This window comes from Ornithodoros turicata, unplaced genomic scaffold, assembly GCF_037126465.1.
Source record: "Ornithodoros turicata isolate Travis unplaced genomic scaffold, ASM3712646v1 ctg00001178.1, whole genome shotgun sequence".
NCBI lineage: Eukaryota > Metazoa > Arthropoda > Arachnida > Ixodida > Argasidae > Ornithodoros > Ornithodoros turicata.
Genome location: NW_026999491.1, coordinates 9 through 72,097, shown reverse-complemented (window position 1 = coordinate 72,097; position 72,089 = coordinate 9). Strand labels below are relative to the sequence as shown.

General features: G+C 44.0%; 2 protein-coding genes and 2 long non-coding RNA genes across 5 annotated transcripts; 3 read left to right on the top strand and 1 right to left on the bottom strand.

The window, feature by feature from the left end:
* Positions 1 to 6,668: 6,668 nt before the first annotated feature.
* On the top strand, positions 6,669 to 9,306 carry LOC135376617 (uncharacterized). Its single transcript, XR_010417773.1, has 3 exons — positions 6,669 to 6,890; positions 7,382 to 7,438; positions 9,208 to 9,306. It is a non-coding gene; the product is annotated as an uncharacterized LOC135376617 (long non-coding RNA).
* Positions 9,307 to 13,097: 3,791 nt separating this feature from the next.
* LOC135376619 (uncharacterized) lies at positions 13,098 to 16,991 on the bottom strand. 2 transcript variants are annotated; one of them, XM_064609132.1, is made up of 3 exons: positions 16,873 to 16,991; positions 13,286 to 16,807; positions 13,098 to 13,228 (listed from the first exon to the last, which is right to left on the bottom strand). In XM_064609132.1, coding segments are annotated over exons 1-3 (3,546 nt in total). In that variant the 5' UTR covers positions 16,874 to 16,991; the 3' UTR covers positions 13,098 to 13,205. The 2 variants fall into 2 exon arrangements, with proteins under 2 accessions (XP_064465202.1, XP_064465203.1); XM_064609133.1 differs by having other exon boundaries at positions 13,098 to 13,225.
* A 3,671-nt stretch (positions 16,992 to 20,662) lies between these two features.
* Positions 20,663 to 26,967, top strand: LOC135376618 (uncharacterized). Its single transcript, XM_064609131.1, has 4 exons — positions 20,663 to 20,796; positions 22,978 to 23,193; positions 23,258 to 26,779; positions 26,837 to 26,967. Coding segments are annotated over exons 2-4 (3,546 nt in total). The 5' UTR covers positions 20,663 to 20,796; positions 22,978 to 23,192; the 3' UTR covers positions 26,860 to 26,967.
* Positions 26,968 to 34,519: 7,552 nt separating this feature from the next.
* LOC135376615 (uncharacterized) lies at positions 34,520 to 37,138 on the top strand. Its single transcript, XR_010417772.1, has 3 exons — positions 34,520 to 34,741; positions 35,233 to 35,289; positions 37,060 to 37,138. It is a non-coding gene; the product is annotated as an uncharacterized LOC135376615 (long non-coding RNA).
* The last annotated feature ends 34,951 nt before the right edge of the window (positions 37,139 to 72,089 follow it).

Genomic DNA, 72,089 nt, shown 5'->3' with positions numbered 1-72,089 from the left:
CGGATCCTGGGGGACGCCGTTCTCTTTTACAAAATCATGGGATAATATGGTGCCCAGTTGAACCCTAAATGGTCGATTTTCAAGGAAGTTAGAAATGCACTTGAGAAGGCGACCCCTAATGCCGAAGGAATATAAATCTTGTAGAATGCCGTAACGCCAAGCAGTGTCATAGGCCTTCTCTAAATAAAAAAAATACAGACAAACAGTGCTGCCTTCTTACGAAAGCTTCGCGGATAATTGTTTCCAAGCGAACGAGGTGATCTGTTGTGGAGTGCCCCGCTCGGAAACCACACTGAAGTCGACATGTTAAATTATCCTCTTCCAGGATATGCATCAGACGGTTACCAACCATTCGTTCAAACGTCTTGCCAATACAACTTGTAAGGGCAATAGGCCTGTAACTTGAAGGGTTCCTTACCCGGTTTCAAAAGGGGAATTATGGTGGCAACTTTCCATCGTACAGGTAGCACTCCTTGTGCCCAAACATGGTTGAAGAATTTCAGCAAGCATGATTTGGACACCTCAGACAGGTGGTCAAGCATCGGATATGTGATCCGGTCAGGACCTGGAGCAGTTGCTTTTGCATACAGTAAGGATCGAGACAGTTCTAACATGGTGAAAGGCTGATTATATGCGTAAGCATCACCCCCACGCAGTGGGATTATTTGTTTTTCAGCCATTTGTTTAACTTTAAGGAATTCACTACTATAGTGGATACGCTTTGGAAGTGATGCCCGAGTGCATTAGCCTGTTCTTCCAGGTTGTCACACACTTTTCCATTTACTTGTAAAAGAGGGACAGACCGACTAATATGTTCGCCTCTAATTTTGCGAAGCCTGTCCCAGACCATTTTAGATAGGGTATTACGAGATAGAGAATATACGAAGGTTTGCCAAGAAGATCGTTTAGCTTCCTTGCGGGTCTATCTGGCCTTCGCCCTTGCTTTTTTGAAGAGTAAGAGATTTTCTGATGTAGGGAATCTCCGAAATCTACCCCACGCAGAAACAACACTGCATTATTCCACTCTCGCAGATCAGGGTAGCAGTGGGCAGATTCCGACTGCAGCAGTCAGCGGTGACCACATGTACGGGGAAAGGACGAGCAGCGGCAGAGTTTCTGCACAAGTTTTGTGTCAGTAAATAATGCGGATTGCAAGCGCTGGTGTGTGCGTCGGTTTCCTGTTCTCTAATGTTCTCCTGATGCTGCATATCGCTCATGTCGCTCAAAAACCGACTGCGACCATCGACTAAGTTTTCCTTGTAAACTTTAAACACTGTGAGACACATTATTATATCGTATTAAGCAGTACAACGTGGTATAAGTGAACGCACACCAAACGATATACGGTACATCAGTGATCTGCAAACGCAAAGAAAGCTACAAGAAAGATTGCACGCATGCCCTATGCATGTCCTGCTTGAGACGTAATTACGACGTTCACATTTTCCAAAACGCTCTACCGGGATGTACAGTGGGTATCCGAGGAATATCTGGACCTACGGGACGTTCGGGATCTATCCCGGATATCCCCTGTACATTCGTGGTTTACTGGGATGTGGGGATGCACTTTACTGACATTTTCAAGCTGTCAGCTGTCTGGCGGCGTTGTAATGCCACTTAATGTCTGTTTTCTGTGCTGGGGGTATAGCAGCAGTGTAGCAGCAGTGTAGGTTTCAATTTAATGCGCAATTATGGAGTGTGGCGGGGTACGTACGGGGGCGTTGGGGGTGTACATGTTGGGTCAAGTGACTGTTTTCTCCTTGGGGAGATGCTAGGTTAGCATATCAAGTGTGTGGCTGTTGAGCAATTTTATTCGAAAATTGTTTTGGCTCATCGTTTTTGCTTCTTTTACGCATTGCGTAATTCCATTTGAGTTGCATCAACTTCTTTCTATTTAAAACCCTGGCGAGGCTGTGCTACCAGCCCACCGTGCACGTGCACTTATAATAGATGCATTGCATTCAAAATAACTGAAGCTTTTTTTGGTTCAAAACTATTTATTTGATACATGGGTGTACTGTCTGGGCCACACAGTCTGGGACAATGAGATTGCAACGTTGTAGATGTGCATCCTCGGTTGCTGGGTTGCTTGTCGAAGAGAAAGGTACGGAGCCATCTTTTTCTTCTGTTCGGTGTTCGGAAGTTCGGAAGCTCGCTCGGAAAGGTGGTGCTGGGTGCGCATTGGGTGTCTGTTTCGCGCAATTCATCACGGCAATTCATTCGTTGTCACTTTCGTCGTGCACATTGTTCGTCGCATTTGTAGTCACATTAGGCCAAGGGAATATATCTGTTCAACGAGTTGAAGCCGCTTTGGGTATCTGCTTCGCGCAAGCCTTTCTTGCAATTCCTTGGTTGTCACATTCCTACTGCCACGTCGTCAATTTCATTCTTAGAGGGATTCATAGGTCCGAATCAGGTGCGACATCCTCTTCGACATTCTTTGTCACACCTGGAGGCACATTATCGAGGGAAGCATGAGAACGATATTCCTCTGTCCGGTTCCACGAGGTGCACCGCTGGTGTATCGCTTTCGCATTGGGTATCTGTTTCGCGCAATCCTTTCTGTCAATTCCTTGGTTGTCACATTCCTACTGCCACATCGTCAGTTTCATTCTTACAGGGACTCATAGGTCCGAATCAGGTGCGAAATCCTCTACGACGTTCTTTGTCGCATTTGTAGACACATTATCGAGGGAAGCATGAGAACGATATTCCTCTGTCCGGTTCCACGGGGTGCACCGCTGATGTATCGCTTTCGCATTGGGTATCTGTTTCGCGCAATCATTTCTGGCAGTTCCTTGGTTGTCACTGTAGTCACTGTGGTCTGAAACAGGCGCGACATCCTGTTCGACATTCTTTGTCACATTTGTAGACACATTATCCAGGGAGGCATGAGAACGATATTGCTCTGCTCTGTTCTGTTCCATGAGGTGTACAGTAGTTGTATCGCTTTCGTTGTGTCGTTTCGCTATTTCATCCTTAAAGACTCACAGGTCCCAAATAGGTGCGACATCTTCTTTGTCATTCTTTTTTCTTCTTCTTTCTTTGTCGCATTTGTAGTCACATTATGGACGGCAGTACGATCTTTTCCACGAGGTGTACTGCTGTTGTATCTTTGTCGCGCAATCATTTCCGACTATCCCTTCGTTGTCTCATTCGTATCACCGCATTCTTAAAGAGTCACATGTCCGAAATGGGTACAATTCTTCGCAATTTCCTTTGTCACAGTCGTAGTCGTGTCGTGCGTTTTCCGAAGGACTCCTAGTTCTTTTCTTCTTGTTTTCTTTACGTGGATATCAGTTCCGATGAGACCTGCATGCACTCGCTTCAACTTCTTTGTCGTGTAATCTGTTGTCGTGTTAACGTAGTTGAGCCATACCAGTCTTCATATCTCAATGATGTTGCATTCTTTGACTTTGACGCAGGCTACTTCTTCTGCCCGATGACCCGATTTGCCTGCGCATAACATCTTTTTAACTTTTGCGCAGGCATAACGGGTCGGACATTTCCGTTTTGAACCCCGACTTGAACTGACCAAGGCACAGCTTTGATTGCCTAGGCCAGAACACGTCGGTGGTTGCGCGATGACTCCGGATTTCTTGATTTTCGATTTCATTTGCTTTGATTTCCTTTGCTCCTTGTCCTTTGCGTTTTGTCTTCAAATTTCTCTCTTTTGCTTTTTACGCAGCTGTGATTGGCGCTCAGAGCCTCGTTGGCCGGACTCGCTGTGGCTGTCGAGCCCGTTATCAGCTCCCACCACGGGGAGGTGAGGTTGAGCGCCAACAGTTATTGGGAGCCAATGAATCCGAAGCCATTGGGGTCCAGGGGCAGGCAGGGGTCAAAGTCAGGTCAAGACGTGGAACACTGAAGTCCTAGAGGCAGTGAACGGAGCGCAAGAGGATCTCAATGACGTCCTTCGGCATTGGGGTAGCCGGATCAGACTCCTCGATCGCAGTAACGATCATGACTATGAGATCGATGGTGTCGGCTTCCCTGATGTGTCTATGGTAGTTCGTGGCGGGGAACCGGACAAAGTCCATGCCCTCATCGAGAAGACGTGGACATTCTTGGCCTAGAATACCGTGGAGAAAATCGACGCACGCCGAGAGAAAGCCTGGTACCTTGTAGAAAGCCCTGACGTTCGCTTTCAGCTGATCAAAGGCACCAGGATGGTGAAGAACTACCTCACGGTAGTGTAAGGACATCAGACCCTGCACCCAGTCAGGAGTTGGTCTCCTCCAGCGAGCAAGGAAGGATTGCCGCATGTCATAAGTCCTACCGAGGATGGTTCGCAGAAAGAGACTCATGGCGTCAGATAGAGAAACGGAGGCCGAGACGAGCAGAAGAGGTAACTAAGCCGTTAAATTATAATCAATATAATTCACCTCATTGTCTTTGGTGATTCACCTCATTGAAACTACGGTTTCACCAAAGACAATGACTTGAATCTTAAAGCTATTTTAAAGCCACCTGCCAAGGGCACATTTAAGCAGGCAGAAGAAGCTGTTTTATTAATTTAGTTTGAACTGAACGGAGTGATGTGGTGATTTTGTATGTGTTATGGCGAATTCGGGTGGTCATTTCGTAGGAGCCACATTTTTTTCGTTGGCCAGATCCCAAGTAGTCGACGTCAGGCCGCTCCGCCCTCATATCAGCGATGTCAGCGGATAAGGTATTTAATCAGTGATACGCTGCCAGAGATAAACAGTAATATTATATCATAGTTAATCCTACTGATATGATATCATTGATAAGATTATTACGTAAACAATAATGACAGCAATGTAATTACAAACTAGGAATCGAGTAACAAACTAGGAATCGAACTTCGGTCGTTTTAGGTGTCAGCCGAGCACTTCGACCCAGTAGACCATGGCTCGGCATGTTTGGGAGAATGGTTAATCAGAATAGAATTGTGGCTGGTAGACGTTGTTTGATTTTGTTTTGTGCCAGATGGCGCCACGGAGTTGTTAGATTTCGTCGTCAAGGGCTGGCACCACTTCTATGAAATATTAAATTTACCGCAGCAGCATTGGCTCGTTTGCTGTTCAACAGATGCGACTACCTGCACGAGTAATTTAAATATCGCGCCCTTTAGGTTTTCGTGTCATGTTCAATAGATGTGCTACTTATACAACATTTTAAATTTCCCTTCTTTTGTGACATGTTTAAACAGATGGCGAATTCACTTTTGCCTCAAGAGACGACGCTATGAAGAATTTTAAATTTCCCGCAAGTAGTCTTCCCTCTTGCTAAAGACTCGCCACGATAATCTCGTTTCAGAACAAAAAATAAAAAATAAAAAATGACGAACCATTTCTATGCCACTTTACTGTCAAGCAGCTCGAGAGATGTGTTTCTGAGTAACACAATGATGGAAGTACAGAATGGATCTCGCTCAGTCAGTGGAATTATATCGCAACTGTCAGGTTGCTCTGGCCGAGGTGAATATCCTATTGCAATTAACAATATCATAGGTACTGCTAATGGTATATCAGAGTGTAGCCTCACGGATACTGTAAGCATGACAGGACAAGCAAAATTTCTTGATAGATCTGATAGACAAAACAGATAGATCACAGATGTCTCAAGTATATAGTCATCTCAAAGCATGAGCAAAGCATAGTGATACTCTGATTTAAAAAAAAAAAAGAGAAACAGTTGAGCTTCGATGACAATTCTACTTCGCTTTGTTATGCAAAGGATACAGACATACTGAAAGGCAATAACAAACAAGTCTTCCTCTACGGACAAATATTTCTTCAATTGACGTTACGTGACACAGTCAACACAGCGTCGAATCGACATTATAATTATGTCGATCCACATACCGTGTGAGGACGACGATGAGGCAATGCTGATTTTGAGTTGGTGATATCCAAAGCGAACAGAAAGTCCAACAGTTCGCTGGATGCGAGGTTTGAGCGACGCAAGGATCAAATCCCGCACCATTCTTACGTTTCCGATCACTACGATATTTCATTCTGAGACACTTAGTTTCATGTAATATACAGGGTGTTCAAAATTAAGCTTTCACTAGCACTTTATAAATAGGCGAAGAAAAGAAAACTGGTGCTATTTTTTCAGTTCCTTGAGTAAGAATCAGGTGCTACATAATTAGCAGCACCTGTTTCCTACTCAAGGAACAGAAAAAATAGCACCAGTTTTCTTTGGTTCGCCTATTTATAAAGTGCTAGTGAAAGCTTAATTTGGAACACCCTGTATTTAAAGGTTTCCCCCTACATTACGCTTCTCTCCATTGAATATCAGATACGTCACCAACAATTGTATCCACCTGAAAAGATAGTTACGTTATTTCAACCTGCGGCACCCATTTGTCTTGCCTATGCTTTCTATGTGTTGGTGGTGAATCCGTGACTTCCATTTTCTCAATACTTGCTATTTTATTGTTTCGTGCTGTGCTCGACTGAACATGTAGGTGCAGTATGCTATCGTGCATTTTATTGATCGAAATGAAATCGAAGTCGTGTCGTCTTCCTGGCTGTCGGGAGACGTATGCAGGTGGCATGACCCACCCATAAAGTGGAAGGACTGATTCGAAAAGCCCCGCCCCCCCCCCCCCCCCCAGGAAGCCAATACGAACTCGAAGTTCGCGTTAATGGACCATTGAGTATGTATATTAACAGACACACATAATCGTTTTAAACGTTAAACGTTTTATTTATTAATATAGCTGCACGCATGTGCCAATGGCTCACTGGCCTGTATTCTTACCTCACAATGGTGCAAGCAAAAGCTGCCACCTTCTCAATACACATCCGAGTAAAATGCTTCGAATGAGCTGCACCTGAAGCGACCTCGTTGTCCCATAGTCATGGACAGCAGCGAAGATGAGCTCCCACCAGTTGTGGACACCTTTCTGCGAAAAGGTATGTTTTACATTCTCTCTGCGCGGCATTCTTGTACCCGAAAGCTAGGTTAGCTTGCCTAGCCTAGAAAGCTTGGTTTCGAAAAACCACATATTTCTGCTACCAAAGGTGTACCACATGAAACGCACTAGTTACGAATTCAGGAGCACCTGCCAATAGTAGAGGTAACAAACAAGGGGCTGCTGGTGGAAGCTAGTCAGTCACGTTTATTTAATGAAAAACAGTCTGGGGGTAGATAAACCTCTGGCTACAAAGACTTGCAATATGCAGATTATGTGTCCATCAGCAGTACGCGTCCATCACTGAGTGTGACACAGCAAGGATCGCAAAGGAGTTGTATGTATAAAGTGCTAACGCAGACTAAAACGATTGTAGTCATCTAGGGGCACTTCTTATTCAAGGAAGCCTGTGCATTGAAGCAGTGAACTTCTTCCTACGCACTAGCTTGCAGTCCAATATGTAATGTGAAGTTTGCCTTCCCGTGATCACAGCTGCTGCCGCGCAGGTCACTGCGTCGCAAGCTCAAGGACTTGCGTTGCAACAGCGTGGTAAGCACAACGATTTACGTATATTGTTCGTATGTAGAGAATGATTTATCCTACGTTTTAACAATTATTATAAAAACAACAAACTGGCACCTCATTGATATGTCCGATTGGGCTCTCTCCGAACTTTTTCTCCGGAGAGTATGTGTATCTTGTATACGAACACAGCTGCCCTGTATAGTTGCTAACCCGGTATAAGAGAAGTATAGTCATGGAATCAGCAATCTCCCTGTCATGCTTTTAAATGGTGCACACCACAGTAGTGACACACCTTCCATTGCGTCTCATATGAGTCCAAATTTACCTGCCGTCGTTGACCTGCAGCAGACGTAGTATAAGAGTATCTCATCGTGGCTGATCAGAGCAGCGAACATATAGGGGTGGGACAGGCGACGAAAACAACTTGCGTGAGATTTCAATAGCAATTATGTGTTCACTAACTAGGAAAGCTGCATGTAGGCTAATCCAACCGAAGCCACCTATGTGAATCAGCCTAGGTGTAGCTCGTCCCCTTGATCTTTCCATGAGAAACAAAAACAAAATTGTACATTTTCTTGGGGGTGTGCATATAGGCTATAATTTTTATGAGAATTTTGTTTCCTTAATCATTCGGAGTGCATCGAAGATGGCCTAAAGATGAAAAAATGTCGTTCGTTTCATGCGCCTTTTGACATGATGTTTCTGTGGCTCTTTTGTCTCGAGTTAGAGGGGAAGGGTTGATGTAGCTTTCGGAAGGGCATATGGAAGGGTAAAAAAATATATGACGTGATGAAAGCTCACAAGCAGAGCACCTGCTGGGCTGCGGTTTACGGTCACTTTTCGAACAGTTAGGCCATTCTCACAAAAGCTTGATTTTTTTAGGCTGACTGCAGCACAACAATGAATAATAAAATTGTTAGAGCGAAAATCAGACATCGCGCCTCCCAACTCTCAACTGGTGAATGGTTCCGATAACCAACATCACCTTTTCGGAATTGAATTGCAACATTAGCAGGCCAAAATGGGGTTTCTTTTAGAGCTTACATCGTGACAATAGCAAATTTGTAACGTGTTCCCTACCACTGTGAGTACATCCACCTAAAAGGTGGAAATTTGTTATTCATGTCTCTTCATGCTGTGCGTAATGAATTGCAAAGTGTCAATGACAACTCTCCAAGAACTTCCACATGCTCCGTATGGCACTGTGGCAGCAAACTCACCTGCTCACAAGTCTAGTGCCTCTGCAGAGCAAAGTTTCAGACACACAGGAATTCATTTCCCAGCGATGTGGAAGAAGTGAATAACTTTGAAAGGCTACTCACTGTTGAGAACGAAAAGCAGTTGGTAAGTAGAGGCAGGGTGCTTTGATTTGATGAGTGAGTCAAGGTGACAAGTACAAGTGGTGAGGTGTAGGCTTGTTTTTACAGGAGTTTATTATGCTGTGTGGATAACGTTACATGTCTGAATGTCCATGTGGTATATGCCATAGGTGCAGGCCAACTGGTGTACAAACTCCACAATGTGAAAATCCTGGATCCGGACACATCTAGAGAGAGAGGGGGGAACTTTGACCTGTCCTTTTTGTTTTGTCCCGACTAAGGCTTTTCGCCATTATCGATACGCCCATTGGTGTTGCCGTGCACTGTTCATCAAAAGAAATACGGTGCCCAGGGCACGGTATTCAGTCGAGCGAATTATGAAATTGCCAGGAAAGTCTGTATCATCTGGCTGTTCAGAGGCTGCGCACATACTGATGTATTTTTTGTTGCTAACATGAGCATTACTTTTTGCAGTTACAGGAACTCACACTGCTTGAAGGCCACTCAGTGAAATGTGCAGTCCGAAGGATATTGGCCCACAGACGAGCTAGCCCAGCTACACAGTTGGAAACAGGGAAAGGTAACAGAAACGGAAACGGATATCGCGCAGTTAGAGTACCTGAAACTGAGACGGAAACGACAATATTTTACGGTAATAATTCGGGTACCGCAAGACTCAAATTTTTGCAATTTTTCACTGTATCACGCAGGTAAATTTATGAAATAAGCCTCAATGAAGCAAATTAAAATTAACTGAACAACTAAAACTAAAATGAACTATCAGACTGGAGCATATAAGTAACTAGTATACAGTAAATAGTCCTTATACGCTGATGGTGACTTGGAAGTTGCAAGCGTGAGTAACATTCCTGGAAACCATGTTCATATTAGCTGTTCACAGAAATCACGTACGTACATGTTTATTTTGAATAAACGCTGTCTCTTGTATGCAACTATTCATGTACCCCTGATGTCCTCGAAATACACTTCAGAACGTAGAGGGATTAAGTTTTGTCACGATATCGATGTTCTTTTTTTAGTGAAAAAAACAAAAACAAAACAAAACAGAAATAATGAAAACAAAGAGGGGGCTGGAGGTCGGGCGGTACCGAAGGTAGGAAAGTAGGAAAGGGAAACTCAGGTTCCTTGCGCTCACTTTCACAGACATCCTTTTGTGCAACTGTATTCTATTTAAGTGTAGAGAGCATAGGTTGCACACCGTACATGTGCTGGAGGTAACCAACTTTCCACATGGCGCTGTAGTTTAGCATGCTTTGGGTGCTACATCTTCTACATCATATGTGTATTTTTTTCATTTCAGCCTTTCCCTGTAAGTATGCCTGCTTGTCACATTTCACCTACACACGCAGTTATTTTTTTAGTGTGTTCATTAACACGTGCATCATATGATGATAATGATCATGATGATTCAGGTTTTTATGGCGCACAGACAACTAAGGTCATAGTCCTCCAAAACTGTGGTGAAATTATGACTAATTAAATATGTGCGTGAACAATGATAGGGATGTGATCAGTTAAACTTCTATGCGATGTTCAGTAAAAACTTCTTGACAAATACATAAAATAGCTATACAAAATTACACGAGATTGACTATCCCGGTGTCTTTCAAGAAGTTAAAAATGCTGTTAAAAGGGACGACAGCCTCATCACCCAGCAGAAGGGCTGGGTGAAGAGGTAAATAGTGTGTATAAAACTGTCTAAAGTGATGTCTACGATGGGCCTCATGGTGCGGACATGAAATGAGTAAATGTATAACGGAGAGAAGTTCACCACAGTGCTCGCCCTGAGGTGGCTCCTCTCCACGAAGTAAAAACCCATGAGTGATGAATGTACGTCCTATGCGTAACCTTGTTAATATGACACTTTGAAAACGATTTTCTGGACGCTCTCCATGATGTTGAATGTTCGGTTTATTCAAATGAAGCTTGTTATGCGTTTGGCTGTTCCAGAAATTTTGCCAGTTTACATGAATTGACTGCTTTAGTGAAGATACAATATCATGTAAGGGTAATTCAGAGGGGGTTATATCATTTGAAGCGGCAGCTGCAGCAGCCTGGTCTGCTAATTCATTGCCCTGTATGCCAACCTGGCTGGGTAGGCAGCATAAGATTACAGAACATCCTTTCTTGTTTATCGTGTGGGCTATGTATTGTGCTCGCAGCACAAGAAAATTCTTCTGCTTGTGTATGCTACAGATAGCATTAAGGGAACTCAGGGAATCCGTGTACACAACTGCTGATTTTATGCAGCCTTGAAGAATGTAGTTCAGTGCAAGGATAATAGCATAAATTTCTGCTGTAAAGCTGGATGCAATGTTTTTTTATACGGTGTGATCTTGTGCATGTTCCAGAGACCATGGCACACGTTACCCCTGCACTAGACCCATACTTACTTTGGCCCATCGGTGTACACCTCATCGTGATTCCCAAAGCTTTGTTTCAAATATTCAAACTCTTGTTGCAGTATAGGCATCGCAGTGTTATGTTTGCTGTATTTCATAAGTGTAGTGTCAGATCTCACAGGTGGTTCCCAGGGTGGGATCCTCTTACTACGTTGTGCAACCAGATACTTGCAATAAGAGAAATTGTGAGACTCACTCTCATTTGCAAGACGCATACAGAATGGTGGAACAACTGAGCGTTTGTTAGTGAAGAACTGTTCAAACCGTGTGCTTGTAACACACGGCAGTGCAGGGTGTTGAGGATGACGTCTTATTCTTAATGTGTAAGATGCCCCAAGATAAAATCTACGTCTAGTCAAAGAGTATTCATGAGTTTCAACATACAAACTTTCAACTGGTGAGGTTCTAAAAGCACCAGTTATCAGCCGAAGTCCTTGATGATGTACAGGATCCAGTATTTTTAAAACAGATGGACGAGCTGAACCATACACAATACTCCCATAGTCTAGTTTCGAACGCACTGTCGAAATATAGACTTTATGCAACGTCTCTCGATCTGCACCCCAGGACTTGTGTGAAAGAATTTTAAGAACATTATTCGATTTGATACATTTGATTTTTCAGTTTTTAAGATGCGACAAAAATGTGAGCTTTTTGTCAAATATAACACCGAGGAATTTGTGCTCGCTTCTTACAAGAATGCCATGGCCATTCAGTTTCAGAGATGGTTGAGGGAAAACACCTCTAACTCTTGAGAAAGGAACACATACAGTTTTCTCTGGTGAGAACTTAAAACCATTTCCAGTAGACCATTTCACCAACTTATTTATAGCCAGCTGCATCTGTCGCTCACATATTGTCAGGTTGGTAGAGGAATAAGAGATTTGGATATCATCTACGTAGAGAGAGTATGTTATAGATGGTGGCATTACACTGGCTACGTAGTTGATTTTTACGAGGAATAAGATGACACTGAGTACGGATCCTGGGGGACGCCGTTCTCTTTTACAAAATCAGTAGTATAGATTCGAGCCCCACAACGACATCCTTTTTCTAATCCAGTTCTAGGAATTTCTAATCCACCACCCATTTCTAATCCAGGTGAAGCCAGGTCTAATCCAGGCTCCACCACTTCATGGTGATCCATTCAATTTCTATGTGATTGGCTACCCTTCATTGCCGCATTTGTTCACTCACTCATAGACACCAAAATTATCTATTCTATTCAATTCTAAGTTGGCTCATAGGCTTCCAAATCGCTCTTTTTTCTAATCCATTTCTAGGAATTTCTAATCCACCAGCCAATTCTAATCCAGGTCAAGCCACTTCTAAGTCCTCTGGTTGGTTGGTCACAGCTCCACCCCTTCATTCATCAAATTTCTATGTGATTGGCTACCATTAATTGCCACAACATCTGCTCACTCGCTCGTAGACACCAAAATGATCTATTCTATTCAATTCTAGTCGGCTCATAGGCTTCCAAATCGCTCACCAGTCCATTGGTCCAGGGGTGGTCACTTCCATCCATTTCTAAAACCTAGTGATTGGCTTGTTGGCTTCCTGTCATACATGCTCGGTCATGTCATACATGTCATACATGCATGTCATACAATGAGTCGATAGACTCATTTGTCATTTCCACTCTCTAGTTACTCGGTCACACGCTTTCAACTGTATATTGCTTCATAATTCCAGCTGCAACATAGACAACCGTTCGTGGGTCAATCCCATTCATTTCTAGGCCAGCTCACAATTCCTTCCAAATTGCTTATTGGTCCTGGGACGCTTTCTAGTTAAGCCAGGACAACGCTTTGGAACAGTACGGACATAGAAAAACACGGGAAATAGTTTTCAACATTTATTAGACACATCATGGTATTCTCAGAGAGATTGCAGCTCTCTCTGGAGCACTTCCAGCACACTGGACATTTTCGCCTCGCATCCATGGTGTTTTTCACATAGGTACTATATGGATCACCCAGGCACTCATCCCTCTCTGTCCATGACCCAGAGGCAAACCGCAGGAGAGAACAGCATGTGACAGAAGCATTAATTCTCTTCCTGCACATCTTCTGAAGCAAAAAAGAACATTATGAGCTTCACTAGTTATATCACTCACTTAAACTTACCATATTCATAGCTTCCATAAGGATAGGAGTCGATGTCATTGCACAGGTATCTCTTGTCGTCGTATGCCATCAGACTTCTTTTGACATTTCTGATGGTGTACATACACTGCTTCTTTCCAACGATTGATACTTGTTCGTTCGATACGCTCATGTGATTGAACAAGGTATTGCAGTACGTCTCATGGAGGAGGTGCTTGCGTACAATATTCTTTTTGACCCCTTTAGCTCTTGCAATTTGCCTTCCTCCAGCTAATTTGATGGAGTACATTTTAGCTTTCAAACAGACTACTTCCTCAATAGGTACACTACCAGTTTCGCTTTTGAATGCCCCAAGCCTTCCACGATTCTTTTCACTGTACAGTGGATGATCCCGATCGAAGGAAGACAAATCTAAGTGGTCGTCGGCAATCGCTCGTAACTGATCTTCGTAGTCCTTGCAGAACAGGCCGAGGATCAGAGAATCCGTGTCAAAGTAACAGGTAATCACCGGACAAGTGAGCTTACTCAGCAAGGTTTCATAGTAGAATGAGTACATGGTTAATTTACTCAGTTCCAAAATCGTAAACCCAATCTGGAGCGGGAAATCGCATCGCACTTTTCTTTTGCGCATTTCGTACATGACACAATCCGGGGACAAAATTTCCATCCTCACGCATTCCGCCCGACTCCCGAGGCGACTCGCCGTCTCCTCATCGAAGGCTACTCGAATATCACGCATGTTAAATTTATTTAGAAGTGTTCTCCCAAAGACTGCATTATTTGAGAGTTTGTAGAAGTTTTTTTCGAATGTCGTGCCCGAGGCAACACGTCTGGCAACATTGTCCTCGATGTAGGGACGCAGGAATGGCGCCTGGCGAAATTTTAGAATTCTGTGAATTTTTGTCACCCTCATGCCCAATCTACAATAGAGTGCGAGCAACGCGTAATGAACGACATACTCGACCTTGTCCTTGCACGTGAGCAACAGCTTTTTGCTGTTAGCGGGCTGATACATTAATTCTTCGAGAAGCCCTTGCTGGAATGGCGAGAGCCATTCCTTTGGGACGACTGCCTTCTCAGGAGCCAGGGGAAAGTACCGTGTCAGTGCGTGGATAGATTTTGGATACTCCAAGTCACATACATACACGTAGCCAACGTCTGAATCAGTGGGGTGACGCATAAAATCCACGGAGCTAAAATCCTCGACCCATTCGAAATCACCAACGGGGAGGTGCTTTATCATACTGAATCCGTAAAGATTGTTGCAATCTATGTATGATATGTACACCTCCTCTTTATCGGGATCATAGCCACTACACAGAGGGTTGTTAGCCCGCAAATGACGCCTGCTCGCTTGACAGAGCCCGCCTCTAACGCCCGATTCGATGGTTCTGTACATATCCTCATCGATGATTAACTCCAATTTTGCCTGCGTGTAATTTAGAGCGCATTGCCACGAATAGGATGCCAGAGAAACACAATGAAGCAATTCCAATCCACGCGCGCTGTAGCACAGACGTCGGAAGTGCTGCATCACGTCCGCATGTAGTAGGGCATCCGTTTTCAAGTACAGTGCATTATAATCTCTCAAATTTGAGCATCCAAAATGTTCAAATACGAGCAACGCATACTGGTAGTCCTCCTCACTTATATCCTCCCCCGTGAGATCGTTTCGAAAGGAGGATTTTTCTGGCAAGGCCAATTCATCATACACTGCAAAAGAACTGACATGGCTGTACGGGAATACACCTTTACGAAGTAAAATTTCGTAGTCGTTTCCAAATGCCTGCTTCAAACATTGGAATGCCTCTGCACCACCCATGGATTTGACGGTTTCCACGAGCTCCCCCAGCGACGAATTTAGATATTGCATGGTATCTCTAAACAGGAAGGTGCCAATTTCGAACGAACGAATTTTTTCCATGGAGCTGGCCACAATGAAGGGAGGTCGCTTCCACCCAAGAATGTGAAATTCCCGCAGCAGCCCGGCCAAATCATAGGACAAATTGTGTACCATGATCGGCAATTTTTCCCTCGTCGTGCACGCGACGTTACAGGGGTTACACAATGTCGCGATATAATTTGTCTCGCCCGCACTACAATGCTTTGAATGGTCGTGATGCCGGACACGGGGTAGATCTTCGGTAAACTCCTGTTTACAGTACGCACAGTGGGTAGCAGCTCTGTGCTCAGCGCATTGCTCATCATTCAGCACCATTGCGGCGGGGCAAGCGTTCAGGGCGATCATCTCATCCCGCATTTCCATCAATGCTCTCACACACTGCCTCGCAGCATCTTCCCCATGGTGCGTCCTGATGCGCATCACCTTTGAGTCGTGGGTGCGCACAAGCACAGCACAGAAGCTAGAGGTAATGTGACGTTGCATGCCAACACCACTGGGTGCGAGTACGCTCTCCGTGTCCAACGCAACGACGTAGTTGTACTGCTGCATGTACTGTATTTTAGTAAATTCTACAAAATTTTCTCCGGGTTCACAAAATTCTAATAGGATTTCGTTCACGTCCGCGCAAAGGCGTCGATGTTTCGCCATGCTCTTTTCCTCATTAAAAGAGCGAGTGCAACGTTCACATACGAAACGCGTGTTCTTTCTCGTCAGCAAACGCTCGAGGGACCTAATTCCGAAAAAATGCTCGTCAACCTCCAATAAGTGAATTTTCTTTTCGCTTTCCAGTTTTGGGGGTCGTGACACGTGCACTCCCTGATCGACGTACGCGTACACGTACACAGATATCCTATTTTTCTCTTCGAACTCGTCCAGGTCAGAGAAGGATACAGGGAAGTGACTAGGCCACCAGTACTCTGTTGCATAGTTTTCACATTTTTTCCACGAATTCCTTTCCTCTGGATGCAGGAGAGCTAGTGTATTGTATTTGAAACATTCACCCTCCTTGTGTGCTGGTAAATGGATATTCGTTAACACGTTCCTGCGTTTAGCCAAATTTGTGGGAAGTACCCCCTCGCATCCAAACTTTTTAGTTTTCACAGCGGAAATACACAATTGAACTTTTTGCACGTCAGTGGATACAAACCCACTACCCTCGCGCTGGTAATTTTCAATGCGCCCGGTGGACTCCTGAATCACATCCATCAAAGTATTTACGATAGCTCCATCGCTGTGGACTTCGCGAGCAAGCGCCATAAAATGAGCTATGTGTGCGGTTACATCCCCTCGATTTTCTTTCATCATTAGAACGTCAGAACAAATGCAAAATCTAAAGGGTATTCTTTGCGCTCGCAAAATAGCAATTATATTGTGGAGGTGGTTCATTAAATATTGTCGCAAGTCCTCTACTCCCTGATCGTGAACAGATGCCAATAGCACAAACGCTTTGACGGTACCTCGAAATGCGCTATCAGTTTGAAAGAAAGGCAGGAAGGAAATGTCCACATAGGGATGTGATCGCTCGACGTGAGCATGCAATGTGCCAGGTGAAATGTCTGGAGAAGATGGTGAATTCTCTTCCAATGGCTCATCATCACCAATATCATGAGGATCAAAAAAGCAGAACACGCATCTAGGCACTGAAAAAAAAAAGAAGCAACACTAAGAAAACGTGCGCCACAGAGCGTGGATGAAAAATACTTACTTTTGAAGCGAGCTCCGCACACTCCCGAAGCGATGCGAAGACTACTGCCTCTTTACACATCCTCCCCACTTATATAGCGGCGACCTCGCTGCATGCCCCAACATGCAGGGGTGCGAGGAGTCATCATAGCCTAAAAATAACTTGCTCTGCATGTTCAAGGTCGCAGCTTGCCCTTGGCTTCACGTAATGCTCCGTCCGCCTACACCATTGCCGCACCTGAGCGCAAAGTTCGCGCTCTCATCACATGTCATTCCGACATGCAAGTCGCTTCCATGAGCATGCACACAACCACCCCTTTTTGGCTGCGGAATTTCAATAATATTACTTAAATGAAACAAATTACAGTGAAATGCAGATTCATCTCACACAGGAATTTCTACCCTCAGCGTTAAACCCTCAGATACCAGCATTTCTGCTCGAATAGCAAAATAGCTATGACTTCAAAAATTAAAGCTAACTACAGTCAACTGACAAAACACCCATTTCTCCTATCAGATAATTATTGCATAATGCTACATACAGTCGCATTGTCCCTGCGTAAAGAAACCACAGGACAAGGGTACACAAATTCACTTAAGGGAACAGGCTTAAGACCTCAGGTCACCACACATCGCTACGCGGCTAGCACAAGATAACAACAAGATACTAGCGGCGGGTAAAATCGTAACACTGCTAAACAAGTCCCAACATGCCATGATGACGTCACAAACCAAGAAAAAAGCACACACGCGCGCGCACACAGCAGCTCAGGAATGCACAAGGAGAGGTGTTTTATTGGAATTTCTACTCCTGGCTCAGACACCAACATTTCTGCTCAAATACCCATAACTGCAAGATTAAGTACTGCTTACTTCATCGAGCACCCAACAAAATCTAACAAACAAACCCACTTTCCGTGATAGAACACTATTCAGCTTTACCAAGTGATTTTCTTCTGCTTTAGCAGTGAAAGAAAAAAAGAGCCATGAAAAATTACACGTACTTTTGCTTGAATAACTATAACTGCAAAAAAAAGAAAAAAAAAAAAGAAACCGAAGCACATGCTAATAAACGGAGAAAAAGGCACCCATTTCTGCTATCAGATAGTGCCACATACACAGACGCATTGTCGCAAAGAAAGCACAGGACAGGGATACACAAATTTCTTTAGGTGAGCAGGGAAAAGGCTTAAGACCTCAGGAATAATCGCTGAGTCACCGGACATCGCTACGCGGCTAACACAAGATAACAACAACAAGATAATAGCGGCGGGTAAAATTGCAACACTGCTAAACAAGCCCCAACATGCCATGATGACGTCACAAACCAGGAAAAAAGCAGACACGCGCGCGCACACAGCAGCTCAGGAATGCACAAGGAGAGGTGCTTTATTGGAATTTCTACTCCTGGCTCAGACACCAACATTTCTGCTCAAATACCCATAACTGCAAGATTAAGCACTGCTTACTTCATCGAGCACCCAACAAAATCTAACAAACAAACAAACAAAAAACAAAACAAACCCACTTTCCGTGATAGAACACTATTCAGCTTTACCAAGTGATTTTCTTCTGCTTTAGCAGTAAAAGAAAAAAAGAGCCATGAAAAATTACACGTACTTTTGCTTGAATAGCTATAACTGCAAAAAAAGAAAAAACGAAGCACATGCTAATAAACGAAGAAAAAGGCACCCATTTCTGCTATCAGGTAATTATTGCATAATGCTACATACACAGTCGCGTTGTCCCTGTGTAAAGAAAGCACAGGACAAGGGTACACAAATCGAATTGGGAAAATCACTTCTACTCGCGCAGCATAATACGATAGACGCTGATTTTTTTTTGTTTTTACGGGCGAAAATTGCAATAAGAAGCCACTGCTATACAAGTGCAACAACCCTTATTTTTAAACCAACATTTCATGCAATACCACATAAATTTATCACTCGAGTCACACGAAAAGGCATACACAATGTACTAACTGGTTAAGTGGGGTCACAGTTGCACACACACACACACACACAACACACACGCACAGCGAGCGACAGTGAAAAATAAGAAATTACACGCACTTCTGCTCGAATAGCAAAGTGTCAAGCATGACAAAACACATTTTCTACCACCAGAAAATTATTAAATAGAATAATACAATATTCGCAAAAATTAAGCTTGTGTGGCAAACACACAACCTGAGGAACACACCCATTCACATCTGCTTTCTGAATTTGTTATACAGGCGTGAGCGATTCGATAAGAATATAAAGCACGCTGCTTGGAGAAAGCATATATCATGTGCAGCGCGGTCTACTCTATTGAAAATGCGATAAACCTTATTTTTCAAAAAAAAAAAAAATCACAGTCGGCATAATATACGGCAATATCGGCAATATCACTGAAGTCAAACACATTGAACTTACTTGTCAAGTGGGGTCCCAGCTGCACAAACGCGCACGCACACTCACATATTTTTAACGCCTCACAACTAGCAAAAACCCGAGGTCTATTCACAGCCACATAAATTCATATTATTCCTCACGTCAATAATTATCCAGCCATCGTCAAAACGGGGAACACGCATATGCCAATGCGAAACAATAGGCCTTCGCGCCGGATGTAATACGATATCGCCAGTCGACCGTCCCAAAGCAAAAAAGAAACACTGCATCTCAGGAATGTACGTTGCCTATACATCCAAGAACAGCGTGCAGCAGTTATAATACAGAATAGGATTCATTTCTTTGTACTTTAGTTTGCTTGCATATAAATATTTCACAAGAAATATTACAGAGTGTAAAAGGAGGACAGCATTCGCTACACCCTGCTCTTATCATTTTTAAACAAACCAGTTTTCATAACCACACTACCATTCACTAAATAGGGGAGTCACTAATGATTCAAATAAGATAAAATATCATTCCATCATCATTGATTGCAAACTTCACGCAAGAATAAGCAACTGCTGCGCGTCGTATTTTTCTTATAAGAAACATCAAATCTCGCCGTGTTAAACACCAACAGCAACGATTTTTTGTATTTTGTATTTATTTTTGTCGTTTCCAGCAGCTCATTACTTTGTGCGAGTCATCAAAAATTAAAAATTTGTGATCTGCTGCTGTTAAAGTGATAAAACAGTGTGCCTGCACGGCAAAACGATAACGGAGCGCGCGTCATTGCGTCAAGCGTGTCCTCACTGCGTGAACGGGCCGGGATGCGGCTCACGTGGGGGGCACACTGTTTTATCACTTTAACAGCAGCAGATCACAAATTTTTAATTTTTGATGACTCGCACAAAGTAATGAGCTGCTGGAAACGACAAAAATAAATACAAAATACAAAAAATCGTTGCTGTTGGTGTTTAACACGGCGAGATTTGATGTTTCTTATAAGAAAAATACGACGCGCAGCAGTTGCTTATTCTTGCGTGAAGTTTGCAATCAATGATGATGGAATGATATTTTATCTTATTTGAATCATTAGTGACTCCCCTATTTAGTGAATGGTAGTGTGGTTATGAAAACTGGTTTGTTTAAAAATGATAAGAGCAGGGTGTAGCGAATGCTGTTCTCCTTTTACACTCTGTAATATTTCTTGTGAAATATTTATATGCAAGCAAACTAAAGTACAAAGAAATGAATCCTATTCTGTATTATAACTGCTGCACGCTGTTCTTGGATGTATAGGCAACGTACATTCCTGAGATGCAGTGTTTCTTTTTTGCTTTGGGACGGTCGACTGGCGATATCGTATTACATCCGGCGCGAAGGCCTATTGTTTCGCATTGGCATATGCGTGTTCCCCGTTTTGACGATGGCTGGATAATTATTGACGTGAGGAATAATATGAATTTATGTGGCTGTGAATAGACCTCGGGTTTTTGCTAGTTGTGAGGCGTTAAAAATATGTGAGTGTGCGTGCGCGTTTGTGCAGCTGGGACCCCACTTGACAAGTAAGTTCAATGTGTTTGACTTCAGTGATATTGCCGATATTGCCGTATATTATGCCGACTGTGATTTTTTTTTTTTTTTTGAAAAATAAGGTTTATCGCATTTTCAATAGAGTAGACCGCGCTGCACATGATATATGCTTTCTCCAAGCAGCGTGCTTTATATTCTTATCGAATCGCTCACGCCTGTATAACAAATTCAGAAAGCAGATGTGAATGGGTGTGTTCCTCAGGTTGTGTGTTTGCCACACAAGCTTAATTTTTGCGAATATTGTATTATTCTATTTAATAATTTTCTGGTGGTAGAAAATGTGTTTTGTCATGCTTGACACTTTGCTATTCGAGCAGAAGTGCGTGTAATTTCTTATTTTTCACTGTCGCTCGCTGTGCGTGTGTGTTGTGTGTGTGTGTGTGTGTGCAACTGTGACCCCACTTAACCAGTTAGTACATTGTGTATGCCTTTTCGTGTGACTCGAGTGATAAATTTATGTGGTATTGCATGAAATGTTGGTTTAAAAATAAGGGTTGTTGCACTTGTATAGCAGTGGCTTCTTATTGCAATTTTCGCCCGTAAAAACAAAAAAAAATCAGCGTCTATCGTATTATGCTGCGCGAGTAGAAGTGATTTTCCCAATTCGATTTGTGTACCCTTGTCCTGTGCTTTCTTTACACAGGGACAACGCGACTGTGTATGTAGCATTATGCAATAATTACCTGATAGCAGAAATGGGTGCCTTTTTCTTCGTTTATTAGCATGTGCTTCGTTTTTTCTTTTTTTGCAGTTATAGCTATTCAAGCAAAAGTACGTGTAATTTTTCATGGCTCTTTTTTTCTTTTACTGCTAAAGCAGAAGAAAATCACTTGGTAAAGCTGAATAGTGTTCTATCACGGAAAGTGGGTTTGTTTTGTTTTTTGTTTGTTTGTTTGTTAGATTTTGTTGGGTGCTCGATGAAGTAAGCAGTGCTTAATCTTGCAGTTATGGGTATTTGAGCAGAAATGTTGGTGTCTGAGCCAGGAGTAGAAATTCCAATAAAGCACCTCTCCTTGTGCATTCCTGAGCTGCTGTGTGCGCGCGCGTGTCTGCTTTTTTCCTGGTTTGTGACGTCATCATGGCATGTTGGGGCTTGTTTAGCAGTGTTGCAATTTTACCCGCCGCTATTATCTTGTTGTTGTTATCTTGTGTTAGCCGCGTAGCGATGTCCGGTGACTCAGCGATTATTCCTGAGGTCTTAAGCCTTTTCCCTGCTCACCTAAAGAAATTTGTGTATCCCTGTCCTGTGCTTTCTTTGCGACAATGCGTCTGTGTATGTGGCACTATCTGATAGCAGAAATGGGTGCCTTTTTCTCCGTTTATTAGCATGTGCTTCGGTTTCTTTTTTTTTTTTCTTTTTTTTGCAGTTATAGTTATTCAAGCAAAAGTACGTGTAATTTTTCATGGCTCTTTTTTTCTTTCACTGCTAAAGCAGAAGAAAATCACTTGGTAAAGCTGAATAGTGTTCTATCACGGAAAGTGGGTTTGTTTGTTAGATTTTGTTGGGTGCTCGATGAAGTAAGCAGTACTTAATCTTGCAGTTATGGGTATTTGAGCAGAAATGTTGGTGTCTGAGCCAGGAGTAGAAATTCCAATAAAACACCTCTCCTTGTGCATTCCTGAGCTGCTGTGTGCGCGCGCGTGTGTGCTTTTTTCTTGGTTTGTGACGTCATCATGGCATGTTGGGACTTGTTTAGCAGTGTTACGATTTTACCCGCCGCTAGTATCTTGTTGTTATCTTGTGCTAGCCGCGTAGCGATGTGTGGTGACCTGAGGTCTTAAGCCTGTTCCCTTAAGTGAATTTGTGTACCCTTGTCCTGTGGTTTCTTTACGCAGGGACAATGCGACTGTATGTAGCATTATGCAATAATTATCTGATAGGAGAAATGGGTGTTTTGTCAGTTGACTGTAGTTAGCTTTAATTTTTGAAGTCATAGCTATTTTGCTATTCGAGCAGAAATGCTGGTATCTGAGGGTTTAACGCTGAGGGTAGAAATTCCTGTGTGAGATGAATCTGCATTTCACTGTAATTTGTTTCATTTAAGTAATATTATTGAAATTCCGCAGCCAAAAAGGGGTGGTTGTGTGCATGCTCATGGAAGCGACTTGCATGTCGGAATGACATGTGATGAGAGCGCGAACTTTGCGCTCAGGTGCGGCAATGGTGTAGGCGGACGGAGCATTACGTGAAGCCAAGGGCAAGCTGCGACCTTGAACATGCAGAGCAAGTTATTTTTAGGCTATGATGACTCCTCGCACCCCTGCATGTTGGGGCATGCAGCGAGGTCGCCGCTATATAAGTGGGGAGGATGTGTAAAGAGGCAGTAGTCTTCGCATCGCTTCGGGAGTGTGCGGAGCTCGCTTCAAAAGTAAGTATTTTTCATCCACGCTCTGTGGCGCACGTTTTCTTAGTGTTGCTTCTTTTTTTTTCAGTGCCTAGATGCGTGTTCTGCTTTTTTGATCCTCATGATATTGGTGATGATGAGCCATTGGAAGAGAATTCACCATCTTCTCCAGACATTTCACCTGGCACATTGCATGCTCACGTCGAGCGATCACATCCCTATGTGGACATTTCCTTCCTGCCTTTCTTTCAAACTGATAGCGCATTTCGAGGTACCGTCAAAGCGTTTGTGCTATTGGCATCTGTTCACGATCAGGGAGTAGAGGACTTGCGACAATATTTAATGAACCACCTCCACAATATAATTGCTATTTTGCGAGCGCAAAGAATACCCTTTAGATTTTGCATTTGTTCTGACGTTCTAATGATGAAAGAAAATCGAGGGGATGTAACCGCACACATAGCTCATTTTATGGCGCTTGCTCGCGAAGTCCACAGCGATGGAGCTATCGTAAATACTTTGATGGATGTGATTCAGGAGTCCACCGGGCGCATTGAAAATTACCAGCGCGAGGGTAGTGGGTTTGTATCCACTGACGTGCAAAAAGTTCAATTGTGTATTTCCGCTGTGAAAACTAAAAAGTTTGGATGCGAGGGGGTACTTCCCACAAATTTGGCTAAACGCAGGAACGTGTTAACGAATATCCATTTACCAGCACACAAGGAGGGTGAATGTTTCAAATACAATACACTAGCTCTCCTGCATCCAGAGGAAAGGAATTCGTGGAAAAAATGTGAAAACTATGCAACAGAGTACTGGTGGCCTAGTCACTTCCCTGTATCCTTCTCTGACCTGGACGAGTTCGAAGAGAAAAATAGGATATCTGTGTACGTGTACGCGTACGTCGATCAGGGAGTGCACGTGTCACGACCCCCAAAACTGGAAAGCGAAAAGAAAATTCACTTATTGGAGGTTGACGAGCATTTTTTCGGAATTAGGTCCCTCGAGCGTTTGCTGACGAGAAAGAACACGCGTTTCGTATGTGAACGTTGCACTCGCTCTTTTAATGAGGAAAAGAGCATGGCGAAACATCGACGCCTTTGCGCGGACGTGAACGAAATCCTATTAGAATTTTGTGAACCCGGAGAAAATTTTGTAGAATTTACTAAAATACAGTACATGCAGCAGTACAACTACGTCGTTGCGTTGGACACGGAGAGCGTACTCGCACCCAGTGGTGTTGGCATGCAACGTCACATTACCTCTAGCTTCTGTGCTGTGCTTGTGCGCACCCACGACTCAAAGGTGATGCGCATCAGGACGCACCATGGGGAAGATGCTGCGAGGCAGTGTGTGAGAGCATTGATGGAAATGCGGGATGAGATGATCGCCCTGAACGCTTGCCCCGCCGCAATGGTGCTGAATGATGAGCAATGCGCTGAGCACAGAGCTGCTACCCACTGTGCGTACTGTAAACAGGAGTTTACCGAAGATCTACCCCGTGTCCGGCATCACGACCATTCAAAGCATTGTAGTGCGGGCGAGACAAATTATATCGCGACATTGTGTAACCCCTGTAACGTCGCGTGCACGACGAGGGAAAAATTGCCGATCATGGTACACAATTTGTCCTATGATTTGGCCGGGCTGCTGCGGGAATTTCACATTCTTGGGTGGAAGCGACCTCCCTTCATTGTGGCCAGCTCCATGGAAAAAATTCGTTCGTTCGAAATTGGCACCTTCCTGTTTAGAGATACCATGCAATATCTAAATTCGTCGCTGGGGGAGCTCGTGGAAACCGTCAAATCCATGGGTGGTGCAGAGGCATTCCAATGTTTGAAGCAGGCATTTGGAAACGACTACGAAATTTTACTTCGTAAAGGTGTATTCCCGTACAGCCATGTCAGTTCTTTTGCAGTGTATGATGAATTGGCCTTGCCAGAAAAATCCTCCTTTCGAAACGATCTCACGGGGGAGGATATAAGTGAGGAGGACTACCAGTATGCGTTGCTCGTATTTGAACATTTTGGATGCTCAAATTTGAGAGATTATAATGCACTGTACTTGAAAACGGATGCCCTACTACATGCGGACGTGATGCAGCACTTCCGACGTCTGTGCTACAGCGCGCGTGGATTGGAATTGCTTCATTGTGTTTCTCTGGCATCCTATTCGTGGCAATGCGCTCTAAATTACACGCAGGCAAAATTGGAGTTAATCATCGATGAGGATATGTACAGAACCATCGAATCGGGCGTTAGAGGCGGGCTCTGTCAAGCGAGCAGGCGTCATTTGCGGGCTAACAACCCTCTGTGTAGTGGCTATGATCCCGATAAAGAGGAGGTGTACATATCATACATAGATTGCAACAATCTTTACGGATTCAGTATGATAAAGCACCTCCCCGTTGGTGATTTCGAATGGGTCGAGGATTTTAGCTCCGTGGATTTTATGCGTCACCCCACTGATTCAGACGTTGGCTACGTGTATGTATGTGACTTGGAGTATCCAAAATCTATCCACGCACTGACACGGTACTTTCCCCTGGCTCCTGAGAAGGCAGTCGTCCCAAAGGAATGGCTCTCGCCATTCCAGCAAGGGCTTCTCGAAGAATTAATGTATCAGCCCGCTAACAGCAAAAAGCTGTTGCTCACGTGCAAGGACAAGGTCGAGTATGTCGTTCATTACGCGTTGCTCGCACTCTATTGTAGATTGGGCATGAGGGTGACAAAAATTCACAGAATTCTAAAATTTCGCCAGGCGCCATTCCTGCGTCCCTACATCGAGGACAATGTTGCCAGACGTGTTGCCTCGGGCACGACATTCGAAAAAAACTTCTACAAACTCTCAAATAATGCAGTCTTTGGGAGAACACTTCTAAATAAATTTAACATGCGTGATATTCGAGTAGCCTTCGATGAGGAGACGGCGAGTCGCCTCGGGAGTCGGGCGGAATGCGTGAGGATGGAAATTTTGTCCCCGGATTGTGTCATGTACGAAATGCGCAAAAGAAAAGTGCGATGCGATTTCCCGCTCCAGATTGGGTTTACGATTTTGGAACTGAGTAAATTAACCATGTACTCATTCTACTATGAAACCTTGCTGAGTAAGCTCACTTGTCCGGTGATTACCTGTTACTTTGACACGGATTCTCTGATCCTCGGCCTGTTCTGCAAGGACTACGAAGATCAGTTACGAGCGATTGCCGACGACCACTTAGATTTGTCTTCCTTCGATCGGGATCATCCACTGTACAGTGAAAAGAATCGTGGAAGGCTTGGGGCATTCAAAAGCGAAACTGGTAGTGTACCTATTGAGGAAGTAGTCTGTTTGAAAGCTAAAATGTACTCCATCAAATTAGCTGGAGGAAGGCAAATTGCAAGAGCTAAAGGGGTCAAAAAGAATATTGTACGCAAGCACCTCCTCCATGAGACGTACTGCAATACCTTGTTCAATCACATGAGCGTATCGAACGAACAAGTATCAATCGTTGGAAAGAAGCAGTGTATGTACACCATCAGAAATGTCAAAAGAAGTCTGATGGCATACGACGACAAGAGATACCTGTGCAATGACATCGACTCCTATCCTTATGGAAGCTATGAATATGGTAAGTTTAAGTGAGTGATATAACTAGTGAAGCTCATAATGTTCTTTTTTGCTTCAGAAGATGTGCAGGAAGAGAATTAATGCTTCTGTCACATGCTGTTCTCTCCTGCGGTTTGCCTCTGGGTCATGGACAGAGAGGGATGAGTGCCTGGGTGATCCATATAGTACCTATGTGAAAAACACCATGGATGCGAGGCGAAAATGTCCAGTGTGCTGGAAGTGCTCCAGAGAGAGCTGCAATCTCTCTGAGAATACCATGATGTGTCTAATAAATGTTGAAAACTATTTCCCGTGTTTTTCTATGTCCGTACTGTTCCAAAGCGTTGTCCTGGCTTAACTAGAAAGCGTCCCAGGACCAATAAGCAATTTGGAAGGAATTGTGAGCTGGCCTAGAAATGAATGGGATTGACCCACGAACGGTTGTCTATGTTGCAGCTGGAATTATGAAGCAATATACAGTTGAAAGCGTGTGACCGAGTAACTAGAGAGTGGAAATGACAAATGAGTCTATCGACTCATTGTATGACATGCATGTATGACATGTATGACATGACCGAGCATGTATGACAGGAAGCCAACAAGCCAATCACTAGGTTTTAGAAATGGATGGAAGTGACCACCCCTGGACCAATGGACTGGTGAGCGATTTGGAAGCCTATGAGCCGACTAGAATTGAATAGAATAGATCATTTTGGTGTCTACGAGCGAGTGAGCAGATGTTGTGGCAATTAATGGTAGCCAATCACATAGAAATTTGATGAATGAAGGGGTGGAGCTGTGACCAACCAACCAGAGGACTTAGAAGTGGCTTGACCTGGATTAGAATTGGCTGGTGGATTAGAAATTCCTAGAAATGGATTAGAAAAAAGAGCGATTTGGAAGCCTATGAGCCAACTTAGAATTGAATAGAATAGATAATTTTGGTGTCTATGAGTGAGTGAACAAATGCGGCAATGAAGGGTAGCCAATCACATAGAAATTGAATGGATCACCATGAAGTGGTGGAGCCTGGATTAGACCTGGCTTCACCTGGATTAGAAATGGGTGGTGGATTAGAAATTCCTAGAACTGGATTAGAAAAAGGATGTCGTTGTGGGGCTCGAATCTATACTACTAAAATCATGGGATAATATGGTGCCCAGTTGAACCCTAAATGGTCGATTTTCAAGGAAGTTAGAAATGCACTTGAGAAGGCGACCCCTAATGCCGAAGGAATATAAATCTTGTAGAATGCCGTAACGCCAAGCAGTGTCATAGGCCTTCTCTAAATAAAAAAATACAGACAAACAGTGCTGCCTTCTTACGAAAGCTTCGCGGATAATTGTTTCCAAGCGAACGAGGTGATCTGTTGTGGAGTGCCCCGCTCGGAAGCCACACTGAAGTCGACATGTTAAATTATCCTCTTCCAGGATATGCATCAGACGGTTACCAACCATTCGTTCAAACGTCTTGCCAATACAACTTGTAAGGGCAATAGGCCTGTAACTTGAAGGGTTCCTTACCCGGTTTCAAAAGGGGAATTATGGTGGCAACTTTCCATCGTACAGGTAGCACTCCTTGTGCCCAAACCTGGTTGAAGAATTTCAGCAAGCATGATTTGGACACCTCAGACAGGTGGTCAAGCATCGGATATGTGATCCGGTCAGGACCTGGAGCAGTTGCTTTTGCATACAGTAAGGATCGAGACAGTTCTAACATGGTGAAAGGCTGATTATATGCGTAAGCATCACCCCCACGCAGTGGGATTATTTGTTTTTCAGCCATTTGTTTAACTTTAAGGAATTCACTACTATAGTGGATACGCTTTGGAAGTGATGCCCGAGTGCATTAGCCTGTTCTTCCAGGTTGTCACACACTTTTCCATTTACTTGTAAAAGAGGGACAGACCGACTAATATGTTCGCCTCTAATTTTGCGAAGCCTGTCCCAGACCATTTTAGATAGGGTATTACGAGATAGAGAATATACGAAGGTTTGCCAAGAAGATCGTTTAGCTTCCTTGCGGGTCTATCTGGCCTTCGCCCTTGCTTTTTTGAAGAGTAAGAGATTTTCTGATGTAGGGAATCTCCGAAATCTACCCCACGCAGAAACAACACTGCATTATTCCACTCTCGCAGATCAGGGTAGCAGTGGGCAGATTCCGACTGCAGCAGTCAGCGGTGACCACATGTACGGGGAAAGGACGAGCAGCGGCAGAGTTTCTGCACAAGTTTTGTGTCAGTAAATAATGCGGATTGCAAGCGCTGGTGTGTGCGTCGGTTTCCTGTTCTCTAATGTTCTCCTGATGCTGCATATCGCTCATGTCGCTCAAAAACCGACTGCGACCATCGACTAAGTTTTCCTTGTAAACTTTAAACACTGTGAGACACATTATTATATCGTATTAAGCAGTACAACGTGGTATAAGTGAACGCACACCAAACGATATACGGTACATCAGTGATCTGCAAACGCAAAGAAAGCTACAAGAAAGATTGCACGCATGCCCTATGCATGTCCTGCTTGAGACGTAATTACGACGTTCACATTTTCCAAAACGCTCTACCGGGATGTACAGTGGGTATCCGAGGAATATCTGGACCTACGGGACGTTCGGGATCTATCCCGGATATCCCCTGTACATTCGTGGTTTACTGGGATGTGGGGATGCACTTTACTGACATTTTCAAGCTGTCAGCTGTCTGGCGGCGTTGTAATGCCACTTAATGTCTGTTTTCTGTGCTGGGGTATAGCAGCAGTGTAGCAGCAGTGTAGGTTTCAATTTAATGCGCAATTATGGAGTGTGGCGGGGTACGTACGGGGGCGTTGGGGGTGTACATGTTGGGTCAAGTGACTGTTTTCTCCTTGGGGAGATGCTAGGTTAGCATATCAAGTGTGTGGCTGTTGAGCAATTTTATTCGAAAATTGTTTTGGCTCATCGTTTTTGCTTCTTTTACGCATTGCGTAATTCCATTTGAGTTGCATCAACTTCTTTCTATTTAAAACCCTGGCGAGGCTGTGCTACCAGCCCACCGTGCACGTGCACTTATAATAGATGCATTGCATTCAAAATAACTGAAGCTTTTTTTGGTTCAAAACTATTTATTTGATACATGGGTGTACTGTCTGGGCCACACAGTCTGGGACAATGAGATTGCAACGTTGTAGATGTGCATCCTCGGTTGCTGGGTTGCTTGTCGAAGAGAAAGGTACGGAGCCATCTTTTTCTTCTGTTCGGTGTTCGGAAGTTCGGAAGCTCGCTCGGAAAGGTGGTGCTGGGTGCGCATTGGGTGTCTGTTTCGCGCAATTCATCACGGCAATTCATTCGTTGTCACTTTCGTCGTGCACATTGTTCGTCGCATTTGTAGTCACATTAGGCCAAGGGAATATATCTGTTCAACGAGTTGAAGCCGCTTTGGGTATCTGCTTCGCGCAAGCCTTTCTTGCAATTCCTTGGTTGTCACATTCCTACTGCCACGTCGTCAATTTCATTCTTAGAGGGATTCATAGGTCCGAATCAGGTGCGACATCCTCTTCGACATTCTTTGTCACACCTGGAGGCACATTATCGAGGGAAGCATGAGAACGATATTCCTCTGTCCGGTTCCACGAGGTGCACCGCTGGTGTATCGCTTTCGCATTGGGTATCTGTTTCGCGCAATCCTTTCTGTCAATTCCTTGGTTGTCACATTCCTACTGCCACATCGTCAGTTTCATTCTTACAGGGACTCATAGGTCCGAATCAGGTGCGAAATCCTCTACGACGTTCTTTGTCGCATTTGTAGACACATTATCGAGGGAAGCATGAGAACGATATTCCTCTGTCCGGTTCCACGGGGTGCACCGCTGATGTATCGCTTTCGCATTGGGTATCTGTTTCGCGCAATCATTTCTGGCAGTTCCTTGGTTGTCACTGTAGTCACTGTGGTCTGAAACAGGCGCGACATCCTGTTCGACATTCTTTGTCACATTTGTAGACACATTATCCAGGGAGGCATGAGAACGATATTGCTCTGCTCTGTTCTGTTCCATGAGGTGTACAGTAGTTGTATCGCTTTCGTTGTGTCGTTTCGCTATTTCATCCTTAAAGACTCACAGGTCCCAAATAGGTGCGACATCTTCTTTGTCATTCTTTTTTCTTCTTCTTTCTTTGTCGCATTTGTAGTCACATTATGGACGGCAGTACGATCTTTTCCACGAGGTGTACTGCTGTTGTATCTTTGTCGCGCAATCATTTCCGACTATCCCTTCGTTGTCTCATTCGTATCACCGCATTCTTAAAGAGTCACATGTCCGAAATGGGTACAATTCTTCGCAATTTCCTTTGTCACAGTCGTAGTCGTGTCGTGCGTTTTCCGAAGGACTCCTAGTTCTTTTCTTCTTGTTTTCTTTACGTGGATATCAGTTCCGATGAGACCTGCATGCACTCGCTTCAACTTCTTTGTCGTGTAATCTGTTGTCGTGTTAACGTAGTTGAGCCATACCAGTCTTCATATCTCAATGATGTTGCATTCTTTGACTTTGACGCAGGCTACTTCTTCTGCCCGATGACCCGATTTGCCTGCGCATAACATCTTTTTAACTTTTGCGCAGGCATAACGGGTCGGACATTTCCGTTTTGAACCCCGACTTGAACTGACCAAGGCACAGCTTTGATTGCCTAGGCCAGAACACGTCGGTGGTTGCGCGATGACTCCGGATTTCTTGATTTTCGATTTCATTTGCTTTGATTTCCTTTGCTCCTTGTCCTTTGCGTTTTGTCTTCAAATTTCTCTCTTTTGCTTTTTACGCAGCTGTGATTGGCGCTCAGAGCCTCGTTGGCCGGACTCGCTGTGGCTGTCGAGCCCGTTACCAGCTCCCACCACGGGGAGGTGAGGTTGAGCGCCAACAGTTATTGGGAGCCAATGAATCCGAAGCCATTGGGGTCCAGGGGCAGGCAGGGGTCAAAGTCAGGTCAAGACGTGGAACACTGAAGTCCTAGAGGCAGTGAACGGAGCGCAAGAGGATCTCAATGACGTCCTTCGGCATTGGGGTAGCCGGATCAGACTCCTCGATCGCAGTAACGATCATGACTATGAGATCGATGGTGTCGGCTTCCCTGATGTGTCTATGGTAGTTCGTGGCGGGGAACCGGACAAAGTCCATGCCCTCATCGAGAAGACGTGGACATTCTTGGCCTAGAATACCGTGGAGAAAATCGACGCACGCCGAGAGAAAGCCTGGTACCTTGTAGAAAGCCCTGACGTTCGCTTTCAGCTGATCAAAGGCACCAGGATGGTGAAGAACTACCTCACGGTAGTGTAAGGACATCAGACCCTGCACCCAGTCAGGAGTTGGTCTCCTCCAGCGAGCAAGGAAGGATTGCCGCATGTCATAAGTCCTACCGAGGATGGTTCGCAGAAAGAGACTCATGGCGTCAGATAGAGAAACGGAGGCCGAGACGAGCAGAAGAGGTAACTAAGCCGTTAAATTATAATCAATATAATTCACCTCATTGTCTTTGGTGATTCACCTCATTGAAACTACGGTTTCACCAAAGACAATGACTTGAATCTTAAAGCTATTTTAAAGCCACCTGCCAAGGGCACATTTAAGCAGGCAGAAGAAGCTGTTTTATTAATTTAGTTTGAACTGAACGGAGTGATGTGGTGATTTTGTATGTGTTATGGCGAATTCGGGTGGTCATTTCGTAGGAGCCACATTTTTTTCGTTGGCCAGATCCCAAGTAGTCGACGTCAGGCCGCTCCGCCCTCATATCAGCGATGTCAGCGGATAAGGTATTTAATCAGTGATACGCTGCCAGAGATAAACAGTAATATTATATCATAGTTAATCCTACTGATATGATATCATTGATAAGATTATTACGTAAACAATAATGACAGCAATGTAATTACAAACTAGGAATCGAACTTCGGTCGTTTTAGGTGTCAGCCGAGCACTTCGACCCAGTAGACCATGGGCTCGGCATGTTTGGGAGAATGGTTAATCAGAATAGAATTGTGGCTGGTAGACGTTGTTTGATTTTGTTTTGTGCCAGATGGCGCCACGGAGTTGTTAGATTTCGTCGTCAAGGGCTGGCACCACTTCTATGAAATATTAAATTTACCGCAGCAGCATTGGCTCGTTTGCTGTTCAACAGATGCGACTACCTGCACGAGTAATTTAAATATCGCGCCCTTTAGGTTTTCGTGTCATGTTCAATAGATGTGCTACTTATACAACATTTTAAATTTCCCTTCTTTTGTGACATGTTTAAACAGATGGCGAATTCACTTTTGCCTCAAGAGACGACGCTATGAAGAATTTTAAATTTCCCGCAAGTAGTCTTCCCTCTTGCTAAAGACTCGCCACGATAATCTCGTTTCAGAACAAAAAAAAAATAAAAATAAAAAATGACGAACCATTTCTATGCCACTTTACTGTCAAGCAGCTCGAGAGATGTGTTTCTGAGTAACACAATGATGGAAGTACAGAATGGATCTCGCTCAGTCAGTGGAATTATATCGCAACTGTCAGGTTGCTCTGGCCGAGGTGAATATCCTATTGCAATTAACAATATCATAGGTACTGCTAATGGTATATCAGAGTGTAGCCTCACGGATACTGTAAGCATGACAGGACAAGCAAAATTTCTTGATAGATCTGATAGACAAAACAGATAGATCACAGATGTCTCAAGTATATAGTCATCTCAAAGCATGAGCAAAGCATAGTGATACTCTGATTTAAAAAAAAAAAAAACAGTTGAGTTTCGATGACAATTGGATTTGTTACTCTACTTCGCTTTGGTTATGCAAAGTAACGCACGTACTCTAAGGCAATAACAAACAAGTCTTCCTCTACGGACAAATATTTCTTCAATTGACGTTACGTGACACAGTCAACACAGCATCGAATCGACATTATAATTATGTCGATCCACATACCGTGTGAGGACGACGATGAGGCAATGCTGATTTTGAGTTGGTGATATCCAAAGCGAACAGAAAGTCCAACAGTTCGCTGGATGCGAGGTTTGAGCGACGCAAGGATCAAATCCCGCACCATTCTTACGTTTCCGATCACTACGATATTTCATTCTGAGACACTTAGTTTCATGTAATATACAGGGTGTTCAAAATTAAGCTTTCACTAGCACTTTATAAATAGGCGAAGAAAAGAAAACTGGTGCTATTTTTTCTGTTCCTTGAGTAAGAATCAGGTGCTACATAATTAGCAGCACCTGTTTCCTACTCAAGGAACAGAAAAAATAGCACCAGTTTTCTTTGGTTCGCCTATTTATAAAGTGCTAGTGAAAGCTTAATTTGGAACACCCTGTATTTAAAGGTTTCCCCCTACATTACGCTTCTCTCCATTGAATATCAGATACGTCACCAACAATTGTATCCACCTGAAAAGATAGTTACGTTATTTCAACCTGCGGCACCCATTTGTCTTGCCTATGCTTTCTATGTGTTGGTGGTGGAATCCGTGACTTCCATTTTCTCAATACTTGCTATTTTATTGTTTCGTGCTGTGCTCGACTGAACATGTAGGTGCAGTATGCTATCGTGCATTTTATTGATCGAAATGAAATCGAAGTCGTGTCGTCTTCCTGGCTGTCGGGAGACGTATGCAGGTGGCATGACCCACCCATAAAGTGGAAGGACTGATTCGAAAAGCCTGCCCCCCCCCCCCCCAGGAAGCCAATACGAACTCGAAGTTCGCGTTAATGGACCATTGAGTATGTATATTAACAGACACACATAATCGTTTTAAACGTTAAACGTTTTATTTATTAATATAGCTGCACGCATGTGCCAATGGCTCACTGGCCTGTATTCTTACCTCACAATGGTGCAAGCAAAAGCTGCCACCTTCTCAATACACATCCGAGTAAAATGCTTCGAATGAGCTGCACCTGAAGCGACCTCGTTGTCCCATAGTCATGGACAGCAGCGAAGATGAGCTCCCACCAGTTGTGGACACCTTTCTGCGAAAAGGTATGTTTTACATTCTCTCTGCGCGGCATTCTTGTACCCGAAAGCTAGGTTAGCTTGCCTAGCCTAGAAAGCTTGGTTTCGAAAAACCACATATTTCTGCTACCAAAGGTGTACCACATGAAACGCACTAGTTACGAATTCAGGAGCACCTGCCAATAGTAGAGGTAACAAACAAGGGGCTGCTGGTGGAAGCTAGTCAGTCACGTTTATTTAATGAAAAACAGTCTGGGGGTAGATAAACCTCTGGCTACAAAGACTTGCAATATGCAGATTATGTGTCCATCAGCAGTACGCGTCCATCACTGAGTGTGACACAGCAAGGATCGCAAAGGAGTTGTATGTATAAAGTGCTAACGCAGACTAAAACGATTGTAGTCATCTAGGGGCACTTCTTATTCAAGGAAGCCTGTGCATTGAAGCAGTGAACTTCTTCCTACGCACTAGCTTGCAGTCCAATATGTAATGTGAAGTTTGCCTTCCCGTGATCACAGCTGCTGCCGCGCAGGTCACTGCGTCGCAAGCTCAAGGACTTGCGTTGCAACAGCGTGGTAAGCACAACGATTTACGTATATTGTTCGTATGTAGAGAATGATTTATCCTACGTTTTAACAATTATTATAAAAACAACAAACTGGCACCTCATTGATATGTCCGATTGGGCTCTCTCCGAACTTTTTCTCCGGAGAGTATGTGTATCTTGTATACGAACACAGCTGCCCTGTATAGTTGCTAACCCGGTATAAGAGAAGTATAGTCATGGAATCAGCAATCTCCCCTGTCATGCTTTTAAATGGTGCACACCACAGTAGTGACACACCTTCCATTGCGTCTCATATGAGTCCAAATTTACCTGCCGTCGTTGACCTGCAGCAGACGTAGTATAAGAGTATCTCATCGTGGCTGATCAGAGCAGCGAACATATAGGGGTGGGACAGGCGACGAAAACAACTTGCGTGAGATTTCAATAGCAATTATGTGTTCACTAACTAGGAAAGCTGCATGTAGGCTAATCCAACCGAAGCCACCTATGTGAATCAGCCTAGGTGTAGCTCGTCCCCTTGATCTTTCCATGAGAAACAAAAACAAAATTGTACATTTTCTTGGGGGTGTGCATATAGGCTATAATTTTTATGAGAATTTTGTTTCCTTAATCATTCGGAGTGCATCGAAGATGGCCTAAAGATGAAAAAATGTCGTTCGTTTCATGCGCCTTTTGACATGATGTTTCTGTGGCTCTTTTGTCTCGAGTTAGAGGGGAAGGGTTGATGTAGCTTTCGGAAGGGCATATGGAAGGGTAAAAAAATATATGACGTGATGAAAGCTCACAAGCAGAGCACCTGCTGGGCTGCGGTTTACGGTCACTTTTCGAACAGTTAGGCCATTCTCACAAAAGCTTGATTTTTTTAGGCTGACTGCAGCACAACAATGAATAATAAAATTGTTAGAGCGAAAATCAGACATCGCGCCTCCCAACTCTCAACTGGTGAATGGTTCCGATAACCAACATCACCTTTTCGGAATTGAATTGCAACATTAGCAGGCCAAAATGGGGTTTCTTTTAGAGCTTACATCGTGACAATAGCAAATTTGTAACGTGTTCCCTACCACTGTGAGTACATCCACCTAAAAGGTGGAAATTTGTTATTCATGTCTCTTCATGCTGTGCGTAATGAATTGCAAAGTGTCAATGACAACTCTCCAAGAACTTCCACATGCTCCGTATGGCACTGTGGCAGCAAACTCACCTGCTCACAAGTCTAGTGCCTCTGCAGAGCAAAGTTTCAGACACACAGGAATTCATTTCCCAGCGATGTGGAAGAAGTGAATAACTTTGAAAGGCTACTCACTGTTGAGAACGAAAAGCAGTTGGTAAGTAGAGGCAGGGTGCTTTGATTTGATGAGTGAGTCAAGGTGACAAGTACAAGTGGTGAGGTGTAGGCTTGTTTTTACAGGAGTTTATTATGCTGTGTGGATAACGTTACATGTCTGAATGTCCATGTGGTATATGCCATAGGTGCAGGCCAACTGGTGTACAAACTCCACAATGTGAAAATCCTGGATCCGGACACATCTAGAGAGAGAGGGGGGAACTTTGACCTGTCCTTTTTGTTTTGTCCCGACTAAGGCTTTTCGCCATTATCGATACGCCCATTGGTGTTGCCGTGCACTGTTCATCAAAAGAAATACGGTGCCCAGGGCACGGTATTCAGTCGAGCGAATTATGAAATTGCCAGGAAAGTCTGTATCATCTGGCTGTTCAGAGGCTGCGCACATACTGATGTATTTTTTGTTGCTAACATGAGCATTACTTTTTGCAGTTACAGGAACTCACACTGCTTGAAGGCCACTCAGTGAAATGTGCAGTCCGAAGGATATTGGCCCACAGACGAGCTAGCCCAGCTACACAGTTGGAAACAGGGAAAGGTAACAGAAACGGAAACGGATATCGCGCAGTTAGAGTACCTGAAACTGAGACGGAAACGACAATAATTTACGGTAATAATTCGGGTACCGCAAGACTCAAATTTTTGCAATTTTTCACTGTATCACGCAGGTAAATTTATGAAATAAGCCTCAATGAAGCAAATTAAAATTAACTGAACAACTAAAACTAAAATGAACTATCAGACTGGAGCATATAAGTAACTAGTATACAGTAAATAGTCCTTATACGCTGATGGTGACTTGGAAGTTGCAAGCGTGAGTAACATTCCTGGAAACCATGTTCATATTAGCTGTTCACAGAAATCACGTACGTACATGTTTATTTTGAATAAACGCTGTCTCTTGTATGCAACTATTCATGTACCCCTGATGTCCTCGAAATACACTTCAGAACGTAGAGGGATTAAGTTTTGTCACGATATCGATGTTCTTTTTTTAGTGAAAAAAACAAAAACAAAACAAAACAGAAATAATGAAAACAAAGAGGGGGCTGGAGGTCGGGCGGTACCGAAGGTAGGAAAGTAGGAAAGGGAAACTCAGGTTCCTTGCGCTCACTTTCACAGACATCCTTTTGTGCAACTGTATTCTATTTAAGTGTAGAGAGCATAGGTTGCACACCGTACATGTGCTGGAGGTAACCAACTTTCCACATGGCGCTGTAGTTTAGCATGCTTTGGGTGCTACATCTTCTACATCATATGTGTATTTTTTTCATTTCAGCCTTTCCCTGTAAGTATGCCTGCTTGTCACATTTCACCTACACACGCAGTTATTTTTTTAGTGTGTTCATTAACACGTGCATCATATGATGATAATGATCATGATGATTCAGGTTTTTATGGCGCACAGACAACTAAGGTCATAGTCCTCCAAAACTGTGGTGAAATTATGACTAATTAAATATGTGCGTGAACAATGATAGGGATGTGATCAGTTAAACTTCTATGCGATGTTCAGTAAAAACTTCTTGACAAATACATAAAATAGCTATACAAAATTACACGAGATTGACTATCCCGGTGTCTTTCAAGAAGTTAAAAATGCTGTTAAAAGGGACGACAGCCTCATCACCCAGCAGAAGGGCTGGGTGAAGAGGTAAATAGTGTGTATAAAACTGTCTAAAGTGATGTCTACGATGGGCCTCATGGTGCGGACATGAAATGAGTAAATGTATAACGGAGAGAAGTTCACCACAGTGCTCGCCCTGAGGTGGCTCCTCTCCACGAAGTAAAAACCCATGAGTGATGAATGTACGTCCTATGCGTAACCTTGTTAATATGACACTTTGAAAACGATTTTCTGGACGCTCTCCATGATGTTGAATGTTCGGTTTATTCAAATGAAGCTTGTTATGCGTTTGGCTGTTCCAGAAATTTTGCCAGTTTACATGAATTGACTGCTTTAGTGAAGATACAATATCATGTAAGGGTAATTCAGAGGGGGTTATATCATTTGAAGCGGCAGCTGCAGCAGCCTGGTCTGCTAATTCATTGCCCTGTATGCCAACCTGGCTGGGTAGGCAGCATAAGATTACAGAACATCCTTTCTTGTTTATCGTGTGGGCTATGTATTGTGCTCGCAGCACAAGAAAATTCTTCTGCTTGTGTATGCTACAGATAGCATTAAGGGAACTCAGGGAATCCGTGTACACAACTGCTGATTTTATGCAGCCTTGAAGAATGTAGTTCAGTGCAAGGATAATAGCATAAATTTCTGCTGTAAAGCTGGATGCAATGTTTTTTTATACGGTGTGATCTTGTGCATGTTCCAGAGACCATGGCACACGTTACCCCTGCACTAGACCCATACTTACTTTGGCCCATCGGTGTACACCTCATCGTGATTCCCAAAGCTTTGTTTCAAATATTCAAACTCTTGTTGCAGTATAGGCATCGCAGTGTTATGTTTGCTGTATTTCATAAGTGTAGTGTCAGATCTCACAGGTGGTTCCCAGGGTGGGATCCTCTTACTACGTTGTGCAACCAGATACTTGCAATAAGAGAAATTGTGAGACTCACTCTCATTTGCAAGACGCATACAGAATGGTGGAACAACTGAGCGTTTGTTAGTGAAGAACTGTTCAAACCGTGTGCTTGTAACACACGGCAGTGCAGGGTGTTGAGGATGACGTCTTATTCTTAACGTGTAAGATGCCCCAAGATAAAATCTACGTCTAGTCAAAGAGTATTCATGAGTTTCAACATACAAACTTTCAACTGGTGAGGTTCTAAAAGCACCAGTTATCAGCCGAAGTCCTTGATGATGTACAGGATCCAGTATTTTTAAAACAGATGGACGAGCTGAACCATACACAATACTCCCATAGTCTAGTTTCGAACGCACTGTCGAAATATAGACTTTATGCAACGTCTCTCGATCTGCACCCCAGGACTTGTGTGAAAGAATTTTAAGAACATTATTCGATTTGATACATTTGATTTTTCAGTTTTTAAGATGCGACAAAAATGTGAGCTTTTTGTCAAATATAACACCGAGGAATTTGTGCTCGCTTCTTACAAGAATGCCATGGCCATTCAGTTTCAGAGATGGTTGAGGGAAAACACCTCTAACTCTTGAGAAAGGAACACATACAGTTTTCTCTGGTGAGAACTTAAAACCATTTCCAGTAGACCATTTCACCAACTTATTTATAGCCAGCTGCATCTGTCGCTCACATATTGTCAGGTTGGTAGAGGAATAAGAGATTTGGATATCATCTACGTAGAGAGAGTATGTTATAGATGGTGGCATTACACTGGCTACGTAGTTGATTTTTACGAGGAATAAGATGACACTGAGTACGGATCCTGGGGGACGCCGTTCTCTTTTACAAAATCATGGGATAATATGGTGCCCAGTTGAACCCTAAATGGTCGATTTTCAAGGAAGTTAGAAATGCACTTGAGAAGGCGACCCCTAATGCCGAAGGAATATAAATCTTGTAGAATGCCGTAACGCCAAGCAGTGTCATAGGCCTTCTCTAAATAAAAAAATACAGACAAACAGTGCTGCCTTCTTACGAAAGCTTCGCGGATAATTGTTTCCAAGCGAACGAGGTGATCTGTTGTGGAGTGCCCCGCTCGGAAGCCACACTGAAGTCGACATGTTAAATTATCCTCTTCCAGGATATGCATCAGACGGTTACCAACCATTCGTTCAAACGTCTTGCCAATACAACTTGTAAGGGCAATAGGCCTGTAACTTGAAGGGTTCCTTACCCGGTTTCAAAAGGGGAATTATGGTGGCAACTTTCCATCGTACAGGTAGCACTCCTTGTGCCCAAACATGGTTGAAGAATTTCAGCAAGCATGATTTGGACACCTCAGACAGGTGGTCAAGCATCGGATATGTGATCTGGTCAGGACCTGGAGCAGTTGCTTTTGCATACAGTAAGGATCGAGACAGTTCTAACATGGTGAAAGGCTGATTATATGCGTAAGCATCACCCCCACGCAGTGGGATTATTTGTTTTTCAGCCATTTGTTTAACTTTAAGGAATTCACTACTATAGTGGATACGCTTTGGAAGTGATGCCCGAGTGCATTAGCCTGTTCTTCCAGGTTGTCACACACTTTTCCATTTACTTGTAAAAGAGGGACAGACCGACTAATATGTTCGCCTCTAATTTTGCGAAGCCTGTCCCAGACCATTTTAGATAGGGTATTACGAGATAGAGAATATACGAAGGTTTGCCAAGAAGATCGTTTAGCTTCCTTGCGGGTCTATCTGGCCTTCGCCCTTGCTTTTTTGAAGAGTAAGAGATTTTCTGATGTAGGGAATCTCCGAAATCTACCCCACGCAGAAACAACACTGCATTATTCCACTCTCGCAGATCAGGGTAGCAGTGGGCAGATTCCGACTGCAGCAGTCAGCGGTGACCACATGTACGGGGAAAGGACGAGCAGCGGCAGAGTTTCTGCACAAGTTTTGTGTCAGTAAATAATGCGGATTGCAAGCGCTGGTGTGTGCGTCGGTTTCCTGTTCTCTAATGTTCTCCTGATGCTGCATATCGCTCATGTCGCTCAAAAACCGACTGCGACCATCGACTAAGTTTTCCTTGTAAACTTTAAACACTGTGAGACACATTATTATATCGTATTAAGCAGTACAACGTGGTATAAGTGAACGCACACCAAACGATATACGGTACATCAGTGATCTGCAAACGCAAAGAAAGCTACAAGAAAGATTGCACGCATGCCCTATGCATGTCCTGCTTGAGACGTAATTACGACGTTCACATTTTCCAAAACGCTCTACCGGGATGTACAGTGGGTATCCGAGGAATATCTGGACCTACGGGACGTTCGGGATCTATCCCGGATATCCCCTGTACATTCGTGGTTTACTGGGATGTGGGGATGCACTTTACTGACATTTTCAAGCTGTCAGCTGTCTGGCGGCGTTGTAATGCCACTTAATGTCTGTTTTCTGTGCTGGGGTATAGCAGCAGTGTAGCAGCAGTGTAGGTTTCAATTTAATGCGCAATTATGGAGTGTGGCGGGGTACGTACGGGGGCGTTGGGGGTGTACATGTTGGGTCAAGTGACTGTTTTCTCCTTGGGGAGATGCTAGGTTAGCATATCAAGTGTGTGGCTGTTGAGCAATTTTATTCGAAAATTGTTTTGGCTCATCGTTTTTGCTTCTTTTACGCATTGCGTAATTCCATTTGAGTTGCATCAACTTCTTTCTATTTAAAACCCTGGCGAGGCTGTGCTACCAGCCCACCGTGCACGTGCACTTATAATAGATGCATTGCATTCAAAATAACTGAAGCTTTTTTTGGTTCAAAACTATTTATTTGATACATGGGTGTACTGTCTGGGCCACACAGTCTGGGACAATGAGATTGCAACGTTGTAGATGTGCATCCTCGGTTGCTGGGTTGCTTGTCGAAGAGAAAGGTACGGAGCCATCTTTTTCTTCTGTTCGGTGTTCGGAAGTTCGGAAGCTCGCTCGGAAAGGTGGTGCTGGGTGCGCATTGGGTGTCTGTTTCGCGCAATTCATCACGGCAATTCATTCGTTGTCACTTTCGTCGTGCACATTGTTCGTCGCATTTGTAGTCACATTAGGCCAAGGGAATATATCTGTTCAACGAGTTGAAGCCGCTTTGGGTATCTGCTTCGCGCAAGCCTTTCTTGCAATTCCTTGGTTGTCACATTCCTACTGCCACGTCGTCAATTTCATTCTTAGAGGGATTCATAGGTCCGAATCAGGTGCGACATCCTCTTCGACATTCTTTGTCACACCTGGAGGCACATTATCGAGGGAAGCATGAGAACGATATTCCTCTGTCCGGTTCCACGAGGTGCACCGCTGGTGTATCGCTTTCGCATTGGGTATCTGTTTCGCGCAATCCTTTCTGTCAATTCCTTGGTTGTCACATTCCTACTGCCACATCGTCAGTTTCATTCTTACAGGGACTCATAGGTCCGAATCAGGTGCGAAATCCTCTACGACGTTCTTTGTCGCATTTGTAGACACATTATCGAGGGAAGCATGAGAACGATATTCCTCTGTCCGGTTCCACGGGGTGCACCGCTGATGTATCGCTTTCGCATTGGGTATCTGTTTCGCGCAATCATTTCTGGCAGTTCCTTGGTTGTCACTGTAGTCACTGTGGTCTGAAACAGGCGCGACATCCTGTTCGACATTCTTTGTCACATTTGTAGACACATTATCCAGGGAGGCATGAGAACGATATTGCTCTGCTCTGTTCTGTTCCATGAGGTGTACAGTAGTTGTATCGCTTTCGTTGTGTCGTTTCGCTATTTCATCCTTAAAGACTCACAGGTCCCAAATAGGTGCGACATCTTCTTTGTCATTCTTTTTTCTTCTTCTTTCTTTGTCGCATTTGTAGTCACATTATGGACGGCAGTACGATCTTTTCCACGAGGTGTACTGCTGTTGTATCTTTGTCGCGCAATCATTTCCGACTATCCCTTCGTTGTCTCATTCGTATCACCGCATTCTTAAAGAGTCACATGTCCGAAATGGGTACAATTCTTCGCAATTTCCTTTGTCACAGTCGTAGTCGTGTCGTGCGTTTTCCGAAGGACTCCTAGTTCTTTTCTTCTTGTTTTCTTTACGTGGATATCAGTTCCGATGAGACCTGCATGCACTCGCTTCAACTTCTTTGTCGTGTAATCTGTTGTCGTGTTAACGTAGTTGAGCCATACCAGTCTTCATATCTCAATGATGTTGCATTCTTTGACTTTGACGCAGGCTACTTCTTCTGCCCGATGACCCGATTTGCCTGCGCATAACATCTTTTTAACTTTTGCGCAGGCATAACGGGTCGGACATTTCCGTTTTGAACCCCGACTTGAACTGACCAAGGCACAGCTTTGATTGCCTAGGCCAGAACACGTCGGTGGTTGCGCGATGACTCCGGATTTCTTGATTTTCGATTTCATTTGCTTTGATTTCCTTTGCTCCTTGTCCTTTGCGTTTTGTCTTCAAATTTCTCTCTTTTGCTTTTTACGCAGCTGTGATTGGCGCTCAGAGCCTCGTTGGCCGGACTCGCTGTGGCTGTCGAGCCCGTTACCAGCTCCCACCACGGGGAGGTGAGGTTGAGCGCCAACAGTTATTGGGAGCCAATGAATCCGAAGCCATTGGGGTCCAGGGGCAGGCAGGGGTCAAAGTCAGGTCAAGACGTGGAACACTGAAGTCCTAGAGGCAGTGAACGGAGCGCAAGAGGATCTCAATGACGTCCTTCGGCATTGGGGTAGCCGGATCAGACTCCTCGATCGCAGTAACGATCATGACTATGAGATCGATGGTGTCGGCTTCCCTGATGTGTCTATGGTAGTTCGTGGCGGGGAACCGGACAAAGTCCATGCCCTCATCGAGAAGACGTGGACATTCTTGGCCTAGAATACCGTGGAGAAAATCGACGCACGCCGAGAGAAAGCCTGGTACCTTGTAGAAAGCCCTGACGTTCGCTTTCAGCTGATCAAAGGCACCAGGATGGTGAAGAACTACCTCACGGTAGTGTAAGGACATCAGACCCTGCACCCAGTCAGGAGTTGGTCTCCTCCAGCGAGCAAGGAAGGATTGCCGCATGTCATAAGTCCTACCGAGGATGGTTCGCAGAAAGAGACTCATGGCGTCAGATAGAGAAACGGAGGCCGAGACGAGCAGAAGAGGTAACTAAGCCGTTAAATTATAATCAATATAATTCACCTCATTGTCTTTGGTGATTCACCTCATTGAAACTACGGTTTCACCAAAGACAATGACTTGAATCTTAAAGCTATTTTAAAGCCACCTGCCAAGGGCACATTTAAGCAGGCAGAAGAAGCTGTTTTATTAATTTAGTTTGAACTGAACGGAGTGATGTGGTGATTTTGTATGTGTTATGGCGAATTCGGGTGGTCATTTCGTAGGAGCCACATTTTTTTCGTTGGCCAGATCCCAAGTAGTCGACGTCAGGCCGCTCCGCCCTCATATCAGCGATGTCAGCGGATAAGGTATTTAATCAGTGATACGCTGCCAGAGATAAACAGTAATATTATATCATAGTTAATCCTACTGATATGATATCATTGATAAGATTATTACGTAAACAATAATGACAGCAATGTAATTACAAACTAGGAATCGAACTTCGGTCGTTTTAGGTGTCAGCCGAGCACTTCGACCCAGTAGACCATGGGCTCGGCATGTTTGGGAGAATGGTTAATCAGAATAGAATTGTGGCTGGTAGACGTTGTTTGATTTTGTTTTGTGCCAGATGGCGCCACGGAGTTGTTAGATTTCGTCGTCAAGGGCTGGCACCACTTCTATGAAATATTAAATTTACCGCAGCAGCATTGGCTCGTTTGCTGTTCAACAGATGCGACTACCTGCACGAGTAATTTAAATATCGCGCCCTTTAGGTTTTCGTGTCATGTTCAATAGATGTGCTACTTATACAACATTTTAAATTTCCCTTCTTTTGTGACATGTTTAAACAGATGGCGAATTCACTTTTGCCTCAAGAGACGACGCTATGAAGAATTTTAAATTTCCCGCAAGTAGTCTTCCCTCTTGCTAAAGACTCGCCACGATAATCTCGTTTCAGAACAAAAAAAAAATAAAAATAAAAAATGACGAACCATTTCTATGCCACTTTACTGTCAAGCAGCTCGAGAGATGTGTTTCTGAGTAACACAATGATGGAAGTACAGAATGGATCTCGCTCAGTCAGTGGAATTATATCGCAACTGTCAGGTTGCTCTGGCCGAGGTGAATATCCTATTGCAATTAACAATATCATAGGTACTGCTAATGGTATATCAGAGTGTAGCCTCACGGATACTGTAAGCATGACAGGACAAGCAAAATTTCTTGATAGATCTGATAGACAAAACAGATAGATCACAGATGTCTCAAGTATATAGTCATCTCAAAGCATGAGCAAAGCATAGTGATACTCTGATTTAAAAAAAAAAAAAAACAGTTGAGTTTCGATGACAATTGGATTTGTTACTCTACTTCGCTTTGGTTATGCAAAGTAACGCACGTACTCTAAGGCAATAACAAACAAGTCTTCCTCTACGGACAAATATTTCTTCAATTGACGTTACGTGACACAGTCAACACAGCATCGAATCGACATTATAATTATGTCGATCCACATACCGTGTGAGGACGACGATGAGGCAATGCTGATTTTGAGTTGGTGATATCCAAAGCGAACAGAAAGTCCAACAGTTCGCTGGATGCGAGGTTTGAGCGACGCAAGGATCAAATCCCGCACCATTCTTACGTTTCCGATCACTACGATATTTCATTCTGAGACACTTAGTTTCATGTAATATACAGGGTGTTCAAAATTAAGCTTTCACTAGCACTTTATAAATAGGCGAAGAAAAGAAAACTGGTGCTATTTTTTCTGTTCCTTGAGTAAGAATCAGGTGCTACATAATTAGCAGCACCTGTTTCCTACTCAAGGAACAGAAAAAATAGCACCAGTTTTCTTTGGTTCGCCTATTTATAAAGTGCTAGTGAAAGCTTAATTTGGAACACCCTGTATTTAAAGGTTTCCCCCTACATTACGCTTCTCTCCATTGAATATCAGATACGTCACCAACAATTGTATCCACCTGAAAAGATAGTTACGTTATTTCAACCTGCGGCACCCATTTGTCTTGCCTATGCTTTCTATGTGTTGGTGGTGGAATCCGTGACTTCCATTTTCTCAATACTTGCTATTTTATTGTTTCGTGCTGTGCTCGACTGAACATGTAGGTGCAGTATGCTATCGTGCATTTTATTGATCGAAATGAAATCGAAGTCGTGTCGTCTTCCTGGCTGTCGGGAGACGTATGCAGGTGGCATGACCCACCCATAAAGTGGAAGGACTGATTCGAAAAGCCTGCCCCCCCCCCCCCCCCCAGGAAGCCAATACGAACTCGAAGTTCGCGTTAATGGACCATTGAGTATGTATATTAACAGACACACATAATCGTTTTAAACGTTAAACGTTTTATTTATTAATATAGCTGCACGCATGTGCCAATGGCTCACTGGCCTGTATTCTTACCTCACAATGGTGCAAGCAAAAGCTGCCACCTTCTCAATACACATCCGAGTAAAATGCTTCGAATGAGCTGCACCTGAAGCGACCTCGTTCTCCCATAGTCATGGACAGCAGCGAAGATGAGCTCCCACCAGTTGTGGACACCTTTCTGCGAAAAGGTATGTTTTACATTCTCTCTGCGCGGCATTCTTGTACCCGAAAGCTAGGTTAGCTTGCCTAGCCTAGAAAGCTTGGTTTCGAAAAACCACATATTTCTGCTACCAAAGGTGTACCACATGAAACGCACTAGTTACGAATTCAGGAGCACCTGCCAATAGTAGAGGTAACAAACAAGGGGCTGCTGGTGGAAGCTAGTCAGTCACGTTTATTTAATGAAAAACAGTCTGGGGGTAGATAAACCTCTGGCTACAAAGACTTGCAATATGCAGATTATGTGTCCATCAGCAGTACGCGTCCATCACTGAGTGTGAGACAGCAAGGATCGCAAAGGAGTTGTATGTATAAAGTGCTAACGCAGACTAAAACGATTGTAGTCATCTAGGGGCACTTCTTATTCAAGGAAGCCTGTGCATTGAAGCAGTGAACTTCTTCCTACGCACTAGCTTGCAGTCCAATATGTAATGTGAAGTTTGCCTTCCCGTGATCACAGCTGCTGCCGCGCAGGTCACTGCGTCGCAAGCTCAAGGACTTGCGTTGCAACAGCGTGGTAAGCACAACGATTTACGTATATTGTTCGTATGTAGAGAATGATTTATCCTACGTTTTAACAATTATTATAAAAACAACAAACTGGCACCTCATTGATATGTCCGATTGGGCTCTCTCCGAACTTTTTCTCCGGAGAGTATGTTTATCTTGTATACGAACACAGCTGCCCTGTATAGTTGCTAACCCGGTATAAGAGAAGTATAGTTATGGAATCAGCAATCTCCCCTGTCATGCTTTTAAATGGTGCACACCACAGTAGTGACACACCTTCCATTGCGTCTCATATGAGTCCAAATTTACCTGCCGTCGTTGACCTGCAGCAGACGTAGTATAAGAGTATCTCATCGTGGCTGATCAGAGCAGCGAACATATAGGGGTGGGACAGGCGACGAAAACAACTTGCGTGAGATTTCAATAGCAATTATGTGTTCACTAACTAGGAAAGCTGCATGTAGGCTAATCCAACCGAAGCCACCTATGTGAATCAGCCTAGGTGTAGCTCGTCCCCTTGATCTTTCCATGAGAAACAAAAACAAAATTGTACATTTTCTTGGGGGTGTGCATATAGGCTATAATTTTTATGAGAATTTTGTTTCCTTAATCATTCGGAGTGCATCGAAGATGGCCTAAAGATGAAAAAATGTCGTTCGTTTCATGCGCCTTTTGACATGATGTTTCTGTGGCTCTTTTGTCTCGAGTTAGAGGGGAAGGGTTGATGTAGCTTTCGGAAGGGCATATGGAAGGGTAAAAAAATATATGACGTGATGAAAGCTCACAAGCAGAGCACCTGCTGGGCTGCGGTTTACGGTCACTTTTCGAACAGTTAGGCCATTCTCACAAAAGCTTGATTTTTTTAGGCTGACTGCAGCACAACAATGAATAATAAAATTGTTAGAGCGAAAATCAGACATCGCGCCTCCCAACTCTCAACTGGTGAATGGTTCCGATAACCAACATCACCTTTTCGGAATTGAATTGCAACATTAGCAGGCCAAAATGGGGTTTCTTTTAGAGCTTACATCGTGACAATAGCAAATTTGTAACGTGTTCCCTACCACTGTGAGTACATCCACCTAAAAGGTGGAAATTTGTTATTCATGTCTCTTCATGCTGTGCGTAATGAATTGCAAAGTGTCAATGACAACTCTCCAAGAACTTCCACATGCTCCGTATGGCACTGTGGCAGCAAACTCACCTGCTCACAAGTCTAGTGCCTCTGCAGAGCAAAGTTTCAGACACACAGGAATTCATTTCCCAGCGATGTGGAAGAAGTGAATAACTTTGAAAGGCTACTCACTGTTGAGAACGAAAAGCAGTTGGTAAGTAGAGGCAGGGTGCTTTGATTTGATGAGTGAGTCAAGGTGACAAGTACAAGTGGTGAGGTGTAGGCTTGTTTTTACAGGAGTTTATTATGCTGTGTGGATAACGTTACATGTCTGAATGTCCATGTGGTATATGCCATAGGTGCAGGCCAACTGGTGTACAAACTCCACAATGTGAAAATCCTGGATCCGGACACATCTAGAGAGAGAGGGGGGAACTTTGACCTGTCCTTTTTGTTTTGTCCCGACTAAGGCTTTTCGCCATTATCGATACGCCCATTGGTGTTGCCGTGCACTGTTCATCAAAAGAAATACGGTGCCCAGGGCACGGTATTCAGTCGAGCGAATTATGAAATTGCCAGGAAAGTCTGTATCATCTGGCTGTTCAGAGGCTGCGCACATACTGATGTATTTTTTGTTGCTAACATGAGCATTACTTTTTGCAGTTACAGGAACTCACACTGCTTGAAGGCCACTCAGTGAAATGTGCAGTCCGAAGGATATTGGCCCACAGACGAGCTAGCCCAGCTACACAGTTGGAAACAGGGAAAGGTAACAGAAACGGAAACGGATATCGCGCAGTTAGAGTACCTGAAACTGAGACGGAAACGACAATATTTTACGGTAATAATTCGGGTACCGCAAGACTCAAATTTTTGCAATTTTTCACTGTATCACGCAGGTAAATTTATGAAATAAGCCTCAATGAAGCAAATTAAAATTAACTGAACAACTAAAACTAAAATGAACTATCAGACTGGAGCATATAAGTAACTAGTATACAGTAAATAGTCCTTATACGCTGATGGTGACTTGGAAGTTGCAAGCGTGAGTAACATTCCTGGAAACCATGTTCATATTAGCTGTTCACAGAAATCACGTACGTACATGTTTATTTTGAATAAACGCTGTCTCTTGTATGCAACTATTCATGTACCCCTGATGTCCTCGAAATACACTTCAGAACGTAGAGGGATTAAGTTTTGTCACGATATCGATGTTCTTTTTTTAGTGAAAAAAAACAAAAACAAAACAAAACAGAAATAATGAAAACAAAGAGGGGGCTGGAGGTCGGGCGGTACCGAAGGTAGGAAAGTAGGAAAGGGAAACTCAGGTTCCTTGCGCTCACTTTCACAGACATCCTTTTGTGCAACTGTATTCTATTTAAGTGTAGAGAGCATAGGTTGCACACCGTACATGTGCTGGAGGTAACCAACTTTCCACATGGCGCTGTAGTTTAGCATGCTTTGGGTGCTACATCTTCTACATCATATGTGTATTTTTTTCATTTCAGCCTTTCCCTGTAAGTATGCCTGCTTGTCACATTTCACCTACACACGCAGTTATTTTTTTAGTGTGTTCATTAACACGTGCATCATATGATGATAATGATCATGATGATTCAGGTTTTTATGGCGCACAGACAACTAAGGTCATAGTCCTCCAAAACTGTGGTGAAATTATGACTAATTAAATATGTGCGTGTACAATGATAGGGATGTGATCAGTTAAACTTCTATGCGATGTTCAGTAAAAACTTCTTGACAAATACATAAAATAGCTATACAAAATTACACGAGATTGACTATCCCGGTGTCTTTCAAGAAGTTAAAAATGCTGTTAAAAGGGACGACAGCCTCATCACCCAGCAGAAGGGCTGGGTGAAGAGGTAAATAGTGTGTATAAAACTGTCTAAAGTGATGTCTACGATGGGCCTCATGGTGCGGACATGAAATGAGTAAATGTATAACGGAGAGAAGTTCACCACAGTGCTCGCCCTGAGGTGGCTCCTCTCCACGAAGTAAAAACCCATGAGTGATGAATGTACGTCCTATGCGTAACCTTGTTAATATGACACTTTGAAAACGATTTTCTGGACGCTCTCCATGATGTTGAATGTTCGGTTTATTCAAATGAAGCTTGTTATGCGTTTGGCTGTTCCAGAAATTTTGCCAGTTTACATGAATTGACTGCTTTAGTGAAGATACAATATCATGTAAGGGTAATTCAGAGGGGGTTATATCATTTGAAGCGGCAGCTGCAGCAGCCTGGTCTGCTAATTCATTGCCCTGTATGCCAACGTGGCTGGGTAGGCAGCATAAGATTACAGAACATCCTTTCTTGTTTATCGTGTGGGCTATGTATTGTGCTCGCAGCACAAGAAAATTCTTCTGCTTGTGTATGCTACAGATAGCATTAAGGGAACTCAGGGAATCCGTGTACACAACTGCTGATTTTATGCAGCCTTGAAGAATGTAGTTCAGTGCAAGGATAATAGCATAAATTTCTGCTGTAAAGCTGGATGCAATGTTTTTTATACGGTGTGATCTTGTGCATGTTCCAGAGACCATGGCACACGTTACTCCTGCACTAGACCCATACTTACTTTGACCCATCGGTGTACACCTCATCGTGATTCCCAAAGCTTTGTTTCAAATATTCAAACTCTTGTTGCAGTATAGGCATCGCAGTGTTATGTTTGCTGTATTTCATAAGTGTAGTGTCAGATCTCACAGGTGGTTCCCAGGGTGGGATCCTCTTACTACGTTGTGCAACCAGATACTTGCAATAAGAGAAATTGTGAGACTCACTCTCATTTGCAAGACGCATACAGAATGGTGGAACAACTGAGCGTTTGTTAGTGAAGAACTGTTCAAACCGTGTGCTTGTAACACACGGCAGTGCAGGGTGTTGAGGATGACTTCTTATTCTTAATGTGTAAGATGCCCCAAGATAAAATCTACGTCTCGTCAAAGAGTATTCATGAGTTTCAACATACAAACTTTCAACTGGTGAGGTTCTAAAAGCACTAGTTATCAGCCGAAGTCCTTGATGATGTACAGGATCCAGTATTTTTAGAACAGATGGACGAGCTGAACCATACACAATACTCACATAGTCTAGTTTCGAACGCACTGTCGAAATATAGACTTTATGCAACGTCTGTCGGTCTGCACCCCAGGACTTGTGTGAAATAATTTTAAGAACATTATTCGATTTGATACACTTGATTTTTCAGTTTTTAAGATGCGACAAAAATGTGAGCTTTTTGTCAAATATAACACCGAGGAATTTGTGCTCGCTTCTTACAAGAATGCCATGGCCATTCAGTTTCAGAGATGGTTGAGGGAAAACACCTCTAACTCTTGAGAAAGGAACACACACAGTTTTCTCTGGTGAGAACTTAAAACCATTTTCAGTAGACCATTTCACCAACTTATTTATAGCCAGCTGCATCTGCTGCTCACATATTGTCAGGTTGGTAGAGGAATAAGAGATTTGCATATCATCTACGTAGAGAGAGTATGTTATAGATGGTGGCATTACACTGGCTACGTAGTTGATTTTTACGAGGAATAAGATGACACTGAGTACGGATCCTGGGGGACGCCGTTCTCTTTTACAAAATCATGGGATAATATGGTGCCCAGTTGAACCCTAAATGGTCGATTTTCAAGGAAGTTAGAAATGCACTTGAGAAGGCGACCCCTAATGCCGAAGGAATATAAATCTTGTAGAATGCCGTAACGCCAAGCAGTGTCATAGGCCTTCTCTAAATAAAAAAATACAGACAAACAGTGCTGCCTTCTTACGAAAGCTTCGCGGATAATTGTTTCCAAGCGAACGAGGTGATCTGTTGTGGAGTGCCCCGCTCGGAAGCCACACTGAAGTCGACATGTTAAATTATCCTCTTCCAGGATATGCATCAGACGGTTACCAACCATTCGTTCAAACGTCTTGCCAATACAACTTGTAAGGGCAATAGGCCTGTAACTTGAAGGGTTCCTTACCCGGTTTCAAAAGGGGAATTATGGTGGCAACTTTCCATCTTACAGGTAGCACTCCTTGTGCCCAAACATGGCTGAAGAATTTCAGCAAGCATGATTTGGACACCTCAGACAGGTGGTCAAGCATTGAATATGTGATCCGGTCAGGACCTGGAGCAGTTGCTTTTGCATACAGTAAGGATCGAGACAGTTCTAACATGGTGAAAGGCTGATTATATGCGTAAGCATCACCCCCACGCAGTGGGATTATTTGTTTTTCAGCCATTTGTTTAACTTTAAGGAATTCACTACTATAGTGGGAAGAACTGGATACGCTTTGGAAGTGATGCCCGAGTGCATTAGCCTGTTCTTCCAGGTTGTCACACACTTTTCCATTTACTTGTAAAAGAGGGACAGACCGACTAATATGTTCGCCTCTAATTTTGCGAAGCCTGTCCCAGACCATTTTAGATAGGGTATTACGAGATAGAGAATATACGAAGGTTTGCCAAGAAGATCGTTTAGCTTCTTTGCGGGTCTATCTGGCCTTCGCCCTTGCTTTTTTGAAGAGTAAGAGATTTTCTGATGTAGGGAATCTCCGAAATCTACCCCACGCAGAAACAACACTGCATTATTCCACTCTCGCAGATCAGGGTAGCAGTGGGCAGATTCCGACTGCAGCAGTCAGCGGTGACCACATGTACGGGGAAACGACGAGCAGCGGCAGAGTTTCTGCACAAGTTTTGTGTCAGTAAATAATGCGGATTGCAAGCGCTGGTGTGTGCGTCGGTTTCCTGTTCTCTAATGCTCTCCTGATGCTGCATATCGCTCATGTCGCTCAAAAACCGACTGCGAACATCGACTAATTTTTCCTTGTAAACTTTAAACACTGTGAGACACATTATTATATCGTAATAAGCAGTACAACGTGGTATAAGTGAACGCACACCAAACAATATACGGTACATCAGTGTTCTGCAAACGCAAAGAAAGCTACAAGAAAGATTGCACGCATGCCCTATGCATGTCCTGCTTGAGACGTAATTACGATGTTCACATTTTCCAAAACGCTCTACCGGGATGTACAGTGGGTATCCGAGGAATATCTGGACCTACGGGACGTTCGGGATCTATCCCGGATATCCCCTGTACATTCGTGGTTTACTGGGATGTGGGGATGCACTTCGTCTGTACTGACATTTTCAAGCTGTCAGCTGTCTGGCGGCGTTGTAATGCCACTTAATGTCTGTTTTCTGTGCTGGGGTATAGCTGTAGTGTAGCAGCAGCGTAGGTTTCAATTTAATGCGCAATTATGGAGTGTGGGGGTAGGTACGGGGGCGTTGGGGGTGTACATGTTGGGTCAAGTGACTGTTTTCTGCTTGGGGAGATGCTAGGTTAGCATATCAAGTGTGTGGCTGTTGAGCAATTTTATTCGAAAATTGTTTTGGCTCATCGTTTTTGCTTCTTTTACGCATTGCGTAATTCCATTTGAGTTGCATCAACTTCTTTCTATTTAAAACCCTGGCGAGGCTGTGCTACCAGCCCACCGTGCACGTGCACTTATAATAGATGCATTGCATTCAAAATAACTGAAGCTTTTTTGGTTCAAAACTATTTATTTGATACATGGGTGTACTGTCTGGGCCACAGTCTGGGACAATGAGATTGCAACGTTGTAGATGTGCATCCTCGGTTGCTGGGTTGCTTGTCGAAGAGAAAGGTACGGAGCCATCTTTTTCTTCTGTTCGGTGTTCGGAAGTTCGGAAGCTCGCTCGGAAAGGTGGTGCTGGGTGCGCATTGGGTGTCTGTTTCGCGCAATTCATCACGGCAATTCATTCGTTGTCACTTTCGTCGTGCACATTGTTCGTCGCATTTGTAGTCAGATTAGGCCAAGGGAATATATCTGTTCAACGAGTTGAGGCCGCTTTGGGTATCTGCTTCGCGCAAGCCTTTCATGCAATTCCTTGGTTGTCACATTCCTACTGCCACGTCGTCAGTTTCATTCTTAGAGGGATTCATAGGTCCGAATCAGGTGCGACATCCTCTTCGACATTCTTTGTCACACCTGGAGGCACATTATCGAGGGAAGCATGAGAACGATATTCCTCTGTCCGGTTCCACGAGGTGCACCGCTGGTGTATCGCTTTCGCATCGGGTATCTGTTTCGCGCAATCCTTTCTGTCAATTCCTTGGTTGTCACATTCCTACTGCCACATCGTCAGTTTCATTCTTACAGGGACTCATAGGTCCGAATCAGGTGCGAAATCCTCTTCGACATTCTTTGTCGCATTTGTAGACACATTATCGAGGGAAGCATGAGAACGATATTCCTCTGTCCGGTTCCACGAGGTGCACCGCTGATGTATCGCTTTCGCATTGGGTATCTGTTTCGCGCAATCATTTCTGGCAGTTCCTTGGTTTTCACATTCCTACTGCTACGTCGTCAGTTTCCTTCTTAGAAGGAGTCATAGGTCCGAAACAGGTGCGACATACTCTTCGACATTCTTTGTCACATTTGTAGACACATTATCGAGGGAGCCATGAGAACGATATTGCTCTGCTCTGTTCTGTTCCATGAGGTGTACAGTAGTTGTATCGCTTTCGTTGTGTCGTTTCGCTATTTCATCCTTAAAGACTCACAGGTCCCAAATAGGTGCGACATCTTCTTTGTCATTCTTTTTTCTTCTTCTTTCTTTGTCGCATTTGTAGTCACATTACGGACGGCAGTACGATCTTTTCCACGAGGTGTACTGCTGTTGTATCTTTGTCGCGCAATCATTTCCGACTATCCCTTCGTTGTCTCATTCGTATCACCGTATTCTTAAAGAGTCACATGTCCGAAATGGGTACAATTCTTCGCAATTTCCTTTGTCACAGTCGTAGTCGTGTCGTGCGTTTTCCGAAGGACTCCTAGTTCTTTTCTTCTTGTTTTCTTCACGTGGATATCAGTTCCGATGAGACCTGCATGCACTCGCTTCTACTGTTCTTTGTCGTGTAATCTGTTGTCGTGTTAACGTAGTTGAGCCATACCAGTCTTCATATCTCAATGACGTTGCATTCTTTGACTTTGACGCAGGCTACTTCTTCTGCCCGATGACCCGATTTGCCTGCGCATAACATCTTTTTAACTTTTGCGCAGGCATAACGGGTCGGACATTTCCGTTTTGAACCCCGACTTGAACTGACCAAGGCACAGCTTTGATTGCCTAGGCCAGAACACGTCGGTGGTTGCGCGATGACTCCGGATTTCTTGATTTTCGATTTCATTTGCTTTGATTTCCTTTGCTCCTTGTCCTTTGCGTTTTGTCTTCAAATTTCTCTCTTTTGCTTTTTACGCAGCTGTGATTGGCGCTCAGAGCCTCGTTGGCCGGACTCGCTGTGGCTGTCGAGCCCGTTACCAGCTCCCACCACGGGGAGGTGAGGTTGAGCGCCAACAGTTATTGGGAGCCAATGAATCCGAAGCCATTGTGGTCCAGGGGCAGGCAGGGGTCAAAGTCAGGTCAAGACGTGGAACACTGAAGTCCTAGAGGCAGTGAACGGAGCGCAAGAGGATCTCAATGACGTCCTTCGGCATTGGGATAGCCGGATCAGACTCCTCGATCGCAGTAACGATCATGACTATGAGATCGATGGTGTCTGCTTCCCTGATGTGTCTATGGTAGTTCGTGGCGAGGAACCGGACAAAGTCCATGCCCTCATCGAGAAGACGTGGACATTCTTGGCCTAGAATACCGTGGAGAAAATCGACGCACGCCGAGAGAAATCCTGGTACCTTGTAGAAAGCCCTGACGTTGGCTTTTAGCTGGTCAAAGGCACCAGGATGGTGAAGAACTACCTCACGGTAGTGTAAGGACATCAGACCTGGCACCCAGTCAGGAGTTGGTCTCCTCCAACGAGCAAGGAAGGATTGCCGCCTGTCATAAGTCATACCGAGGATGGTTCGTAGAAGGAGACTCATGGCGTCAGACAGAGAAACGGAGGCCGAGACGAGCAGAAGAGGTAACTAAGCCGTTAAATTATAATCAATATAATTCACCTCATTGTCTTTGGTGATCCACCTCATTGTCTTTGGTGATTCACCTCATTGTCTTTGGTGAATAAAATTCACCTAATTGAAACTACGGTTTCACCAAATACAATGACTTGAATCTTAAAGGTATTTTAAAGCTACGTGCCAAGGGCACATTTAAGCAGGCAGAAGAAGCTGTTTTATTAATTTGGTTTGAACTGAACGGAGTGATGTGGTGATTTTGCATGTGTTATGGCAAATTCGGGGGGTCATTTCGTAGGAGCCACATCTTTTTCGTTGGCCAGATCCCGAGTAGTCGACGTCAGGCCCCTCCGCACTCATATCAGCGATGTCACCGGATAAGGTAGTTAATCAGTGATACGCTGCCAGAGATAAACAGTAATATTATATCATAGTTAATCCTACTCATATGATATCATTGATAAGATTATTACGTAAACAATAATGACAGCAATGCTGTAACAAACCAGGAATCGAACTTCGGTCGTTTTAGGTGTCAGCCGAGCACTTCGACCCAGTAGGCCATGGGCTCGGCATGTTTGGGAGAATGGTTAATCAGAATAGAATTGTGGCTGGTAGACGTTGTTTGATTTTGTTTTGTGCCGCCACGCCGTTGATGGCGCCACGGAGTTGTTAGATTTCGTCGTCAAGGGCTGGCACCACTTCTATGAAATATTAAATTTACCGCAGCAGCATTGGCTCGTTTGCTGTTCAACAGATGCGACTACCTGCACGAGTAATTTAAATATCGCGCCCTTTAGGTTTTTGTGTCATGTTCAATAGATGTGCTACTTATACAACATTTTAAATTTCCCTTCTTTTGTGACATGTTTAAACAGATGGCGAATTCACTTTTGCCTCAAGAGACGACGCTATGACGAATTTTAAATTTCCCGCAAGTAGTCTTCCCTCTTGCTAAAGTCTCGCCACGATAATCTCGTTTCAGAACAAAAAAAATAAAATAAAAAATGACGAACCATTTCTATGTCACTTTACTGTCAAACAGCTCGAGGGATGTTTTTTTTTTTTTTGATTGCGTGTTAGCGCCGCGAAGCAACTGTGGCTATGAGCGGCGTACAGATGTGGACAGACGGAGAGAGGACAGCAGGAAGGAGTGGGGGACAGGGGGAAGCTCGAGGGATGTGTTTCTGAGTAACACAATGATGGAAGTACAGAATGGATCTCGCTCAGTCAGTGGAATTAGATCGCAAGTGTCAGGTTGCTCTGGCCGAGGTGAATATCCTATTGCAATTAACAATATCATAGGTACCGCTAATGGTATATCAGAGTGTAGCCTCATGGATACTGTAAGCATGACAGGACAAGCAAAATTTCTTGATAGATCAGATAGACAAAACAGATAGATCACAGACGGAACGTTTAAAACGGAACGTTTTTAGACGAAACATGACGCTTGTCATCCTTTTCTGATCGGCAAACTGAGAAACGAACCGGGTCATCGTGTTGCAGAACACTAGGTACATACCTATGTCCTCTCCCAACTTGTAGGGCTCCATAAAATTCGTCATTTTAAATGACTTCACCTGCATTACTTGAGGAAGCTAGTCTCAGCAATTTTATCATCTTCCTCGTTGCGCTCGACTTGCAATTTAAGGTGAATGTCTAATAATTCTTTTTGCTAAGCATACTCTCTCTCTCTTTCATCTCCCTTCTGTCACTTATCATCTGCCAGGCTTGTTGGACGTCATCATCGACGATATCCGCACACTATATGGCTCCAATAATGCGGGGCTTTCGCTTCAATTTCGAAGTGTCAATACCTAAATCCTCACATATTTCCAACGAGTCATCTTTCTTGAGTGAATCTTGCTTCATACTTGAGTATCTTTGCCTAAAACAATACTATGAGGCATACGAACGGGGACTCCTCGACAGTAGGGTCAACTAACCCTATTTAGAACACTAGGCTAAATACTGGTTACAACTAATCAGCAAAGCTAGTACCCACGTTTACATACTCGAAGCACATGGGGTCCGCCGTGCACCGCTGCCACCAGTTGATACATTCCTTCACCCGAATCGACGACACAGAGAGGTCCAGCAACTGGATTTTAAAGGCGTTGTGACAGTTGGTTTCCAGCTCACCCACATAAATACGAAAAACTGTTTTATCACCCGACATAATCCCATATTCAAGTTTTCAGGTACACGAGGTAAGCAGATACCGAGAATAACGGCCAGGAGAAGCGACATCGGTGACGTCACACAGGAGCGGCCAGGGAAGACGGGCGCCTCCCAAGCCAAATGAGGGAGAGAGGCCCATGAGGTCACACCGTGGGTCGTCATTCTGTAGCCGCGCCCTATTTTCCGAACCAATCTTGCGAGAGGAAAAATCTTTTTTTTTTTTTTCACGGTGTTCTCAGAATGAGTACGATGCATATATATTATGCTTCAACACACCAGAGAAAGTGTCGCAACGCCTTTAATGAAAGTCGTAAATTCTGGTAGAGTGTATTGGTATCAAATGGAAGGCCGGCCACAGGGGCCGGCTTCCTCTAGCATCTCAAACAGACTCGAACAACATCCTGAATACCAACTCTCGCCCGGCGAGAGTTGGCTGTTTAGAGATCGCTATACGTGAAGTGTCCGTTTCGCCGTGCAACAGTCCATGACACTGGAAAGCCGCAAGTGGGAGAACAACACGAGGATGTGGACACCTCAGAGGTTAACATTGAACTTACCAGTGCCCACCAATAAGAGAATGCCAGAGGTCATCCAGCGGCGGTGAAACTCAACTGCCCCAAGCACCGTTCGCTCCCTGCAGAGAGCTCTGGTACTTACATGACATGACTCACGCGCACTCACATGAGGAGGGCCCAGATCAGCCAAGAGAAAGGATATCAGCTCCCGTCTCCCCGGTTTTGTTCGCTTTCGTTCACGAGCCGGCCACGTTTGCCCGTGTCCGACGATGAGTGTGCTGAACGGGAATCATGCATGCCGAAGGTAGCGACAGTAGTGACAGTGCATAGTATCTCTTCTTGCCTTGAGGTATAAAATTAAGGAATACGCAAGTTCAGTTACCACCTCCATTCGATCGTTATTGTGAAGGGGCTCGTTATTTTATTCCCCCCCATTCCATCCAGCAATGGGGTAGAGTATCGCCTGTGGCGATTAAACTCCCCACTCTCCTAGGTCGAAAATAAAGTTGTTGTTGTTACCACCTCCAACCTCTCTGTACCTCTGAGGGATGACCACAACGTCAGCGAAGAAAGCAAGCTGCCTCCCCGTTCTGGTTTAAAAGTTTTTTTTTTATTTCGAGGTTGCACCGCGACCACCTACAACGCGCAATGGAACAAAAAAAAAAGCCTTCTTGCACGGGACTTCCTTTTATGGGTTGCAAGGGATCTCCTGCCATTCAGCCTCGTGGCTGGCGAGGGCTTACAGGCGAGCACATGCCCATTGACATGTAGGGCTATCATACGCACTATGGTTTTATCTTCTGCTCGTAATTCTAATGTGATATGTGCTATAAATTCCTTGTCACTCCCCAGGACTTCTGCTGAAGTATCATGTTATCCGGAAAGCAGAGGACCTGCCTGAGAGAACGACTATCTCCAGGGGTGCTCTGTCAGATGTTTACAGTGAACTACATTCCAAGGCAGAAGATCTGCTGCACGGGGCAAGGTTTTGTGCCCTCACATTTGAGCTCTGGACCGATAGCTACCGTCGCAAGGGTTTCATTACATCAGCTGCCACTTTTGCGACGGTAAGTGTCTGCTGAAGACTGCAACCCGAGCTTCACTTTTCACGCAACTGTGGCCATATTTGCGAATACTATATGCAGTTACTAGTTCTACCACATTAGGCAAATGAATCGGCCCAACTGGCTGCAGCGACGGTGTTCTCATTCAGGCTCTCATTTCAACTGACTTTGGATTCCGATGTGTGACTCTCTCCACACGCAACCTCTTCGAACGGCACACTGGGATTGTCATATCGGACGAGTATACAAAGTACGTCGACGAGATCAACATCACTTCGAAAGTCATACTGCTGCGTAATACACTCCGGCTCAAATGTTAAGCATGCAGCAAGTCTTGCTGGTGTGAGCAATCCTTTGTCCCTCGGCCATGGCATGGCCATGGCTTCATGATGGGTTTGCTAATGTAGTCTAATTGCACGATCTCATAGCCCAGTGTCGAAACTTTGTTCAAAAACTCCATTACAAGTCCACACAGTTGGTGCAGATCGCTGAAGCTGATTTCCGAGAAAGTTTGTTGCAGTTCATTTCTCCGGAAGAACAACTAGAAGATGATGAAAATTATACCATTACTGACTCCATCAGTGACGATCACTGGTACACGTCTTTAGGGATACCCCACAATCTGTGTCCATAAAGTTGATACTCCCACTAAATGGCATAGTTACTAATGGAGATTAACAGCTTAATTGATAACCGTAAACACCTACGAACGCAGCTTGCATCCACAAGTGAAAGTATAGCTGTTGCCCCTAAGGAATGGTGTATCATGCAAAATCTGTCAGAGTTCTGAAAAAAATTGCAAACATCATGGAGCAAACATGCATCGGCAAACATCATGGTCACAGGACAAATCCTGCACTTTCAGTTTGATTATATTGTGCGCAGTGTGCTGGAAGGTTGTCTAGAAGAATATGGATGAGGACCATGTCCTTGTGCAAGAGATGAAAAAAACGTATGAGAGCAATGTTTGCTCACAGATTTTCCATAAGTGATACAGCCCATACAACCATGTTACATCCTGTAGACCATTCAGAGAATGTTCGACACTTGATATCTGATACCTGCACGATATCCTGTAAAACGTTCAACTGTTGTCTAATGGAATTTCATGGATTCCCTTTTACGGTTGCTGGGCGTCCAGAAAACATCTTGACATTAATTTGTATATCCAGTGGACATGTGTGTGTGTTCACGTTTTTGAAATGTCTTTCATTAGATATCTTATTAACTGTTAATGGACGTGCAGAAAATAGCTTTACAATAATTCAGTAAGATCCACTGACATCATGTGCAAGTGATGTCTAAACCTATAGCATAAAATATTTTAGTTATTTATATTCGTATTATATTTACACTGTATTTATATCAGCCTGTTTAATAGACTTACCGACCCAAAGCTAATTACATTGCATCCATAGGATATACCATATCCATGCAAAAATGGTGTGTGTATTACTACCTATTTTTTGTACCGTTTCAGCTAGCTGAGAATAAGACACAAAAGGCTGCTTCTGCAAGAAAACAGTAATTTTTATTGTATATACATATATGCACAAATATTGGACAATTTCTTTTTTTAATGCTTGTGGCTACAGCACTCGCACCTGCTGTGCTATCCCTATAGTGAAAAAAAAAGCTTGCTATATATAGTTGAGTGCAACGCAGCAGCGGTTAGGTGGTGAGGTGCACAACATTTATCATTATATTTTAAATCATGGCATTTATGAGAAAAGTACAAATAACTTTGTTATGGCCCACCACCCCTTCTACAAACCTTTTTGACATGGTCGTCCTAGAAATATAGTTTTATCAGTGCAGCCGAAACAAATGTCATCTAAAGTTTCATCTTGGTGGAGGGCAGGACACCCGTTCTCAATTGGGCATGTGACACCTTACTGGTGTACTTTCCCAGCTGCACTTGTGGCTATGCAACATTTCGGCAACATTTCGGAGCGAGTAATTGAAAGCACTTGTCGGGTTCAAGAATTTAAATGCCCCCGCCCTTTGGTCACCAATTGCGGTGTAATCAAGGCGGCGATTAGTGATCATATGCCAGTGTTCATATGTATTAAAGCAATGCGCAAAGTGGACAGTTGTAAAGAAACAAGGAGTAGAGGATATTACACAGGGCAGGCTAATATCCTTTAGGGAAGCCATTGAGTCGGCGGACTGGCAGCCTGTAATACACACTGACTGTGTGGAAGAGGCATATAATATGTTTTTGTCCAGATTCATAGACCTCAACGACACAGCGTTTCCGTACCGAAAACATACGCAAAATAAAAAAATGCGAAACACCTTGGATGACAAGAGATGTGCTGAGATATTGCAAAAGAGAAATAGAAAATACAAACAATTTCTGCGACTAGATTGAATGAGCACTTGCAAGAATTTAAACAACTACGAAATTCAGCAAACTCTGAACTTAGACGCGCTAAAGCTGATTACTATAATAAGGTTTTTTTTGGGGGGGAGAAAGCAACCCGCGTGTATCGGGCAAAATCTAAACGGCTTCTTGGTCGCGAAAACAAAAGTCAAGGTCCACCAAGCACAATGTCCGTGGACGACAATGAAGTTAGTGGCAATGATCTAGTAAATTCATTCAACACATATCTGACTTCCTTTGCACAAAATACGGACGTGTCTACAAATCACAATTACTGCAATGAGTGCAGTATACCCATGACATCGGCATCAGTGTTCTTCTCGGGAACCGATGAGGCAGAGGGTAATTGCCCTATTTTCAAGGCTTGAAAAACACAAAGAGTATATATTAATGGTGTATCGATTGGTCCTGAAAGTACGTAATTGACCTTATCGCCCGGTTGTCTGACACATATTTACAATAGGTCTCTCTGCAGCGGTATTTTCCCAAGGAAAATGAAGATTGCAAAGGTGGTTGTGCTGTACAAATCAGGAGATAGTAATGTACACGGTACATTACTATCTCATTGATTTGTACTGTTCGCGCGCGAACAGTGACGCGAACAGTACCGCTGTTGACGCAAAACAGAGAGACCGCTGCAGAGAGTACGCGATCTACAGACCTATTTCCATCCTGCCCTTGTTCTCAAAATTGCTCTGAAAAGTTAATAATAGAAGATTATCATATTTTCTTACAAGCATAACTGCATTGCAAATGAACAATTTGTTTTAGGGCAAATCGCTCTACAGAACATGCACTCCTTTATGCAAAAAAAAGATTATTAATAAAATTGAACAGAAATTGCTTACACTAGCAATTTTCCAAGATTACTCAAAGGCTTTCGATCTGATACAGCATGATATACTTCTATCAAAGTTAGAGCGATATGGTGTGCGCGGTCTACCGCTGAAACTAATCACATCCTACCTGCGTGAGCGGTGCCAGAAAGTAGTGCTAGGAAGTGACGTATCTAAACCTCTGGACGTCACTATCGGAGTACCGCAGGGAAGTATCCTTGGGCCACTCCTTTTTAACTTATACATCAACGACTTAGTCTCAATAAATGCGGACGCTGATTTCGTTCTGTACGCAGATGACACCACAGTACTAATCGCAGAGAAATATTTAAAGCGTTTAATACAAAAAGGAAACACTGTACTCCAAAATATAAATCTTTGGGCGCAAGAAAACTCACTTCGTTTGAACCCTTCAAAAACAAAAGCAATTATATTTAGGGAAAAAAACAAAGTTGTTGGTACCGACATGGTTCTGAGGATGGGAGCGTCGGATGTTGAAATCGGTAAAACAAAACTAAATTCTTGGGAGTTTACTCTGAAGAAACCTTATCATGGGATGCCCACACTAACTATCTGTGCCAAGCTTGCAAACGCCCGCGGGAAGAATATATAGATTGAGATATGATTTGCCCTTGACATAAAAGTAATGCTGTACAACACACACTCTAATTTGGGGTAGACAAGTTTATCAAACATTAACTCTGTACAGGTAATCCAAAATAAGTTCATTCGTTCTATTGCCCAACCTTGATGGTTACCAATCCCCAGACCACTTTATCAACGCTATGGCATAATGAGAGCAACCAACTTCTACAAATATAGGTGCCTATTGCATACAGAACAATGATTATGCAGAATAATATGGAACTTCTTGATATGGCGCAACTACGCACAGATGATTAAGAGCGATAGAACCAGAGGAGGCACAGTAAGCGGGTTTCGCCGCCGCGGACAAGATGTCGCCGCTGGCATTTCCCGCCAAATTCCGGCTATTTACTTTCCATTGGCTCCGGTCCCCCACGTGACCTTTCTCGATCATGATTGGCTGAGGCTCATTTAACCGGTGGATTCGCCCGCGTTCGTTTCTCCGAGGCGCCGACCCGTCTGACCGTTGTGTAGCTGGCGTCTACGTATGTGAGCAGACGGTGATTTCGTTTCGTGGATTTCGAAGATGTTCGAGCCATGGACGAACGCCTGAATGAAAGGTAAGTAGACAAACGTATGATGCATGTCAGTGATCAGACTTTTAATACTGTCGCCTAACTGTGTGCATGGAGGTACGCCTTGACCCGTATTACATCACTTTCTGCCAGTTATCAGTCATGATCATGGTTGATGATACTGCGTGGCGTTACTTGTTGCGTTTTGTTCCGCTATTTGAATGTGTCTGATGTCTAATACACTGGTGTGCATGAAAAGGAAAACAGCGTGCATCGCGTACGCAGGGCTCCTCTAATTTTGACATTAGTCGACATTAGGCGCGTAACGATAGCATCTCTTACAGAGCGTATTCAGCAAATTAACGTTGCCTGTGCTCGGTTTACCATATCGTTAACAGGTTCCTCTTTTTTTCATTCAGACACCGACAGCTGTTCGTGGCCCTGCGATCCGCAAGCATGTGGCCCCTGTCACCAGAAAATTCGACAGTTGTGCTGGGATGAAGCGGATGGCTTCTGCGACTCATCATGTGCTATATATGTGTATAATAATATCTACTTTCTCCAAACCCGAATAGGTTCCTTAAGGATTGTATAATACGATAGTCACGCTCTCTGTTGCTCGGCGCTATTTATTCTTTATTTATTCTGCAGTATTCTGTAATAATCGTGTAGATTTACTTGCATTCAAATGTTGCTTCTTGTGTATATGTTTACCGTGTCAATAAATTTTGTACATGTGAATTCCTTCGTCTTCTGGATTTTCATTTTCTCATTTTCTGCTTCCGATAATATTAGCAGAAGGCCTGGCGAAGCGCTTCGGAACATGGGGGGGGGGAGAGATAATTTGAGTGAGCAGAGAGAGTGTGGAGAGGGCACGCAGGCGTACATGCACAGTTCAATAGCCCAGCGCGCGCTTTTTGGCGCCGTTTCTCCGGCTACTTTGTCGTGATTCGTTACTGATGGTCACGTGGTCAAGGGGGGCGGTGGTTTTCGTGGCGAAAACTGTGGAAGCCTACAGCTGGCACTCCACTGATAGCAACAGGCGAGATGCTGTATGGCACTGTCCGAGAAATCGAACCTGGTACATGGTGAGCAAAGCATATCTTTCCGACTGCCCCGACTATTGAATGAGCTCGGCTTCTTTGTGAATTCTCAACTCCCATCAAATGATCACCTTAAATAACTATTTTTGTAACATCATTGGTTACTGGTATGCGGTCTATTTAGTTCGAATAGCATTGATACTACTTTATCTGGGTTATTGATTGCTTGAGTGATTTGACAACTTGTTAACTTCTTTTGGTTGTGAATATCCTGTATGTAATCTGCCGTTTGAGTGCTAATTAGTGTATGTATTATACTGCTTTAATTTGTGTATGTTGAAATTACTGTATGATATGCTCCGGCTGTAGGTGCCAGAGGCCTTTGCCAAGCTCTGATAGAGCTTTTTGTCTCTGGCTCCGCCACGTTTGTGGAAATAAATACTATTATTATTATTAAATCACCCCATATGGGCACTAAGACAGTCTGCCAATAAATTCACACCATTGATTGATTAGTATAGCGGAAGACTGCTTTCACCTAGAGAAGTTGTACTTTGTATGAAACGTGCACATGTAACTGACAGCTGTCTTGTATTGCTTGTTTTGTGGCACTTCAGCTGCTGCGCTCCGTGTTGCTGCAGCATGCCAGTGCAGCCAATCTTGCAAGTAAAGGTAACGATGATCATGCTGTGGAATAAAAAGGGCCCCGATTAATCTGGTGTGTCAAAAACTAGTGTGTAATGCTTCATAAACACGCACATCACAACATTTTGTTGTCCCAGGCAAAAATCTGGAGTGGGACAGTTCAAAGTGGTTTATTGGATCAGGTCCCACTTTGAATGTGGGACCAGTTTAGTGAGTTGGACCAGTTGAAAACTGGATCCAGTTTCACGATGAAACGATCATGCGGTGATCCAGTGGTCCCCCTGCTAAGTGGTCTGGGATTCGGCCACTTAGCAGCTCGGACCACCGAATGCCATGACCGAAAATAACTGCGTAGAAGAAATGCACATACTGCTCCTGTAAATACTGTTTATTCTGTTAAAAGAATACACTGAGCAGAAAGAAATATTCGTACGTACTACGTAGTATAAGTCTGATCACTCACTGTGTCTAGGCAAGGCATTGGCTGACTGTGCGATGCACTCATGGACCACAGGGAGCTCTACGTTCTGTTTGGCCAACCTCACATCTTGTATTTTCCCAGAGAAAGTTGGACACTCCTGTTTTCCATGCAGGTCGCGACATATGCCCCCTTACCCTTCACCATACGTTCGGGATCTTCTTATCCTCTTTCTCTTCAAGCTCTCCTAAATTTCTAAAAAGAAACATCTAATTAATAGTAATCAAAAGTTCACGGTCATCACTCATAACCTGCGAACATCAGAAACACTGTCCGGCAGAAGCTGCCGGCTTGTCGTTTCACCGTCCGTTTCTTCCGACAATGTGTTGCACAGGAACGACTGTCATCGCACTGTCTTAGAAAGGGCACGAAAACACACGCAAATACTGGACAGAAGATACACAATCCAAGGTATATCTAAACAGGTAGCGCAACTCCCACAAGCCCCTGTGTCTCCAGAATGACGGCATGATAAAGAGGACGCGCCCATCCATCCGTTGAGCGGACGATTGTAAATAAATGACGTCAGGATGACGTCAACACTATGAATAATAAATAGTGCATAATTAGCTATGGCACCGTTTACATTCGCGCACTTGGTTTGCGTTGTATACCCCTTTCCCTCACCCAAGCAACAACACCAGACGAGAATGCAGAAAAAATAAATCACATCAGGTTTGATTAAACAGATCATTCTAATTACATAGAGGTATCACATATTTATACAATTCCAGACTGAAGGGCATCGTGATGACCACACAGAAATTAGGAAGATTCACTTAAATTTCCAATTCTCTCCTACAGCTACTCGCTACACGTAGTGATTAGACGTTTGCATTTTATTCAGTGATTGGCTATTATGGTAAATTGCAACGAAACATGGCATCGTTGGTTGCACAGCCGATTCCTGCTAACACTCACGCTATCATGGCCACTCGTCCCATGACGATTTTTTTTTTCGCGAGGCCAGCAACAGGGATGCATTGTATTTATCTGTTCACACAAGTGGTTCTTGGTCTACAGCTCCGAGATGTGAACGTCGTTTCCTGTTTAACCCAAGAAGTGCACGAAATCAGTATTACAATGCGCGGACACAATGCACGGATACAGATATGCACGGATAAAACACGCCCACTGTGAACATGTGCAAAAGGAGCAGGACACGGAAATGTACTCGGGTGGTAGATGATTTCGTAATATGTGCACGAGCAGGGCAACAGAAAGTTTTTCTACATTGCAAATTATGATAACCTATTAGTACAAACGCAAGCCACGCCCATGTTGTAAAGTTTTGTGTTTTCGCCGTACCTCTGCTGTCAACACCCACGATCGCTCGCGCCCTCTTCCTGGTGGCTTTGCCGATGGGTCTGATTTGGTATTTTTCGCTTGTTTACGCTACAAGTTTAGATTTACCTTGCACAATCCTTACTGACTAGCAACCGAAGCTAAGACCCAATGTGCTGCAACGCGTCCCAATTCCCAAACTGTCAGCAGTCAGTCTGTCAGTCACTCCCAGCTCGCCTCTCACCCCTTTCCGTCTCTCGCGTCTCGACATTTGAATTTGTGGCGCGTGGCGCCTTCATGGTTCTGCATTGCACCAACCTCTGCAATTACCTTTCCTTCGTTTTTTTCTGTTTCTTTCTTTTAATTACTGAACCTAGTTTTTTCCCTGTTGAGATGTATTCTTTTGACATTTGGCTGGTTCTTAATATCTGGTGATGATATTCACCTTTACATGACAATATGTGCCACGAATTGAAGTTAAAGCATATATTTTATTGCAGAAGCGTGCACCTGGATAAAAAGCAATAAAAGAAGAATCATGCATGTGCTGAAATAGTTCAGAGTATTAGATAGTATAGATCAAACAAAACCAGAAGGACATGCGGCAAGTGTGGACACGATGAAATCTCGATACGGGAAGCCAGAAAGGCGCCCAGCTTGGCCAAGTGGAGATATTGACCATTTCTGGGAACAAAATGGTCCAGTGACACTCCAGCTGGCACTCCTAGAACCATCTGAGACCAGAGTGGTACCACTGATGTCAGCAAAGTGAAACCAGCCACCCCACTGGAAATCCAGTTGGGACATACCATTCCGACACGACCAAGCATCAAACTGGAAGCAGTCCAGATCAACTGGAACCATTTTGGGACCAGCCGAGATTTTTGCCAGGGTAGTGTGTGCCAACAAACTCTTGTCATCATCATTCATGATCATCGTCATGTTAATATTATATTCCAGTCATTCAATACAAAATATCATAAAAAGTGCTCCTACGGATATCGGCATGTGATGTTGTTCAGAAATTGATCCTGTGGGTGTCCGAAATATGAGGTTTCCGAAAGGATTATCCTGCGGATATCTTGTGGGCATCCTTTCCACGCAACCAGGAGCAAGGGACGATGTCTACTTCATCTCGATTCGAAAAGTGTACAATTGCATGCAGAGTCTGTGTAAAAACATGTAGATATGCTGTGTTAGAACAAAGGCACTATTGTACAATATATATATGCAGGTGAATGATGCACCATGCATTGTGATCACTGTAGCAGGTGGATGAGCGGAAAAACAACAAGCTGACCCTTGTAGGGCAAGCCAACTAGCTTTGTTACATTTAACAGTGGTCATGTGTGTAGTTCCCGTTCTTCTGATACAACGTAGATGCCGCCAGTGAGGACTGGAACGGCTTACAGAATAGGTCACACACTGGCTTCAAGTAATGGGCCGACTATGCAGGACTGTCCAGAAGGCTGTATTGATGCAAGTTTTCTATTGCAACCATGTGGCCATTAACCATGCAGTATCTATCTCTGGCACCTACTGTTGTCAGTACAAAATCTGATGGCGTTATAGGTACGGTACTGCGGTGAGCAACATGTTTCTGTAACTGGACCATCGCTGGTTGTGCTACTAAATCCAAGTTTGCGGCTTTTCGATGCTGTGTTTCGTAGTAGCGCAGTGCTTTTCATGTAGAAGGTTGTACAATGCACTACGATGCCCCCGGCTTCCTAAGTTGCTTCTTCAAACAGTTGATATTATTTTCATATGAAAGGCACTAAAAGCGTCAGAGGGACATGCTTATTTACGTCAGCTGACAAATGTAGAAGACTGTGTACATTGTAGGACAAAAGGTGGAGGTCCATAAAGGTCAGCGAATGTCTCCACAAAATACGTCAGCAGAGACCTGGCATACTCATTCCTGGGCATCACAAAGATCGCGTCGTGCCAGAATCGAAATTGCACAATGTAGTGGTGAGAAAGTTCCTGAATAGTGGCGGCGGTAGTACAGTTTCAAGTATGACCGGGCCCGTGTAAAGTAGCAGTAGTCTAAATTCAGTGGCCTTCCACCTATCCACCTCCTCGAATTCCCCTTGGCTTACGCCCAGAGGTCTTTCGGGACATGCCGCTGAAGGAAAAACGCACCTTTTCGGTAAATCATTTCTGTTGCTGGGGGCTTAGCCTTACCGACAGTGGACCCGAAGACCAAAGGGACAGTTAGCTTCTTTACGACACCTAGGCAGATCAGGTGCACGTAATCCAATGGTGCGGTAGTAACGATGTCAATGGGCAGATCTGTCATTATGGACACACCACGGTGGTGATCGGCATCATTTTGGTCCCTGAAAGATTTGTCTGTTCTTGATAGGATGGAGCTGTCAAATAGTGCAATCTATTTCCCTGTATTCACCTTCATCTGTACATTTTGGGCATCCAGAAAGCCGGTATGACCTTTTGTGAAGTAGCACGTCATGCACGCGCTGGTTCATCACACACCATGCATCCAAAAGATGCAGTTACTTTCATATTACGAATCACGATTCCTTCCTCCAGAACAAGCAGCAGCTCGTATACAAACTTTCTAACCGTTGTCATCGAAAGTCGTTCGATGACAACGGTTTTGCATTGCCAACATAAGCCCCACAGGTAATGGAGCATGCTTTTAATTCCTGTACACGGACAGTGAATCGGTCAGAGCTCCTTCTTTGAGCTTTCGACAGAGGCAGTCCGTAAAGTTGCATGAAAGTGTTACATGCACAGGGGTTTGATCTGCTAATTCAATGAGTCGTTTTTAAAGTGGCAGACAAGCCAAAATGGCAATATCCTCCGGGTGGCATTGCGGTGACGTGTCAGAAGCTTACCGTGGCGTCTCCAAAAGCGTACGTGCGCCTTTGGTACGTCCTAGTAGCACGGCGTGCTTGCGGAGTATCCCTAGAAGATTTGTCAATGCAGGTGTGGCGTAATATTCTTATCTGTGGCCAGCCTTCGTAAGCTCGCACATAGATCGGCTGTGCCAAAATCATTGCAAACCCGCTTGATTCACTGTTGCCAACTTTATATGTTTTTCACCACAGTCAATGAAATCGCGTGATGCTACCGCTGAGGTGGTGGTGGTGGTGGTGGTGGTGATAGGGCTTGCCGTTGTCGGCCTCACGTATGTGTGGCAAACGTCACGACTCACGCCCTGGGGGAATGTGCGTCCTGGGCCGACTTCTAAGGGAACTGTGCCGACATATGTCAGAAAGCGTCTGAGAAAACCCAGAAAAACCCCAGACAGCACAGCCGGCACCGGGATTCGAACCCGAGTACCCTCCCAGTCTCGACGTGACCTTGGCCAGCGAAGGCCAATCTACCGCTGAGGTATAGTGCCACCGTTGTTGCCATTTCAGTTATATTTTGTTCTCCATTTGCATTCTGCCAAATCCCTGGGGCGGGCGTCATCTGCACTAGGTGTTTCATTCACAATTTTGACGCGCGAAACTGCAGAAGACGCCGTCGTTTCTGGATTGGGTCCCACTGCCAAACGTAGCAATCGTCAAACGCGCTTGGTTTCTGGCTTTTCTTCTGCAGATATTCCTGTTCCATGCTTTGTCTTGTTGAAGCTCCAGTACCAGGAATTTCAATTTCGGTGAGTTCACTGAGGCACTAAAGGTTTCGAGACGCGTCGCATAAAATAGTAAGAAATATTTACACTTGTCTGTCTTCATACTTCAAGAATGAGGATCTCTGTGCTGTAAAGTAAATCATGTTCAGTTTAGATGCCCGCCAACCAGCGCATCATTGCTCAGAATTGTACTTACAGCTATCGAACCGTCAATCTTCAACGCCACACCAGTCGCCCGACGCGCAACGAAGAAAAAGCAAGCAAACCGAGCAAGCGCGAGCAACCAAGCCGGTCTTGGATTGGATACCCAATGTGGCTCGCATGCGGCCACAGTTGCGACCGCGGCTGCGACGTTATACGCTTGTAGTGCATCGAAAAAAATATTTATTTGCTA

What these genes read in the sequence shown, in the direction of transcription:
- LOC135376619 (XM_064609132.1), bottom strand. An exon ending in TTATGGAAGCTATGAATATG is followed by an intron (nt 13,229 to 13,285) that starts GTAAGTTTAAGT and finishes TTTTTGCTTCAG; the next exon opens with AAGATGTGCAGGAAGAGAAT.
- LOC135376618 (XM_064609131.1), top strand. An exon ending in TTATGGAAGCTATGAATATG is followed by an intron (nt 26,780 to 26,836) that starts GTAAGTTTAAGT and finishes TTTTTGCTTCAG; the next exon opens with AAGATGTGCAGGAAGAGAAT.